We start from the raw sequence: 72,089 nt of genomic DNA on the forward strand, positions 1-72,089 counted from the left end.
GTGAGCTGTGGGGAGGGCAAAAGCCCAAGACGAGGTTGCACAGATAGACTGGTATTATATCACAAAATGCCTCGACTGCCATGCTAAGGAGATGGTGTTGAGGCAGTTTGCACTGGGGTGTCATGAATCCCTGTTCTTGAGGATTCTTCCCGGATTCTTGCTTGAGAGCAGTAAATCTCAACTGAGGACAATTTCGACACTCCACCCCCACCCAGAGGACATTTATGAATGGTTAGAGACATTTTGGATGTTATAACTGGGGGTGGGGGGTGGGGCGGAGGTTGTTGTGTATTGGAAACCAGTGGGTAGAGGCCAGGGATGCTGCTAATCATCCCACAATAAACTGGATGGCCTCCACAGCAAAGAACAGTTTCGGGCAGAATAGTAGTGTCAAGGTTGAGAAACCATGGCCTGTAGGGATCTCTGCTCTTAGTTCAATCTGTGCCCCTTTGTTCTATCCTGACTCATTTAATAGATTGTTTAACAGGGGACCAGGGATCACACTCTATCATCTATGTATCCTCAATTCAGAGAACTATACCTTAGGCTGTGCATTGAACACAGACTGAGCTCTTAGAGTACAGAAGTGGTGGAGGAGATGCTCTGTCTCAGTCACCCAACTATATAGGGTCCTTTGAGGGTGGGAAACCTCACTCTGTATGAATCATAATTAGTCCTTGTGGTAGGTTGAATTAGGCACCCCCTGTGTTGACGTCTTAATCCATGTCCCTGTGGATGTTAACCCATTGTAAATAGGAACTCTTGAAGATACTTTTAGTTAAGGTGTGGCGCAAATAAATGAGAGTAGGCTTTAATCTACATTACTGGAGACCATAGAAGAGAAGCCAGAAGTTACAAAAGCCAGAAAGGAGCGGATATTGCAATGTCACGGAAAGTCAGGCAATCCCACGATAGCCAGCCTGCCAGAGTGCTATCGACCTGGGAGAAATGAGCCATCTATGCCCTGAAACCATGGACCAATCCATTCCCATTGTTTAAGCCAACCCATTGTGTGGTATTTGTTACAGAAGTCTGGCAAACTAAGAGAGTCCTCAGTAAATGCTACCTGAGCAGAAGTCACTGCTTATTGGAATATTTATATGGTTTATGGGTCGGGTACAAAGTTGAAAGGCAGGGATTTTGAGTTCTAATTGAGTCTGCTTCAAAGAATGCTGTGTATCTGGAGCAGCTCTTGTCTTAGAGCTAGGGTGTCTGATCTCGCTTGATGGTTTTCTTGTCCACAATAACAATAACATGCCTCGTGTAGTGATGGTAAGAGACAAATCTGTGTTGGATAGCATATCTAAGTCTATCCAACAAGCTTGGATTGTCCAGAGACTACCCCTAGTTTACTTGGTAGCCTGGTAACTGAGAAGAGTCAGGAGGTCACTCTAAAAGTCACTTAGAGATTTGTCAGAATATACACATGTTGCGGTCGTCTTCTGGAGAGGCGATCGCTTGGGGGCAACTCTCCAACTGCTAAGGGTTAATTCAGAGCTCTGAAGATGGGGTCTAAGGCGCGCTGGAACTCAGCAGCAAGCTGCCGAGGGACCCAAAGACTTGAGCCGAAGACCAAATGTTGGCACAAAACTTTTTATTGTTACATGGTAAGAGCTTAGGTGCGCGGGGGCTTAAGAGCTAAGGGACCCCGAAGCTCGGTGAGCTTCGGGTTATATACAGTTTGGAGGAGGGGTGGAGTCGGGGCATGTACGTCAGGGGAGGGTAGCCAATCACACAAGCTAAGAAGCAGTTGCTAGGCTCAGGGCAGAAGTTAGGAATAGGGAAGTGTAGAACATACGGAAATGGGCGGTCCACGACAGGAGGGGGAGAGACGGCAAGTAAGAAGAATAGGGAGTGAGATTAAAAATTTTTAAGGGCTGCTAGGCTCCAATCCCAAATAATATGCCACAACATGTGTCTGCAGAATGGATGCTAGGGGCTCACTGATATGTGAGTTATTGCAACCTGGTAGGATACAGGTTCTGAAGGCAGTGACATTGTCTCCCCAGCTTTGGACACTAACAAAAACAGCCACTGCACCAATATAGGATGTCTTTCCCTTCAATGAAACATGTACCCAATTGATTGGGGAAAAAAGTTACGTTGCAATCACCAGCAAGAAAACTAACAGAAACCCAATCCTGCTTCCAAAGAAACATCTGGATGATCAGATTGGTCCAGTTAGTCTGGAATTTCATCGCTTGGTTCAGGGACTAAAGGAAGAAAATGAGGCAACAGTGGTGGTGGTGGTGAGATAAGAGGGGTGGGTCATGCTGCAGAAAACCTCACGCTGACCCACTCATACCCTATCGAAGTTACTGTATACAGAGATAAACACAGTTATCTTAAAAATATCTCCTTTGGGGAAATAGAGAAAATAGCTCTTCATTATTTAATGAAAGGCTGGCAGGAACAAATTATGTTATGCTTGGCATATAAAGACTTGTAATGAGAATTAGGGTAATAAGGAACATTCAGAAGAGAAATGAGTTATTGACATGAATTGTTAAAAATCCAGCTACCTGCAGTGCTGATTATTGGGGAATGGGACACAGGGATGGGTCTGGAGGGATGTGGAGTCTGGTTTTATTTGGTTTGCTCTGTCCCAACTAATCACCTTCTCTAGCCTGGCCTGGGCCAGTTGTCAGCAGCCCTGTGCACACTCCCTGGGCTAGTTTCTGTGCTCCAGGCTCAGTAGTTGGTGTAATATTTTTCCAAGCAAACCTCTGGGTGGTCTTGTCTTGTGCAGAGAGAAAAGCAGATAGCAGGAGGCTTTCCAGATTGCTCTTCCAAGCATCAGTCTTCAAAGGAAAATGACCCACCTGGGAGGACAAGTGTTTCCAAGAGAGAGAGGGAGGCAGCAGCCCGAGGTCAGGCAAGCCCAGAAAGAGGGCTTGCCTGCTAACAGCTGCACTGCTGAGCTGCCTTCCACTTTTGGCTGGAGAGACATTTTTTCATATTTTTATTCTTTTGCATTTCTTTCACATGGAATATATCAAAGGGACAAGAAAGAAAACCATTGTGTCTAAAAGTGCAAATCTCTTGGAGTTTAGAAGCCCTAACCCATGTATGACTTTTAGCTTATAAAGGTTGTTTTTGTGCCTTTTCTGGTACTGTCGGCCTGATGTGAGATAAGAGATGCTAATTTTGTAAGCTTTTGGATCCACACAGATTTCAAAGTCTGTTTGGAAATTTCAAAAGCAGAGCCACAAAACGTCCTTAATAAAACAATTATGGTCTTCTTTGAACTCAATCAAATTATTCAGTTTCTCTGCATTGATCAGTTAATATTTCCCCTTTTGAAATACGAAAGACTGAATAGCATTTTCTTAGTGTTCAGAACCAGAAGTATTGAGAAAGTGAACCCTCTTAACACCTGTATCTGGTAATGGTCCCACATTGTGACTTTAATCAAACAGTCGTTCATTCAGTGCTGAGCACTAATTACATTGGGCACCATGCCACATAGATTATCATAACTCTGGACTTAACTGCACAACTGGAAAAAGACCTGAGGATGGGAAGAGGGACATGAGGACAGGGGCATGAGACAACAGAACATGAGCCTTTAATAACTTCTAGTCCCTTTTATAGATATTCCCACAATACGAGTCAATGTAAAGAATCCCTTTATTTATAGGAAATCCAAATAACATGGATCCAAATAACGTGGGTTAGTGGCTCGTTTGAGGGTGTTTCCTTGGCAGAAAGAATATTCAGATCCATAACTCTAAGTTCTTAGTTCTGTGTCCTTTTTCCATGCCTCCTGAACTCAACACCAGACTTTATCAGAAATTGTTTGGTAAAAGCTGCTCTGTCTTGGAGAAAATCACACTAGATTTTTCATAACTCCCTGGCAATCAGTACTTACCACAGCTGGTGTCCTGAGACTTTTATGCCAAAGTGGTCCTGTTATGGAGGTGGGGTGTAATGCAGGCTGGGGGTGCTGGAGCGAGAACGAGGAACTAAGAAAAGATCACATTCAATGGGATTTTTGTGAGGAGTCCTTTTCAGAAACCCATGCAACATGCTTAGCACAGTGGTGGCAGATAGTATCACTCCACGTTGTTAACTATTATTATTTAATAACAGAGAATGAGAGCTCTAAATATGTAAGAATCAAGATTTTCTAATGATAGCATTCTTATAACTCAAGTCGTTTTGGTTGGTTTGGGGAAAGAAGTTTCTCGCTATAGACTGTGAAAGGTAATGACTGACCTGAAGTAGCCCCTGGGAAAGAAAAAATATAAAAAGAGCCCTTCCCAAGGATTGAGATAATGATCCTATTTCTCTGGAGATGTATGGTTTCATGGGCTATAAATTGATGTTCAGTCCAAATGTCACTAATGATAACTTTTTGTTCTTCAGAAGGATTTTACTCTTCAAGAACAAAGAAGCAGGAGCTGGTCTGTTGAAGGGTCTGGAAATGATGTGTTCCCAGTTTGTGAGAAGTGTCAAAATGGTAGCACCAGAGAGTCCAGCTCTCTGTCGCGTGGCCATGTGACCTCTGAATAATGCAGCGGACTGGTTAAAAAAAGAATGAAGAGGAAAAATCATTCTCTGAAGGAGATGGGATGGAACTTGTTTTTCAACTGCTCTTCACGAGAAGAGTTAAAGCTTCACATAGGCAACTGCAGCTGCTCAGCAATGTCTTTTTCCAGAGACAGCCTAGGTTTTGAAATGACCAGGGTTTCAGATGAGGAGTGTATGATTATATCAATATTCATTTTTAAGAACATTTTGCTTTATAATTGGTAAAGGCTGCTAACTCTTGGGTTCTAATCAAGACCACAGATGAATTACAATATTCTCCATTCCTAATCACTTGGGTTGCCAGTTCTTCTTTTTTACCTTATCTGCCAAAATTAAATGGCCTGAGAACGGTATGTCATGTTTAATAACAATAGTGGAGTTTTTCCTGATATTAGTCTTATGTTCTACATTGACCATTAATAGCGTTCTTAATTCCATGTTTACTGCTGCTTTGTCTACATTTGTGGACAATGTCTACCCCTTGTAGACAAGCAGCACTATGCTAGGGCAGTATGCTATGTTCTGGCCCTCAAGGAATTCAAAATTAGAAATAAAGTATAAGGAAACATCATAAATATAATGCAGAGCAGTCTAAGTAATACAAGTTAGGTGGGAGGATTCTAGTGCTGAGAGAGTTGAATGAAAGAAGTCCCAGAATAGGGTTCCCTGCCTTAACCCATTATGGTGAGTATCGTTGGATCAGAATCTCTAAGTGCCATGCCCAGCAGTCCAGATATACTAAGCCTTGAACTACGGTGGAGCGCTATTGACTCTCAAGAATGAGATAAATTTGATTAAGACGTGTGAGGCCGCCAGAGCATCAGGTGTAACAATAACTATATTTTCCATAAACTTGAAACAGAATTTCTCTTCTTTCTCCTGCTTTTACCTCCAAATATGGATAAACTGTCATTTCTGAATTTCATTTCTGGGAACTACTGCTACTCAGTCAATCTGACCTAGACTGCAAAAAATCATCCTTTGTGTTTAGCAATGGACTGCTTTGCACATCCATTTTGCCTCATTCCCTTGGGTCTTTAAATGTTTTCTAAAATATTTCTCCTTTTACTTTCCTGAAAGAAGGGGTTCTTACCTAAGGTACATACCTTACTTACTTATGCTAAGGGAGTATCATTTTAGGGTTTAATTTGCTCCTTTGAAGCATGTTGATCTTTAAGCAATAGTACCTAGAGATTGTCTCACTAAGCAGGGTCCCCAAGGATTTTCTAGTCAAGCTTTCACTGAAACTCTTAAGAAATATGAAAGACTTTCACTTTATCATCCCTGGGGATGGTTTCCCACTGGATTTCCACTCTTCTGCATAGATTTTGATGTGATTGATTGTTATTGATATGTATACTTTAACAATGAAAAGGAACTAAACAGATCAGGAAAAGTTACAAAATGTATTGTTCATGTTTAAAAGAAAAATGAAATTAATTTCTGAAGGAAAATGACATATGTATCATGAAATAGAGCAACTTCATTGGCTTACTCCCTTCCCCAAAGTGCTCCAACGAGTCAGTCAAGATTTCCTGTCTTTCTTGAACTTTCCAGTTCCTCTTCTCAAACCCCCTTGGAAAAGTCTGTTCAAAGTTTTCATGATTCAGTCATCCTGTTACAAGCTTTTTCTAAGCCGCACTGTATTAAGCCTACCGTCCTTGTTGGTTCATAAATCTCTCCTCCTCTTCAAGGAATTTCTCTAGAGGACCCATCATACCATAAGAAGTGAGATATGCTTACTAATGACAAAGAGGCAACTTCCTGCTTATGTTAATAAAATTTATAGTAGATATTTAATTATATGTATTAAGATAACATATTTTAAATTGCTTTGAAAAGTAGAATGCAAGATCTAAATGTAAGATAGTTATGGTCTATACCTCTCTATATAACTCTATAAATGCATACACCATTTACATTCATTCAGCAAATGCTCTAATGTACTGTTCTAGACATTTAGAAACCATCAGGGAAGAACAGAGACAAAGATATTTGCTCCCATGGTTTTTAAGTGGGAGGTGTGGAAAGACAGGCAATGACCAATGCACATTACAAATAAGCAAATGGTCTTTTCCTGATGGCTAAACCCAGGGATAATTTTTAAAATATTTAATAATTATATCAGAAAGACAGTAATCGATCATAATGGATGTTAGCAATCAGTATGTCCCTTTTAGTGCATGCCACCTGACTCAACCCAACTTGGTTCAAGCTAAACCCCAGAGCCCTTCATTAGAACCTTCAAATTCAAACCTTTTCTCCAGAAGCTACTCTATGTGGCCTGGGATCATCATCTGGATGGCCAAACAGTAATGATCTCATCCTTGCCATGCTCTCCAAAATCTTAGGCTAAAAAATAAAAGTGTTAGTGGAGTCTATTTTATAGGTGATTAAATGATCTTATCTAGAACTAGAGCCATGTGGATGGATATTATATGCTATGCCATTGGTAAATTACCAATGCAAAACAGTTAATTGGGAGAGATCCTTATAAATATATGCATATATGAGTATATGTATAATCATGGTGTTTGAGCACTTAGCTCCAGAGAAATGAGAAAACAGTGTGCTAACATCATACATAGAAGAGCACCAAGAAGGCTTTACATCCTGGCTTTGTCCAGTGATAAAAACTGGTTGGACAATTCTTGATGAAATTGACCAGTGGGTCTAGTCACACCTGGTCAATTCAGTCAAAAACGTCAAATGTTCTAAGACTGAATTGACAGGTGTTGGTCTGGCCGACTGGTCAATTCAATCAAAGCAGGAGAACCATTTGTGCTGGTAGATACATTTCAGACCCAATATAGAAAAAGAGAATTTGGGGAATTAGCACTGGAGTAATCTCCTCGAAGTAGATTTTGACTCAGAGAACTGGTAATAAAACACCACCTCATAATGTTATCCCACACTAGTAGCAAATTTAACATGGCAGTACCTGAAAAACTGTCCATAAACATTATTGGAAATACATCAATGCTATTGATTGTGCCTATACTGATCCCATTGCAGAGTGAATGGCCATGACATCCAGCGTCCAGGGGGCTAGTTGGGATGCTTCTACTTTACCAGGAACAAGCTCTCTGGAGGGCCGTGTTGAGGAGTATGGGTAGAATAAATCTACATTTTTATTATCGTGGTTTATCAATTTCACAGATTAGGTAGAAAAACCTAATCATTTTCAATATTTCCAGCTCAGCACACCCTCACCTCACCATGGTCATTTCTTGATGACAGAAAAAGTCTATTGGAATAAAAACTTGGTATGCCAAGGGAGCTCAATATGATTAAGTTCCATTGTCCTTTGTTATACTTTTATGAAGACAGTGAAGTATAGAGAATGCCATTCCAATTTCCTGTTGGTTGTCCCAGTTCTTGGTATTTGGCCGACTGGGAAAAGTATGAATTTTAAGAAAGCGCGTGAGGACCCTGAGAATTTCCCTTGGACCCCAGCGGCCAGGAGACGTGTGCAACTGCATAAAGTGGGCTACATTAGAGACCAAAGGGACCGCCAGCCTCTCCCACGGTCTTCAGTTAGCACTTGCCTTTGTGCAGCCTCCTCTTTTCTGAACTTGAAATCCAATTGGCCAACAATTAAAGCCAATTAGCACGTGAGGAAAATAAACCGAGGACTCTCCCCGTGTGTTTTTCACCGCTGATAGAAAGCTGGTTAGCTCAAGGCATTAGCATAGTTGTGGGGCGGGCGTAGAACGGAGACTAGTTGGCTTAAAGTATTAGAAGCCCGGGCTAGCGGCAGGCGCGGCAGAACCGTGTTATTTTGAGCTCACAGCTGCCAAACATTCGTGACAGGAGATGAGGCAGATGTCCAAGGACAATCAAAGAGAGCAGAAAGTTTAAGCCAACGTTTGCCTATCTCATATTCTCTGCTTGACCCTCAGCCTCAAAGACAACGCACAGCTGCTACTCTTCAAGGTCTAGAGAGTTGATCCCAAATCCCAGCCTACCCCCCCACCCCCCACCCCCGCTGCTTATTCCCTGAGAGCTGGGCTCCTCTTTCCTGTCAAGCCCCTCCTTGCAGGTCATCTCACTGGAAAGGGTGGCTCTTCTTGGTGACTTTTTGGTTTTAGGAACACTCTGGGACGTGGGGACCAAAATTCCATAGTGTGTGATGACAGCGGGATTTGGGACTTAAACACCTCTGTAGGTCAGCCCTAAACAAGTCTGCTTATTAGGAGAGGATATTTTGTGGCCGAAGCAATGAACTCTTAGAAGTAAGAAATCAGCATTTTCAATACAAAGGGAAAAAGAAAGGAACAAATCCACGTGAAACGTAAAGACTGCGGATTTTCTGGGTAAGATGCAGACATTTTCTTTCACTGTTTAAATAACACAATGGATGTGGGGATGAAAACTTGGGGGGCAAAGTCCATTATGGATAAACGCGGAATGTGCCTCTGCACCAAAGGCGTTTGCTACAACACTGACACTTCCTCTCTCTTGAGGAAGGGGGCCTGCATTTCCCATTAATGCTAAGAGGCATTTCACCTCCTGCAGGATGGCATTGTGCTCACTGACTAACATCCTTTATTGTTATACTTTACAAAGCACAGCAAAACCAGGCAACTCTTTCATGGTGTTAAACAATATCTGAGGTGAATGAGTAGACACTTCTTGAGGGAATATTAACCCTCCCGTGCAGTTAATATTGTTACAAATACAGTTGTTGGACAGATGAGGAACAAGTCAAAATTTCCTGTTTCTATGCCTCCCCCCACCCCCACCCTTCCCAGGAGGGTTGTCTTTGGTGGGCTGAGTCCTGCATGGTATTTTGTATCTACCACCACCTCTAGTAAATGATAAGCACTTGGTGTACTGATTTACAATTTTTTTAATAAATATGTCAACACCAGACTAGACATGCAATGCCATCTAATACATATTAGGGTCCTAGGCCAAGGTACGGTATGCGTTTAGTGTGTTTACTGAATGGCTGGGTGAATGAATGAATACCCAAACAAAAGAAAGAAAGAATAAAAAAAAGAGCAGACTTAATCACATTGTCAAGCCCACTAAAAATACTTGTAATACTGCTGTGATTGAGTTACATATAGAAACAATGCTATATTTTTAGCAGATTACCTGAAAAAGAACTCAATATCAAATAGTTTCTTTTAAAAGCACTAATTAGTTAGGAGTTCTTTTATTCTAACAAAAAATATCTATTTAAATATAACTATTGGAATTAGGGAGGGTTTTAAAAATTACATCGATTTCTACCTCTACAGGTAATTACAGGGATAGCTTTCACACATACAACCATTGCAGGTGCAAATATTTAATTGCGTGTGCAAGCCAGGTGGTGAGGGGGTCTCCTTAACCACGTGTTCAATTGTGTCTGCTCCAGTTGCCCCTTCAATTAGCTGTGGGTGCAAAAAACAGAGACCTAGCCGAGGCCCTATTAAAAATGAGGGCTATATATTCCACAGCCTTTTATCTGCAAGGTGGGGACTGGGTTGTGCATTTTGCATTTTATTTTAGCTGTTCCTAGCTGGGGCCCGGGGGAGTCACTTTCAGCAAGCTAGTTAGTCAAGAGCAGCTGGACTTGGCCTGATAAGAATTGCACACAGTTGCATAGAAAATGATCAGTTTTCCTCCATAGCAAGTTTGGGTATTAAACGGGGACCTCTTTTAAGAGCCACGTGGCTTGCTTATTCTGAAGGTACTTGAAGATCTGATCATCACATCCCATGTGATCAGAAAACACAGGTTTGATCAGAACATCTGAAACAGGCTGGGGCTCCTGACGTGGAACGGTCTTAATTATTTCAGCAGCAGTTCTTCATCTTGTAGAGTTTTGGTAACTGAATGGATACTTGGGTGATAGAGTAGGTATAATTTTTTGAACTCTTAATCTTCTTTTTTTTTTTTAAACAATGTTATTGAAAGTCTATTTGGGGAGATGCAATTATTATACTTTATATTATTTAAGGATCTTCAGGGGTAAAATTTGATCAATTCTGAGGATTAGGAGATAATCCACTTGGTGTTGAGTCCTATGAATTTGGCAAGGGAACTGGAGTGATTAAAAGGAATTTGGAATTGAAGACTCTGAGTTACTATTTTCTTCTACGAGCTGTGTGACTTCAGATATGGTACTTAACTTCTCTGATTCTGTTTTCTCCTTTGTAAAATGGGACCATTGATGTGGACTGTATGCAGTTAAGGAAGAGAATGTATTTAAGGCACCTTGGACAGTGCCAGGCCCACCATAGGTGCTCCAGAGAAGCTCCTTCCTTCTTGCCCACGCTTCAGAGGAAAGGAGTCTCAAGGAAATTTCTATTCAGCTCCATAGCAGGAGAACTCAGGGGAGGGACCTGCTAGACATATATCCAATTTTTACCCTTCTAAAGTTGATGACCATGTTCACATCTGCTGTGATGTATTATTGGATTTTTAGCTAGAGCAATAAATCACAGCCCTCTAAATCTTCATGTTTACATTTTTAGGGAACTTCAAAATATGTTTCAATAATTTGGCATCATTCTATTTTATTTTTTTATTCTTTTTTTTTTCTTTTTTTATCATAATCATTCTATTTTAAAAGTTTTCCTCTATCACCTTTGGATGCTCATTCTTAGGGGGATGTAGATTTGGAAATTTAAGGTCCAAAGTTTTTTCAGAATTCTTATACTTTTTACTGGTTTTGAATCTTACCAAAAAGTTGTCGGCTTTTTTATGGGCGCTTCTAGGGTACCATGTATCTAGAGTGATTTGAAGTTGTGTCTTTTATTCCACGATCCTTAGTCATATTATTAAAATACACACACTCACAAATGCACGCACATGTGTACACACATATACATTAAGACTTTTGTCCTGGGTTTTTCAATTATCAGTAGCAGTTATATGAATAAATGAAGCATGCTGGAGGGAAAATATTTGGTCTGGGCACAGGGATGGTGAGAATGCTAACATTAGGCTGTCAAAGGAATTCTACATCATTAATGATAATACATTCCCCTGTGCTCTGTGATCTGTTGGGTTGACCAAAGAAGTGAACCTGGCATCTGGGAAATTAAAAGTAGACACTGCTATTTGGAAGCCTGTGCAGTTGTTTTCACTGCTTGGCATGGACATATGGGAGAGGGCTTTTGGGTCCATTCTCTTATTAGCTCTCCCATTTTCTCTGGATAGAGAAGAGATCAGTGGGAGTGACTTTCTAATTTAGAAGACTACTTTGTTTAGACGATACTTAACATTTGCGATGAGACTTGGGGTGGATACAGTTCTCTTTGGAAATAAGTCCAATATCTCTCAATCTTTTTGCCTTTTCTCTTGATTGGGATAGGTGTAGGCTGGAAATTCAGCTTTGAAGAAGACATTTTCTCAAGGCTGTGAATCTTCTTCATGGCTCTGAGCCAAGGAATCATAAAGTACTTTCAACTCACTGTGAAATGAGAGAAGCCAACTATTCACTAACTCACTTGGGTTATGTCAGAGATTCCTATTCATTTCCCTAACTGTTGTCCTTTGGAGTTTGAGAGCAACTTCCTCCTGGATTCTCAGAGGAGGTACAGTTAAGCCCATGGAGAAAACTCCGTGAGCTTCTGATGAGGTTCCCTGGAATGAGAAAATTTAATTGATGTCCAAGAACAGTATTTTTCTGTGATAATTTTGCACAATTGCCAGAACTTTCTGACAAGACAGACAATAGAAAACTTTTGTCCTTCTGAATGTAAAAGCAAAATTAATAATAATAATAATAACCTAGAATGCAAAAGCAAAATTAATGATAATAATAATAACCTAGAATAACCATTTACTGAGTACTGACTATGGGTCTGGCACCGAGCAAAGTGATTTGCATGTATTGTATCTTTTAATTTACGTGTGAATTAAAAGTCATATTCTTAAATGTCTAAATGAAATTGGATAAAAGCTTCCATCTAATGCATGGTGGGAAACTCAGTGTCTCTCCCAAAATCTCAGTGACTTCTCTATGCTTTTTTTTTTCTTTTTCTGGTTGCTTCTGCTCCTTTCCTCTGGCTCCTTTGATCTGTTGTTCACAGCAGCCTCCCAACCTCCTGTGCTTCTTCTCTTTGCTCTCCGTTGACTCAAAACCTGGACCATCTTTTTCCTTGACTTTTCCAAAAGCCCGCTCCCTCAAAGCATTCGTGTGCACCAGGAGCTTTAATGAATTGCTAGAAGAGGATTTATTTTACCATAGAGCAAGGCACTCAAAATGTAATGTGGGACATGCATTCCTGAGGGATCCCTGGCCACTCAGCTGACGATTTCCTCCCCTCACTTCCCAGCCTTAGGACAGAGCAGCTCTTCTATCAAACTGAGACAAAGCACTGAAGTAAGCAGAGCTATCCTTTCTGACCTCAGCTGTTCTCTGAAGAGTAATGGCAGGGAGGTGGCTGGATTCTGAAGGACTCACCTGCTAAGCTGGAAACTACAGAGAAGGAAGAGTTGACAGAACAGATGAAGATATCCTTTATCAAATAGGCTAGGCATAATAAAAGGAGAATTTGAATTCATCTTTTCTGAAAAACCACAAACAAAACAACCTATCTATTGGAATGCTTTCTTTTTGAAAGAGTCCATTGCTAATAGTATGATTAGTCCTTAGTGTTGGATATCTTGTGCAGTATGCCATTCTTTAATCAAAATAGTCATGGATAAGTGAGTATCTGAGTCAGAGTTATTGTTTTCATCAATAAGGTTGTATGTGTACAGGGAAATGATCTCAGACCATATTTTCGTTCTACATTTTTCATTCTCCTCCACTGATTATTTAAAATTACCTCGAAAAATGGGTAAAAACAAGGCATGAGATACAGGGTTAGGGGATAGCCAGTCATGACACAGTTGGCCTTTCCACGGGGGGAACTGAAAATTTGACATCTTTGGTAGAGCTGGACTCATTTCACTCATTCAAGTTCACATCTTTCTGTGAATTCCATTCTTTGACATTTCCCTGGGGTAGAGCCATGATCAACTTCATTTAAAAGGCAGAAAGAAGAAGAGAGCTGCTCTATGTCCTAACTGACCAGACGTCAGTTCACAGGGTGAGGTTACCTCACATGGCCCAGGATGCAGGCAGAAACCACAAATCAGTGAATTCCCAGAAAGAAGCAAAGCTGAAGGCAAAAAAAAAAAAGGAAATAGGAAAGAATCCAATTTCCACTTGATATTTCCAAAGAATTATCAATATAAACAGCCATGGGAAAAATGATGTTCAAAATTTAAATATATATGCTCATGTTTGCTCAACATCCCCTACACTTAAACACAATAAATTTTCAAAACACCAAAAAAAAAATGTCACCTTAAAATGTTCTTTCTCAGTACCCAGAATAACATTAATCTTCTTGGGAGGGAAAATGCCTTGAAGTGGTTTTAATGATGATGATGATGATGACTTAATAAACAGCCTTCTGGTTTGTTAATCAGCCACAACACATCCTTGCAGCAATGGTTAGGCCATTGCTTGCCTGAGCAGATAACTGGGCACCAATACCTGGCCAAGTTGACCTATGAGCCCAATTGCTTTAGATTGCTGTCAGAATGCAACACACCAGAGATGGATCACCTTTTATTAAGGGGATTTATTTAGTTACAAATTTATGGTTCTTCAGAAGAAAGGCAGCTAGCTTTCATCTGAGTTTCTCTGTCACATGGGAAGACAGCCGGTGATGACTGCTGGCCTCTGTCCTCGTTCCGGGTTCCAGAGGCTTTCCCTGGCCAGTCCCTTTCTGCATCTCCAAACCTCTGGGTCTGAAGTCTGAGTGCTGAGATTAGATATACTTAGCTGCTTGGGCTGTGCTGTCCTAAGCTCCCTTCTTACCTCTCTCTTTTAAGCCTACAGCGAATAAAATTAAACATCACTCATTGCTGAAGGCACTCCCCTTAGCCAACTGCAAATGTAATCAGCCATAGATGAATTTCACATGCTGATGTTTTAAGTCCACAGCAACAGAACAATGGGCATCATCACCTGGCCAGTTTGACGCCTAAACCTATCACACCAATCATCACAGCTCCCAAGCAATCTTCCCTGTCCTGGCCCCAGTCCATATGTGCTGGCTTGCTTGGAGGGAGTCCTGGCTGGAAGCCACTGCATTAGGTCTGAGTTCCAATTTCCTCATTCCCTTTTCTTTAACTTGGTTTCTCAATCCGAAAAATGTAAATTTGGGGATAGATGAATTCTAAGGGTCCACTAATTTACGTTAACATTAGCCTAAATAAAATACACTTGAAGACACTGAAAGACAAATAAATATAAGGAGTCATCCCAACCATAAATAAAACTCGATTTTATTTATTTATTTTCTATTTGGAATTATGAACATCATAATATTCTTCTTCTAATAGCTGGAAAAACCCAAACTAAATGACCAATATATAGAAGGATTTTCTCCTTCTCTCTGTGCTTCTCACTCTCACTACTCAGATATTTTATTTTTCTTTTGTTCTCCTCTCCAAAATTTGGATTTATAAACTATGAAATCCCTTTTTCTTGAATTTAAGGAAAGGCGATGTCTTCTAACCAAAGTTAAATAAAAGATTAATGAAAAAATTAGTTGAATGGAGAACTTCACCATTTCATGGCCTGGGCTATGACTGGGGTAGCAGAGCATGCTATTATAAAACTAGCTATCTACTCTACTCAAGTTCAAGTGTGTGTTTCTCAGATAGCAGAATTACTCAAAGAGAAAATGGAAAACTTCCTTTGGTTTCAATTCTTTCCAACACCAATGAGCTTGAGCCTCTACCTTCTCGGTATCCAGAAATGTCTGGGGGAGGAGGAAGAAAGACAGATTTTGTGCCTTCAGAACGAAATCCTATCTTGGGGAGGGAGTGGGGCAAGGGAGTCTAAAAAGCTATGGATGTCCTTGTCTCACATGTCTGATTCCACAAATTAGACCTGATGTTAAAGGGGGAAAAAGAGGCAGCACTCAAACCTGTTTTAAATGTGTAACAGACCAGTAAGAAATAGTCTAATCACTCCATTATCCAAAATATGGATTGGAAACTTGGGTTGAAAACAAAAATTATGAGGAATAGAAACCACCACCCCCCACCCCCAACAAAACATTGGGAGCATTTACCCTGGTATTTATTGCTCATTTTAACTGTTGTGCCTAGCAAGCACTGTCTCAGCCTACGTCGCAAAAAATATATAATTCATATGCCTAATATTTCACCCCAGCTCTCCTCGCGTATTTTAAAGTGTTCAAGACTGTTTGTGTGTTTGCAATATATCAGTTGACACCTCTGTAAAATCTTTATATCGAATGCCTTTGGCAATTATGTGCCAAATAATAGCATTACCATTTGTAATTTTTGTAGCTTGGTTTTTCTGTAAATTTTGCTCTGTGTATTACAAGTAGGAAGGATTTTAAAAGCCTTATTGATGTTTCTTCCTAACAACCTTTCTTCACCGAGATGAGTCAAAATAACTTTCTTCCATGCTGACTTTCCTGTTTTCCTTCCCATTAAAGACTTTAATCAATCCAAGAAATATGTCTTTTTCTCTTGAAGGTGCCATACCAACAGCACAATTTCTTCTTCAGGATTCTCTTCATCATTTGAAATGAAGTTGGAGGCTTTTCAGTAGGTGCATTGTGCTCTATTCTCCAAAGTCATTATTTATTTTTATTTAAGATCCTTCCTGCTTTCCAGAAAAGGATTTGAGGTTGTTTTCAGCAAGGATAATTAATGCTGAAGTAGATTAAATCACATAGAAAGAGCATTGCAGAACCATGTGGGAGATGGATGCAAACTTTATTCCTGAAATGTTGGTGAATATGTTTGTCTATTTATTTATGTTTATTTTATCAACGAGAATATCAGCTTTGTGGAAGCAGAGACTTGGCTCACCATGGAATCCTCAGTGCCGAGTTTTGTGTTTGGACTTCAATATGTGCTCGTTTATAATTGTTATTTGTTGAATCAGTATTAAATTCAGCATGTACTTTCCAGGAAACTAATGCACAAATGGAGATGTGATGGGATTTATAAATTACTGTTTTATAAAGGAACTTAAAGCTCTGCTGGTAGTCTAAGACCCCATATTACAGATGAAAAAAGTAAGGCCAAGTGGTGTAGAAGACTTGCCAAAGAAAGGTTCTAAAGCTCAGACCTGCTTCCAGGGCAGGAAGCTTTGGACTGCATTAAACTTGAAGCACCTGACCGAGTTCATTCTCTATATAATAAGATTTTGCTATGGGTCCTATGAGGAGGGTGGGAGGTGAGGTCACAGAGTATGTTGGTGTGTGCAGGAAATGAAAATCCATTCGTTCCGATTCATCTACACTCTCTGCTCACTCCCTTTAGAAAATGACTTTATTACATGATTATGATGGGTTATGGGCCATCTTTCACACTTTTTTATCCATATCTGGTGGCCCAAGAGCAAACCTATTGAAGTGATTGGATAGAGGCAGAGGGCTGCATACATTAATAATCTAGACTGTGCTGTATAGAGAAACACATTTTGGAAAATATTCGAATTCCACTATTTCGAAAGGTTTGTGATCAGACTGGATGAAATTGAAACCCTTTCTTTTGAACTTTTACATGATTTGCATATTGGCATAGCAAGAAGTTCTGTGCCTAATTTTTTTCCCTAATTTTTTTTGATAGAATAGTTTGTAGGTTTACAAAAAAATTATGCAGAAAATACGGAATTCTCATATCCCTCCCCAGAGCAGTTTTCCATATTATTAACACTTTACATTAGCATGGTACCTTTGTTACAATTGATGAAATGATATTATAATTGTACTATTAACTATAGTCCAGAATTTACATTAGAGTTCATGAGTTGTGAACAGTTCTGTGAATTTTTTTCAAAAAATTTATTCTAGAAACATATATTCTGTACCTAAATTTTATAGAAAAATAGATCCAAATAATAAAATCTAATAAATTGGACTTATAACAACAAATTAATACATTCATCAGTATTGATCATATGTGTTATGTTTGTGTGTGTATGAACAATATCTTTTTTATCTTCTTCTCTTGGGAACCCTCTATCTTACTTTTGGTAATTAATATTCCTCTACTTCCAGACTTCATGGTTATGGCTGGACAAGCTGGCACACCTCTTTCAATACGTGCATACACACTACAATGAGGGACATGTGACCCAAGTCCAGCCAATGAGTACCAAGTTAGTCCATTGAAAGCCAACGTATTTTAATGGCTTATCTATTGCAATAATTGGGGTCTCTTTCCCCAGGACCTCATCATGAGGGCTTAGTAGCTATTTTGCCAGCTCTTGGGGAAAATTGTCTTGAGCATACGGACAATACAAACCCAATTCTTGATGTCATCCATTTAAACCAGCACCTGGCGCCAAATACACATGAAGTTAGGACATCTCTTTCCTCTTAGAAGTTGGACCAGTTTGAGTTGTTACTTTTATTTGCAGCCATAAGAATCCAGACTAATAAACCCCTTCAATTTTTACCTCGGTGGATGTTCTTGCACTTTTTTCATTGTAAGAAAAATAATTCAGGGATTTTAACAAAAAAATTAAAGTTGCAGGGCAATTCTAAGGTCCTTATCAATTAAGTTCAACTTTATTCAAAGCAAAGAACAAAATTGTGTCAATACGTTTAAGAAAAGTTGTCAATAATGTGTTGAAACAAAAAGATATTTTTACTCATCTAAAGTTTTTCATTAAGCAGAATTTCCATTTCTTAAGGATCTCAATTAATTTAGGTTTGATTGTGGAACACTTTCAAGCATATTGCCTTTTGGATACAAAATTAATAAACTTTAATTTTTTTTTCCATGAAAGGAGAAATTGAAATATAACATAAAAAAACTAAATGATTTGCCCTTAAGTGACACATAAGGAAGGTAGTTCCTTTCTTGATTTAAAACTGTATAATGATGGGCAGGCCACGGTGGCTCAGCAGGCAGAGTTCTCGCCTGCCATGCCAGAGACTCAGGTTCATTTCCCGGTGCCCGCCCATGTGAAAAAAAAAACAAAAAACTCTATGATGCTAATTAATTAATCAAACAAAAAATCATATTTCTTTCATGTTTCATGCTCTTCTAATAGCATGTTTAGGCTGTGCTGTTTTCTCTGTTGCAGCATTCTCTTTTGTGCTATGCGTGAAAATGATTTGACTATTTGCATGATCAAATAATTTTAGAATAAGCTCCATTAATGCAACTGAGTTTTGCTTCAAGCCTTCTTAGAGCCTTTAATCTGTGGCTGTGTGCAGCAAATTTTCAATATTGATATTACATTTGTAAAGTGTTCTAAATTTATTTGGCATTGATATACGTTTTATAAAGCATTTACCTTGCAGCTGGTATTCTAAGAAATGTGCTTTAGAAAACTCCACTTTATGGTCATCTTGGTCTGAAACTTAAGAAAAGTTTTGAATCCTTCTCAACATCTTAGCATCTATTAGCCATCTACCGAAGACCTATTCATCATAGTTCATGCAAAAACAGAATTACATGCACTGAAGACCTTCTCCTGAATAAAACAGACATGAATTAGTGATATCCACTTTTAAAAAACTCATGCTAACCTGAATAAGTGTTTTATATACCCAGGTCCCAGTCTAAAGCTTAGGAATAGGTGGCCTCTCTTTTCTTCCCAAGCATTGCCACTGGATTTCCTGGTGAGCTGCCCTCTGGCAGGCAAAACATGCTGTTGGGGCCTCAAAATGATGATGTGCCATGGAGGAAAAGTGACCAACAACAGGAGAAGCAAAATAACTAAAAATATACTGTGCAATAAAAAGGACCCAGAAAAAAAAATGATGAAGATCATGTATCTGTAGTTTTTTACAAAAAAAAAGCCCAATCACCCGTGAAAAACATTCCACGATATGGCCAGTAGCATTGTATTAACTGGTAATGCTCCTATTTAGACTTCTGCTTTCAGATGGCAATTGCATGCTAAATCATAAGTGAGGCCTGGGGGAGAGGGTCTGCATATCATATTGTACATTATAATGTGATCATTTCAGCATTCAAATTCAAGATTAGGAATTTGACATTTAAAAAATTCCACCCAAATTGGACTACAAAAATATAATAGGTTTAGACACCTGCTCTAATAAGATTGCATAAAAATATTCCAACAGCCTTACCATAATCATATTTAACAATATCAGAGTCAAATTTTACTACATCATTTTAAGAATGTTCCATTGGCCCACCGGATTGGCTGTTGTACCAAAGCTGGATGCTGATACCATAGCACAAACATGCCATCACACTTCCCTAATAAAAGTTTTATGGTATCCCCATGCACATTAAAAACAACACTAACTGCATTAATACATTGTAATTTACTTTTTCGTTATAAAACAAATAACATACCTGGTGCTAATGAGATCATATTTTCCATCATCCCAAAGCAACCTGTTAGTCTATCCAGTCCACTGAGATTTTGCCTAAAAAATGAAACATATTGTACAATTGTGTACACTAGTCTACAATGTTATTTCCTACTCCAATCTTAGACATCACATCATGTTATAAACATCTGCGTTTGTTTGACTGACATGGTTATAAAATATATTATTTCATTTTCATGGTACTATACTTTTCTTTAAAAGGCAATGCACACGATACTTTTGTTAAAATTGTCTTTTTCTTTGATAGCTTTTTCAGGTTCCAATAAATATAATGTCTTCGCAGCTAAATTACAGATATGAAGACTCATTGTTATCACTTTTCCCTTTGGCTGTCGACTGAGTGGTTGTAGGTTTCTTAGAACATATTTTCAATGTAGCCTGTATGATGTACCAAAAAGAAATCAATTCTGTATAAGATATGGATGACTGTTTTTAGAAGATCTTCTGGTATTGTTTAAATGAAGCTACTAAATGATTAAGCTTTTACTCTTATAAATTAAATCACGAACATGAGGCCTTGTGCGTCTCTTGGTTTTACTCAGCCTAGTGTAAATGGACTTATCGCCCTGCCTCTCACCAATGCAAACATTCTCCTCCTATCAAAGTCCCTGGGCGTTTGTTTGGAATAGTGGTGATGGTGAGGCGGGTGGAAGGAGTAAAATGTAGATTACACTTGGGGGCAAGAGATTTCAGAAATCCCAGAAGAAAAATGGGAGTCACCCAGAGACTCTGCTTAGACAGAGATAGGACGTTTCTCTATTGTAAACTTCAAACCGTGGTTATCTTGGGCCAATTTTGCTTGTGTGGGTGTCTCTTTGACCCTATCACTGTGCTGGCTGTGCCCTCTGCGTGGTGGATGGTTCAGGTTTTTTTTGGATAAGATGTAGAAAACCTTTCTGTACATATGAGTGCAAGGATTCATTCCATGAAGCCTAAAGGGGCTTTAAAGTGGTTACCGCACTGTCCAAGTCTGCTTTTCCAAAATCAGACAATTTTAAGATTGTGTCTATGCCCTACACTCATGCACACACTTGCACACTTAAAGACGCTTACCCAGTGACCCCTTTCTAAGCTAGGTTTAGAGGTTTATAATAATGTTGAGTAATCAGTTCCTTAAATTTTTACTTTCGAGTGAGATATAGACATTGCCGAAGTCTATTCAAATGTATTCATTACAAAATTGTTCCAGATTCAAAATGAGATAATTCTGACAACTCAGTTTTAACAAGTGCACAAATCATGACTTTTCCATATGAACTATGCTGTGGCGTGCAGTTTTTGGAAGTTTAGGTTTAGTTTACATGACCCCAGAATAATCATATATGTCCAAAAAGACTGGATTCTTGAGGTTAGTCCTAGCCATTTCGGCATCTCAGTGTTATTCTGTGGCAAGATAGGATCATATTAATGAATCAGAAAAAACTCCCTACTATTTTTTTAAGGACACCTTTACAATCACAAGTACATATATCAAAGAAGAAATAATAATCACTAACATTTATTGAACACTTATTGTGTGCCAGGCCTTTATTAACCCTTTATAATAAAGGGTTTTGCCTTGATTAGTTCACTGATCTGCAAAAAATAAATGCTCTCTTGGAGACTTACTGTTATTATACCCATTTTATAACTGACGAAACTGAGGCAAGAAAGGTTAAGTAATTTGCCCAATGTCAAATTCAGACTTAGGCACTCTTGAGGCCTTGCTTTTAACCCCTGCAAGACACACAGTTAAAATGATAATTGTGGACTGAATATGGCCTGAAAGGATGAATTGCTGGCCTCAGGAAGTATGGAATCTCTAATCCATGCCAGTTTTTCTGACTCTGTGGTTCTCCAGAGTCTTCTAATAATGATACAGATCATTTGAAGGCTGTGGGATTTTTAAATGACTATAGGTTAAACCAGATTAATGATATACCAAGCAGAGACAGGTGGGTTTTCAAGCCGATAAATTGCCTATTTAGACAATTATTTCATCTATCCATTCATCTATCCATCCATTAATCCATTCTTCCACTATTTTTTGAGCCATGCACTTGTCCCTATTCCTACCATGTGATAAGAACTATAAACAATTAATATGATTCCAAAAATCCACCTTCTTTTTATTTCCATTTAAATAAGCAGAATTGAGTCTGAATCATAATTTGGCCACTTGATTTTGGAGTCTGGGAAAATGTAAAGTGCATATTAATAGCTGCTTTACAGCTTTTTTAAAATAAGAATTAAATGAGACAATGTATATACAGTCTCAAGAAGATAGCATCAGATCTTCAGTTTAAAGGAAAACCAAAGTCAATCAACGATAACCACTGAAATAAAAACAAAACAAGCAGGAGAAATATAGACAAATATGGGCTAGCTCTTTCTAAGTATAAATGCAATAGAAGAAAGTATAAAGCTACTTTTTGAATTTTTATCTATTATACATATGTATAGTATACATTAATGTGTTTTAAACATTAGACATTTCTGTATAATATATAAATATATACATGATTAAAAGACAAACTGAAAAATCATAATCTATAATTAGTCTTTAAAAAGCAAGTAGAGGGGTGTTAGGATAGCTCAGTGGTAGAATTCTTGCCTGTCAGGTGGGAGACCTGGGTTTCATTCCCAGCCCATGCACTTCCCAAACAAACAAACAAACACAAAATTCAACAAATGGTGCTGCAGTAACGGGATACTCACATGGAAAAAAAAAGTATGCTCCATACAGTACACGGAAAAAAAAAAAGTCAAGTAGATAAACCAATGGGAAATGGAGAAGGACATAAATTGATAATAAAAAATGTACGCAATCGGACACCAAAAAAATGAAAAAGTTTTCACTTACGCTGGCAATCAAAGAAATAAAAATTAGTTTTTAATTTGGAAAAGCAATTAAAGTATCAAAGAGATATTTTATACATATTAAATTGGCAGGGTTTTTTTGTCCAAGGCAAAGAAATTGCTTCTCAAGTTCTTATTAGTGTAGAAATTTGTATTTCTTTTCAGAAGAGCACTTTGGCTATATTTACTGAAGGCCCTGAAAAATGTTCAGACATATTTACCCAGTAATTTCCAGGACAATTCTGAGAAACCAAAAAATACATATATTAGAAAATGTTCAATCACTCATTTATGAGGGTTTCATTCAAGTATTATTCAAAGCAGCAAAACTTTGAAATGAATTAAATGCCCAACAATAAGCAGATAGTTGAATTAACTTAAGTATTGTGTAACTGTAAGAAAGAAAAGTACATTGCTATTAAGACAACTGGAGATAAATATTTACTGAAATGGGAAATACTCATGATGTAATAATAAGTGAGAAAAGTCACAGTAGAAAATGAATCCTATATAAAGTGCTATTCTAATTTTGTAATATTTATGTGTGTACATATTAGGTGGATGGCTGTGATTGTGTTTATGTAACTGGTGTTCCCTATGTTTTAGTTATTGGGCTATTGGGCTAAGTAATTCTATATAGTTTTTCACTGAATCTTTACATTAACTGTGAGCTGAATTACAGATGAAGAGACAGGAGAAGAAGTATAATTTATCCACTGTCCTATGGCTTAATAGGTGGTGAGACCAGGATTTTAATTTGTATGTGTTTGACATAAAATTTATGTGACTATTAACCAGCATGACTCATATATGTACTCCAATAAACTGTGCTTTAGAAAGATGACCCCCCCTCCCTAATGATAACAGTGGATTTTCCTTTTTATAAAACTGCATGTCTCTTGCCAGATATGGTAGGTTGAATTAAATGCCCCAGGAAAACATGTCTTAATCTTAATCCACTCCTGTGGGTGTAAACCCATTGTAAATACAATTTTTTGAAGAGGTTATTTTTACTTTAGTGTGGCCAACTGAATTAAGACAGGCCTTATAAAAAAGAGAGGCACGAGATGGAGCTGGAAGCCAGAACCCAGCAGAAACCTAAAAGAGGCCAAGGCATCACCATGAGATGGGGAAAGCCAGTGAACCCAGAGATTGGGGGTCAGGCAGAAGTTACCCACCCTGGAGGAAGCAAACCTTCTAGATCCTGAAACTATGCGCCAATCAATTCCTGTTGTTAAGCCAGCCTATTCTGTAATACATGTTTTAGCAGTTGGGAAACTAAGACACTTGACTATCTACTTATTTATTTCTCACACATGACACTATATATGGATGGATAGATAGATAGATAGATAGATAGATAGATAGATAGATAGATAGATAGATAGATAGATAGATAGATGAAACCTTCAGCCTTTAGGGTAAGACAGATCCACATTTGAAATTCTTGACTCTGCTACTTCATAAATCTTTGGTCCTGGGGAAATTATTTACTTCCTAGAATTGTTATGAAAATTAATTGGCATATTCCTTCCATTCATAAGGGTCTTGCATATAATCAGTGCTCAGTAAATGGGAGGAAATGTATGTGTATGTCTTTTACCAAACTTTTTAGAAAGAATATATCACTCTTGAACTCAGAAAAAGGCAGTAAATATTATTTTCAGAACTGAAATAAACCAAAGACCTAATGCACGCCTTCAAAAGTTCAACACAAAACAAAACCAAAAAGAAAAAAGGAAAGAAAAAGAAGCAAAGCCACTTTTGCCTGGGTGTTATATCTCAACTGTGGCTGGTAACCACAGGTGGGTATCTAAACCCAGAGGGAAACCAATTATGTGCAAATCCTTTGACTTAATGAAAAATAAAATTAGGTAGGCTAATACCCAGCAGGTACTTAAACAACATCTAATATTATAAATGCCAGTTTTTCTTAAAGAGGTAAGAAATTTTCTGGAGAAACTGAAGGAAAGAAGATTCTGAACCCACTTAAAATATTTTTATAGACTGCTCAAAATCACCAAGCAGTTCCCCTGATAAACCACCACTATGTCTGCTGGGGCAAACGAGTTTACTCAGACCTCAAAGCAAATGCCTTTGTTCTATGAATGGTGCTTAAATTCAGGATCTGGTGGGTCGTATGGGGGATGGAAATGAACATTTATTGAAAAGTCTTAATTTTTCTATTTGTTTTTAATGTGCCAGGCACTGTGCTCGATATTTTATCTGGATGATCTCATCTGATTTTTGTAATAGCCCAAAGGAAGACGTGAAGATTATTTCCATTTTACAGATTGTCTGAGGTCACCGAGCTGCCACATGGCCAAGTGACTGTGTCTGGTTTCATTCAGAGTCCATGATGTTTTTCCTCTCAAATGTGTTTGCACACAGAAATCCATGTTACTTCCAAATAACTTCTTTAATAAATGCCAGGCGAACTCAGGGCTTTAACTTCTTCCCTTGAATGGATCCCTTCTCGTCAGAAAGTCACAGTTTCTTATTAACTGAAGGGAAAATCACCGATGTAGCCTCACTGCCATATTTGGAAAGTCAAAGAAGCCAAGAAAGGCTGGGGGTCATAGGGAAGGGAAATTCAGGTGGGGCAGACAGAGAGGAAGGCAAAGAATGTTTGAAAATGTTTGGTGGGTGGGCCCTGCTGGAGTCTGGATAAGGCCTGGGAAGAAAACATTAGCCTCTTCATCTGGGACATTGTATTCATGTCTCTTGCCTGACTTCAAAACAAACAAGGAAAACAGCTGATCTGAGGACTTTGGGTGAGAGTTTACTAGGCAGCTCATTAGTTAATTGCCTCTTCCCATTGGTGTTTGGTCATGGTTTCAGAATTTCCCTTTTATGGCATTAAATATGAAAGCACACATGGATGTATTTCGAAAGGTCTAGAAAGATAATCTGATTTAACCTCTTTCTTGGAATGTCCTCTTACATAAGCAAAGTGGCAAAGTAAGCCAAGTGGTTTGTCACGTTGTGCTTACCTGCTGCTGGGTCAAACATTTTCTCTTTCTCCAACTCTCTCCTTCTTGCCCCTCTCTTCCTCTGTCTCTCTCTCCTCTCTTTCCACCTCTCTTTTTCCCACTCTGAGTATATTTCTCTCTACCTTTCTGCTTGTAACTCTCCATCTCTATTTCTATGATCTCTCTCTGCGTCTCTCCTACTCCTCTCCTTTCCTTAACAGCCTCCCTCCGCTCTCCGTGCCCAGGGACAACCAGGCCCCAGGACCTGGAAGCAATGGCATTTCTCACCCAGAGCCTCAGCTTGCATTTTTGGAACTCCAGCTACACAATAGATACTGCCTTCAAAGCTTTCTACAGAGCTTTTCAAGTAAGATGTAGTTATTAACTCGCCTTCAAGGTTTAAAGACCCAGCCAGTGGAAGCAAAACGTGGCCTATCCCAGAAAGCTGAAGAGCTGATGAAATCTCAGCCTGATCTGTTATCTCCCAATGCTTTAAAAGTCTTCCACTGCGAGATTAGAGAACAAGGTTACGGTGACAATTTGTTTACACGCAGGGAGAGATTAAGATCTCGTTGAAAAGGAATAAAAATAACATCATCTTGAGCTGTCACAGCATGAGCCCATTGTAATCAACACTGGTCTGATTTCAGGGATAATTTAAGGCCAATTTATTATCTTAATTAAAAAAAAAGAAGGGAGAATTCCATGTTTTAGATGCCAGTTAGATTGTTGGGCGAGGACGCCCCTGGAGGTTCCATATTCAAACTAGAACATCCACAAAATCCCATACGAGAATCCTCTGGTGGATAAAAATATAAAACTTTTCCTCCAGTTTCTTTTCCTTGTTGTTGTTTATTTAAGCACCAGGATCGATAACAGATTAAAAGACCAAACAATCCCTTGTTGGCAGATTGTGACTTCTTTTAAAGGCAAACGGGTAAAAGGGGTAAAGAAAGAAATCCCCACCCACCCTTTTGTTCAGTCTTTGGTATTGAATGTAAAAGCCTCCCAGCCCCTTTTTTTTTCTCCTTCCTCTGCCTTAATGAAATGTGCTAAAAATCTTTGTTTGGGGCAGATCTAATTTTCTCCTCATTTTGCCTCATAATTAATTCTTCCACTTCTTAATCCAGAGAAACTAGGGACAAGCAGACCCAAAGTGGGAGTAAGGGTGGGACGCAGAGAATAATAGTGTGATTTTTCCATTATACCACCCACTGGCGGCCCCCTTTGAAAGTTCCCATGCCCGGTGGAAGCCGCACTCGTGGCTCTCTCTACAAAAAGCCAGGATGAGTGCCCACCACAGAGAAGGAGAAGGGTCACAAAGAGTCCTTTGAGAGGGCCAGAGGAAATGCCCCACTGGGACACCAGGTGGGGAGCAAATGCTCCCCTTCCATTACAAATGAGTTCAAGGGACAGGGCCAACCCCCCCAGACGAGACTCCCCAACTCCACCTGAAAAAGCCCAGCCCAACCAGCCCAGGCATTTTGAAAACCAAACATATTTCCTTCCCCCTTCCCCCTCCCTGTTTACAAACACGTTTACAAGTGCTTGATAGGTGACCTTATTTACTTAGTAACCTGTGGATTCATTTATCTTGAAATTAGTAGGTAATGAAGTGGAAAACCTCAACAGCCCTCCCACTAATTAACATGATAATAAGATTGTTTTGCTACAGAGGTACAATTAGCATGTATGAGCAAAAGGGGGAGAAAGATCAATAAAATGTCTGAAGGGTACTGCTCCCAGATCTCCAGAAGAGAACAAAGGAAACGAGCTTCACCGGGGTTTGTAGCGGCAATCACAGATTTTAGGATTCATCCATTTAAGCATAGCTAACTCTGAGATTAGACCCCACTGACATGATTTGATGCCTCCTGCGGTACGTGGTATGGGGGGGGGGGACTGAAAGGAATTAATTATAAAGCACACTTTTGCTGCAGTTGAAGTGCTTTGAAAAGAAAAGGGGAATATTGTGGAAAGTTTCAGACACTGATCTTAAGTACACTTTGATGGGGGAGGGGGTGGCGGGAAGAGAAAGGAATGTGGGCAGGTAATTTTGTCCATAAAATGGCTCCTTTTGCTCTTTTTTTTCTCTACCCCCCCATGTCAAACAGCTCAGATATAAAACTTAGGAGAGAAATTCTTCTTGCACATCTAGTGTCAACATACATTTTCATGAGGTGCTTTAACACAGAGAGTGCACAGCTCAAATATTTATTTATTCCACAGACGGAGGTGTGTAGAGTAAATAAATATGACTTTAAAAATTGCCTCAATATGTATTTACCCAGTAGACTCATTTCTTGGGTAAATTACGTGGATTTTGGTAACCTTCCATGACATTTTTCCTTGATTTTAAACATACACAAACAAAGAATTTAAATGTCCGAAGTGTCTAAATAACCTAATTGAACTTGTGACACAAACCAGGACGAGCCAGGAGACGTGACTGCGGAAAGGAAAAGTAGGCAATTTTTGCTAGACAGAGTGAAAGCATCTTTTGGAAGATCTACAACCCACATCGAAATGAGCGAATATCCCCAGAACTCTGTAGCATTTTTTCATAGATATAAAAATAGTATTTATAAAAATATCAAATAGTAGGTACATCTACTATCTCCTGTTCTGTCTTGAAAATGGGCTCGCCTATGAATTTTCACAACTGATGTCTCCTAAAACCAGTGCTCTTAAGTATGCCAGTAATCTTGTTTTACATTTAATGCTGACAATGATAATTCTAAAATCCTCTATGGCCCATTTCCTTTAAAAACCAACTGGGGGTTCTGAATGTGCTGCAAGGGAGTTTCCTTCGCTGAAAAAGAAACATACTTACCACATTTTCGAATGCAAAATCTGCTCAGCGCCTCCATAGTCCGAGTAAAAGGGTGAGCCCTGGAAGGATTTTTTCAGAAGTTATTAATGATTTCATTTTGGATATCATTTTATTTATTTATTTATATTTTTTTATTAATTCAAAAAATTAACAACAAACAAAACAATAAGATATCATTTATCTTCATTTCAAATGATGGAAGTCATTGATTTGCTTATGCCGTTAAAGGAGAACCTTGGTGGAAAGCAGTTTGTTTCTTTATTTTGTTTTGCTATTCTTTTTGTTTGTTTGTTTTTTCAGCATCTACAGGTTCTGAAAAACTTGTTAATAATATCTCTGTGCTTTGCATTGACCTAAATATTTGGTATTTTCCACTGCCTGAAATTTAGATCTTTAGTGTAAGAGGGAGAACCCATCTTGTTTCTGAGTGGTATTTATATGACTTTCTGAATTCTCCTGGATTTAATTCAGAAGATTGCTATCTGTAGTATTTGGGGTTGGCCAGTGGCAGGAGACTTTAACAGAGGCTAAGCATTTCTTGGGAGAAGCTTGAAGTTTCTTCCTGAGCAATCATCCAATTAGACATTAGGTGACCACTGGTACGCATATGCACGGGTGGACGCCAAAGGGACCTTTGAAACAAGGAATCTGGGAAGGAGGAAAAGGGGATGAGCTGTGTACAGTGCACCTACTTGCTTCCACCACTGCATGCTAGTTTGGGGAAAGAAAAATGTGGAGATGACCCTAATGACTATCAACTACTTATGTGGGAAAATGCAACATTTCCAGCTTTTAAACATGCACAGCAGCACTGCACAAGTACCTGGCTTTTTCTGAGGCTTTGAGCCCCATATTACATCCCATTTTAAACTTGCCTGCTTAATGAGTGAGTAAATTCCTAGAACAGGAAATCAAGGGAGCCTCTAAGAACTATCTATAACAAGGATTTCCAATATTTTGGGACTTTGACACCCCGCTTTTTCTACATTCCACAACATTGTCACCCCACAGTCGTGTCCATATCAGACACGTACTGTTTCTGAGACTCAAGTAAATTATTACAAATTAACTTTCATTTGAGAATAACATGAGGATTTCCCAATATCTCTGGAAATTATTTAAGACATCCTGCGGTGTCAGACTACCTCGTCTGGGCAGAGCTGCCCTAGAAAAAAATATATTTTTAATAACCAGAGCCAATTCCTCCTAGGAAGAATTCCCTTTGGGTTCCATAGCTTAGCTTCAAATCCAAATTCCTCATCTATGAACACTTAGGACAATGTGATGTAGCCCAGGAGAGTGAAAGCTTGAATTCAGTTTGGAGAAATGAGAACTATCCTGCATTTATGCTGGGAAAACAACAGTTTCCACTTGTTAAGTGCAATATACACACACACACACCCTTCAATCTTCATAACCCTCTAAAGTAGGGATTAATGTCCCCCACTTTAATTTTTTTTTCCTTTTTCTTTTTTTTTGCATCGGCAGGCACCAGGAATCGAACCCTGGTCTCCGGCATGGCACTCCAGAACTCTGCCTGCTGAGCTACCGTGGCCTGCTCCTGCATTTTATAGATGGTGAAACTGAGGCTTAATGACCCAAGTTACCATTTCAAGGTCAAAAAGCCAGTAGGAGGTGAGCAGAGATTTGACCCTATAAAATTCCTCTGATTTCAACAAATGATCTAACCAACATTTTTTCTTTTCTCCTGGGAAGATGTACATCTTGCTGGGGGCTCCTCCTATTTTGGAGGCCCCACGAATTTCCATGCAGTGTACCTTTTATCAGAAAGCATTACTCTCCCGAGTATGTGCTATCTCAGTAAACTTGTGTTAAGAATTTTTAAAAGCACGGCCCACTGCGAAGTGCTAATCATTTCCTCTCTAGCCAAGACTTCTCCTGGAGTATACCTCAAGGTTCTCACAATTTAACAGAAAGCCTCCTTCCTTTATTTTTAACAACTTTGTAAAATAAATACCCAAGATCGTTACTGCAAAAATAAAATAAATTGTTTCAGTGGGAAGGTATAATTTAACTTCCTGATTTCCCTCACTCCTTGTTAAGGATGAACATGTGATGAGAAAATCTTAGAAGGGCTCGGATGAGCTGGTTGTAATGAGTAGCCTTTTATGGCCTAGATTTGTATCTTCCTTGAGAATAGTAGTAATTTTAGAGTTACTTTCCCGATTTTTTTTTCTCACATATCCACTGTGCAATTGGGATCTTGTCTCCAGGTGTGAAGAATTTGCAAATTTATAAAATCATGTCGTCTGCCTTGTATCCTTGGAAAGTACCTGGCATGAGCTATGCAACTGCCTCCCTTACTCTTGGGATCTGTGAGCTGGGGCGCTTTCAGCACTCCTGTGTTTGTACAACCCTGTGTAGGCATAGCCACTCAGCATTGAGTTTCATCCACACATCTTCTTAGCAAGGATGCTTTGCAGTTGGAGAGGCGAGCAGGGTGGCCCAGGATTTCACATTTTCCCAACAGGGATCCACCTCTCCCAGGAAGGACAGAGCTTGAAAAGTGTGGGGGTTGGCAGCAAATTTTGAACTTCCCAGGCCAAGAGAGGATGGAGTTTGGAGACTTGATATCATTGTCTAAATAGGATGGAGAGACAATAAATGGCTAAAACTTGAACTTACTGGGGGAGCTGACTGGGAGCGAGGGAGTGAGGGGGTGGAAGCAGCTGGAATATGTGTGGGCTTCCTGCCTCAAGAGGGAGGACAGCTGCCCTAGAACATGGGTTTTCCTCGACTTGGCTAGAAAATGACTCATTTGGGGATGAAGCCACTTTTAGAGGAATAGCTTCCGGGGGCTTCTGTGAATCAGGGTTCTCATTCGCTCATGCTTTTCACGGTGGGGGGTAACTTCCAAGCTTTCTCTCCATATCCTGCCTGTTGCAAATTCGTAAACAGAAAGTGAAGGGGAGTGTGCAAGGAGGAGCACTCTGCATACAAATGCATTTGCATTCTATGTAGTGAAACTGGTCAGCCTTGCGTATTAGTCAGGACTTTGAAAGGAAAAATCTAATTTTGTATTCTTTCAAAGGATATTATCTAAAATGAGTCATAAATGGCTTTTACTTAGTTATTCTCAACTGATGAAACCATGCCTATGCTCTTCAAAAAGTCTTTTATTTAGGTCTAGCATTTCTATATTACATACTTCAGTTTGTCTATTATTTGGCTTGGTGACTAGATAGCAGGGACTCTGCAGTCACAAAGAGCTGGTGCAAATTGGGGTTTGGCCAGTTTCCAGGTGCTGCTGATTCTCGCTGAGCCTCTGTTTTCTCATCTACCATGTGGGGACAGGGATTTCTTGGGGGTTGTTTTGAGGATCAGGAAACAGTCCTTCACAATCCTGGCACATTTGGGTTCTTCAGGGTATAACTATCCTTCCTAATTGTTATATGTATGTTTGAAGCTTGGGTTGAACCCACTAAAAGCACCTAGCAGAGGATTAAAGTGAAATAAAAGGTAAAAAGGGGCATATACATCCTCAGGGGTCCATCCGGAGAACAGAGAATAAAATTAACCTTAGTTCTAGCAAAAAAGTCCATGGATAGAGTTCCTCCATGGCTTTGCCAAAGGAAGAGATCCAGTGTCTCATGCTACTTGTTAGTAAGTCACAGACACCTCTCTAGCCACGATTGCTCCTTTCTCAATAACCCATGAGCCACTGAATAAAAATAACCTCCAAACACTCCATTGGGGGCACTTTGCTAGAAGTCATTCATTCATTCCTCTAGGCACTTTGCTAAGTACTAAGAATGCGATGGTTAACAAGACAGACAAGGTCTTGTGTGAGCATGTGCGGGAGTGGGTGGAAAGGAGTAAGATGTTAAACAAATGGAATAAACAATGTACTTTGGATTGTGATGAAAGCTATGAACAACCTAATAAAGCAGTTATGCTGGGGTGGGTAAGAGGCATAAGGCTGGTTTCAGAAGGGAGGCTAGTGAAAGCATTTCTAAGGAGGGGATATTAAAGCTGAGATGTGAAGGTTACAGAGGAGCCAGCAAAGCCAAGAGTGAAGGCAAGACCATTCAATGTGGAGGGGACGGTAAGAGCAGAGGCCCAGAGAAGGAGACAAACTTGACATGTTTTAGGACCAGAAAACGGACCATTGAGGCTTGAGCTTAAAGAGTTAAATGGCTTTAAAGGGATACTGGTTCCAGCTGAACCCAGAACTTGATGGTGCACAGAAGAAAGCTCTTTCTCCTTTTGCATTCTTTGTGGTGAGTGATACTCAAAAAAGCCAAGGGGACGCTCAGGCTCACTGTTTCTGTGCTTCATCTGCAATAAACTTATTTTAAGGTTGCTCTTTATATAATTTTAAAAAATGAGCTTAGTGATTGAACTTAGATGTTGTAGATTTTAGAAGGACCTGGGGTAGTGAGAAGGGATAAGTTTGAAGATGAATTGACCTGGGTCTGAGAACTTATTCTGCTACTCATGCAGATGTTGCTCTTGGCGAAGAAACTTAGTCCTCTGGGCCTCTCTTTCTCATCTCTAAAATGGGTTTCTATTTCAAAGCCAGAAAACAAAATGTACTGGAGTCTTAATTTGCAACTTGAGTATTATAGGGCCTCAAAATACCCATTGGCCTGAAAGGATTAGATGCATTAGTCAAGTTGCCCATCAAGGGTGGCTTGGCCCAGGTCTACGGGACAATATCCCCATATTGGGAAAGACTTCCAAGCAGGGCTCTTGGGGCCCCTATTATGACACATTCAGTGAAATATACAGATGCTTTGTGATTGCATTGAATGCTTGTTCAAAGGATGGGAAAAATAAAATAAAACAAGCAAATGACTGAAAGGCTATTTGAAGTGGCTCCAATCTTGGGCCCAGGATTGAATTAATTTCTTACAAAGGATGTGGTCCATCTATCAGGATAACCTGCTCAGATGGCCGTGGTCACAGCAGTGCTGATGCTTGGCCAGCACATTGATTCTGAAATTGATTCCCATCCCTTTTCTTTGAAATATGTCACCACAGATATGGATACTTCATCTTTCCAGACCGTGGAGGATGCCTCAATGTGTTACTATTACTAAACTCTGATATGGTGATAGGATGAAAGTTTCTAAACACGTGGATGGTATAACAATTTCAGCTGGAGATGTTTTAGGGCCCTGGCAACACTTCTGGTCTCTGGAGACAGAAGAAGTTAATGGTGAGAGGAACATAATTTAAAGGAGAGTGGTTCACACTTACCTGTTTTCTACAAATGGACACGTACACGTAGTTCATAAGATTGCTGGCAGTATAACAGAGGCATACCCTCCCTGTCTACTCACTTCCAACTATCACCTCTTCCACCCCCACAAAACAACAAAAAACTCTGAATTACAGACCAAGCGTTTTAATTCTGATTTTTTTCTCCTACCCTATGTTTATACCATGTAAGTATTGATCTCAAACACCTGCCACTCTTAATCTTGGAAATGTAAGTACACGCCAGTGCATGTGCTTAAGGAACACCTAATTTACTACTTCTCTTGCAGGGGTGAGACAGGTTCCTCCACAAATCTTTCTTCTCCCTCTACAATTTGATAAACCCTTGGCTATTTTCTCAGGTCGGACCAACTCTAGCTGACTGGCGACCGCAGAAACCTTACAAATGGATTTTCAGTCGCCACTCAACAGAGCTGGTTGACAGAGCTTCACGAACTCCTTTTGGAGGGAGGTAGGCTTTTAACTTGATTGATGAAATTATATCTAAATCTAGTAGATTTGGGACTTCAAAGGCATTTTTCCCTACTTAGGGCATCCCGGATGAAGGGCGTATGCTATTTGTACCAAACTCCCAGGCTCAAGTGCTTCGCAAATTGACCCCTTTGTAATAGGTTAAAGGTTTCTTGCAAGATAACTGTGGTTCATTTTGATTAATTATGTCAGGGAATTAATGTATGATTACTAACTTTTAGCAGACCCTGCTCCTTCTGACCCCAAGCTGCTTGTTTGTAAGGCTGGTTGTAATTTTCGACCGATGGGTTAGGAGGGGTCATTGTGTGGTCAGCATATTTTAAACAAAGGAAGAAAAAGAAGCAGAGGCCTCCAAACGGAGTGGACACTGCAGTTCACAGCCTTGACAGAGGAGATTTGTTAAGTGTTTTAACAGTAGGCTTTTATATATTTACTCTTGCTAATAAAAGATGGCTCACCAGAGTGGAGAGTAACCTGGGAAGATGGGGAGAATAATTTAACAGTTAAATGGTAGCCCATAAATTTCACTTCCTACTGGTTTCAATGGCCTAGGACCTTGTTAAAGATTAAATTGTGGCGCGTTGAGTTTCGACGTTTGATAGGTCAAGAAAATCAGAATGAAAGAATCTTATTAATATGAGGTTTTCCTGTAGTTGGTGCCTAATTTTAACTGATATTCGTAGGTTAAATACTAACTATGTAACAGAAAGGTAACAGAATCAGCAGATGCCACCTCACTTCCAATTAATTTATTAAATCTATTTGTCATGTATGTGTTTGGAGCTCATCCTAACTGGAAAGATTCCATTTCTTTGGTACAAACTAAGAATGTCATGGCTTGCGTTCCACTCCAAGTTATCAGGTCCATGTGCCCAGTAACCTCTGAAATAAAACTAGTTTTCCTGGTATTTTGGGCTCTCTGAGAGCTAGCATATTTACCACCAGAATTAGATCATCAGAGTTTTAAGAAAGACTTCATGGATTTGTTCTAAAAACAAGGAGTCTTTTCCCCTCTTGACAGCAAACTTTGAGGACTTCTCCATACAAAATGCGGAGTTGTTCTGCCATCAATTGTTTTTGGACTGTGACCTCATTGAAGCACAATTATGACTCAAAGGGAAAAAAGTAGACCAAGGAGAAAGAGGTAGGCTTTATAGGGAAAACAGAACTGTCCAGAGAAACTCAGAGAGGCAGAAATATGAAAAGGGTTGGGTACAATGTTAAGGATGAAGAAGGCGGACCATGCCTGTTTGGTTTTGGAGCAAATGCTGCATAGCAAAGGACTGGAAAGCATAGAATTTTTTCAAAACTCAGAAGAAAAAGGGGAGGTGTTCTACAGAGAAGGTGTCGCTTAGATGTCGTATTAAATTTTTAAATGTGATGAGACGCACTTTCTATAAGATTATTCAGAAGTAAACTGTGTTTTAGCATTCAGATTTTAGTTAGTTCTGTCGGAAAGGATGTTGGAAAGGCACAAGGCGTTCTGACAATTGCCAATCGCCCATGGCCTTTATGGACAGCATAATCACAATTACTGTATTTCAAACAAGCCTCTTTCAAAAATTAGAGGTGTTGCTGACTATAATGGGGACATGGACCGTTTGTCTGTTCCATTATTGCAATTACTGTCTGGCTTGGTATCTTCTCCCTGACAGTGCTTAATGCTATATACTTCAAAGGAAGATATAAACCCCCAATAATGCACTTATGGTCCAATTCACATCTAGCTCTTCATCTGTCCACTGCAGTCACCCTCATCTCCTACACACACACACACACACGCACAAATGAGTTCAGGGTTCTGGTGTGGAAGTGGGTGGTGTGCACTTGCATTGGAGACACAGAAATAGATGACAGCAAATGGAAAGAGGGAGATGGTAGAGGAGCATAACTTGTAGAGCTGGGGGACATAGAAGGGCCACTCCCCCCAGTTCTATCTATTAAGGTATAGCTGCCCCTATGTCATCCAAAGATCTCATAGGTCTTCCAGAAAAATGTTTCCTAGGGTACACTTCATGGCTCTTTTGCATTTTGAAATATAAATTCATATAAATTATTATCTTTTATCAGTAATTCCAAATATGAAACAGATACACACAAACACACAAACACACACAGATGTACATGTAGACCTATGTCTGACCTTGATCATTAACATATATCCAAATGGATAGTTTTCTCTTGATTTTTCAGATCACACAACTTTGGGTTAATTTGATATTTCTCTAGGGTAGAATGTATAATTGCTTTAATCATATTTTGATTTTTAAAATAATAAGGCATACCATGGAACACCTGAACCAAAGAGTTACCTGAGGAAAGGAAGCCAGGAGAAGAGTTGTCTGCAAAGCAGTATGCCAGTTCTTCTGCAGGTTTTCTGAGAAGTTAATGTTTTACTGGTGGTGAATACCCTTAGGCGCTTCATCTGCTTGTCTCTCTTCATTGTCCAGACAAGAGTAATCACTGCTCTCCAACTGCCTAGATTTTAAAGGAAACAATGATACTTTTGCCATTGTCCCAGGTCCTTAAGAAGGACACAGGTTCCAAAATAAAAAGGAGGGTAGGAAAACATTGAAAAAAAAGAACTAAAGAGAGGAAACTAATGAGTATAAAATAGTTAAGATGCTTTTTTTTTATTTGCCCAAACTAACTGATTTGATGATTATGAAGTAACCTAAAATGAACACATTTATGTTGATGTCTGCTTCAGCAGATGGACGTTCCATGCATTTCCACTCAGATAGGTCAACGAATTTATTTAGATGTTGGTTGATGTTTCTGTTCATCAGTCCTCCAAGAAAATACTTATATTTAACAGGCACCCAGGATTAACCTAAAGAAAAACAAGCCAGATACTTCCAAGTTAGATATGAATGCGGTAGATGAACTAACCATCCCAGTTTGCTTTGGCCTGAGGGGATTCCTGGGACAAGATACTTTTGATTTCAAAATTAGGAAGGTCCCAGGCAAACTAGGGCAAGTTAGTCAACCTAGTAGCCAATTTCTAATGTTCTCACTGCCAAGGCATTTGGCCTGTTACACTAGGGAAGCTGGAATTCACGCCGTAGATCAGATGTGCAATATCTGCAAAGTGGTTCCACTAAAATATTAGAGATTATAAAGAATTAAACACAGTAAGGATGACTTTCACTTGCTCTGCTCTTATACTCTGTTTTTGAGCAAAAAATTTACTTGGCTACTAATGGTTTTTTACTGGGAAGAGCTAAAAGAACTTGAATAATTTTCTGAGCCAAATTAAACTATTGATCAAAAGTTATTAACCATTTGGAAACATACTATTTCATATATCCTTCCAAGATCACAAAAGTGTTTTAGAGCAGTCACAAATAAGTCAACGTTCTAAAACACAAAGTACAATAAAAGACTGCAATGAGATTTAAAAGAGAACAATATTTTAGATTTTGGATTTTTTTTTTAAGTTCAGAGGTGACTTTCAACAGAACTTCAAAACCAAATTGGGCAACAATGAACATAGAACTGTTCTTTTTAATCATGAGCAAAATCTATCACACATGTTCTTTCAAGTAAAGTTTATTAGAAAGAAACTGCTACTAGAGTACCACATGTTAACTCTAACTTGGCAAGGTCAGGCCAGGGCAATAAACCCTTGAACCTTACAAATATGCAAAGCTGACATAAATAACAAATTAAACTCAGCCAGGTATAACACTTTAGCCATTTGGATGGGAGACAGATACCAATTCCAGGGAACAAGAGCCTGTTGATTTGTAAGGAAAACCCAGTCTTGCCCCCTTTGTTTGCTGCCCATTAGTTTTGCATTGGGGGTCACCTTGCTCCTTCCTGCTGAGGGAAAGCCTAATAAAAATGATTCTGATGTGTTCTCTGCCAGTGGCTCTATGCCACAGCTCATGGGTTATTGGCAGGGTATGTTGGACTAATAATGTTGCATGTTTTTCTGAAGGAACATAGGGCTTTGGGTGGGATCCACAGAAGGCATTGCTGGCTTTGAAAGTCATTTCTAAATGGTGGAGTCTAGGATACTGTCCAGGAAGAAGTCAGTTATGTGATAACAGCAGAATCAGCCTGCTTAAGAGAGTGCGGCAATATTTAATTCAACTCAAAATAAGAAAGGGCATAAAAAGTTGTCAAGAAGATTGCCAAGGAAAAACATACATGTTGTATTTAAAATAGGGCATTTTAACTTATTTTGAGACATGAATAGTATCAAAAGGATTTCAAAAGTTAATGTCTAGAAGAAGTAAAGAGAAAAAAATGCTTGAATACACGCCATAATTCAACACAGAATGTTAATGTCGGCGTGAAGATTTGTCAAAAACATTTTGGCTTAGTAAGTAATGGAAGAATTTTGGAGTTGTTTTGAAGTCCCAGTGTTAAGTTATGGTACCACTGGTCTTCTTATTGAGCGTAGGGTTTTGCCAGGCCTATTCTGTAGGATATTTAACTAAACAAGCCTTGCCTATCAAACTCAATGTGTTAGAAGTTGGATTCAGGGATTTCAAGCTTTCTTTGAGCCTCTGATTGCGGGATGTGAAATTCTTTACAACAGTGGTTGGTGAGATATTAAGGTCTGTTACTGAAAAACAGTCATTTCGAATATTATTGTAACAAGGAGAAAACTTTCTTGGGCAGCTGCACTAGAAGAGTCCGGTGACAGAACAGTGAGTTTCTTTTCGAATCACTTTGTCCTTGCCCGCAGGGAACAGCCTAAAGAGAACACTGAAGTTGTTCTTTGGGGAGAGCCTGTTTCACTACAGAGTGGAGGCAGACTGAGTTGATTCAGTTATGACTGTCAATATCATATCAAATATTTGAATGATGGATTTTAAGAATTACCTATGGTGTTTTTTGGCAATTGGCCCAATTTAAGGACAAGAAGATTGGCAAAGGCCTTTAGGGGAGTGAAAAACTTGTAACACCATAAATTGAAATAGTAATAATGAGCAAACAATATGGGATGAGACCTACAGAGATTTTCAAAAAACTGGCAGACAAAAAAAAAATTATATTGGTTTTCCACTGCCATTTTTTAAGATCATCAGTGAATCTCTATATGGTTGTTTAAATAAATTTACTTAGATTTGGTATGTTTTAAATAATTTCTGGTGTGCTGGATTTAGTTAATAAAACCAATAATTTTTTTGAATGAAAATTTAAAATAATTTTTAAAGCACATGATTATCAAAATTAGTTCTGATCCAATATCTGAGATAGACGCTGAATGATATTTCCCCCCCCCCCCCCCAAACACAGAGGACTGCAGAAATCATTGCAGAAACCCAGGTGATAGATGGATTGAGTACTTTCTCTGTTGCACCAAATCAGTTAAAATGAGGTGGAAACTGTTACTCCTTTACTTTAGGAGAGAGAAAGAAAAGGTGTTTTTTGCAATTGGCTCAATTTAAGGATAAGAAGCTTGACAAAGGCCTTTAGGGGAGTGAAAAAAATTGTAACACTATAAATCGAAATAGCAATAATGAGCAAACAGTATGGGATGAAACCTACAGAGATTTTCAGAAAACTGGAAGATAAAAAATATCGGTTTTCCACTGACATTTTTTTCGGATTCACACATTTTACTTTTACTTTTAAAAGCTTACTACATGTGCTCTTGTGATAAACCAGTGGCATGGTTTTATTTGTTTGTTTTCATGGCAAAAGCAACTAACAGGCTGTGAAAATATTGAACTAGAAAAAAAAAATCTAATTCTGGTCTCTGGTCTATTCCTTGAATTGCTTATATGTGATCCCTTGAAAGCATGGAAAAAGAGCGAATCAATTGTATGAAATTATGATAAATCCAGTTCTCTGCATAGTTCATTTTTAGCATCATTGTGCTTCTTGATTGGACCACGTAGATTGGATTTTATCGTCTCTGGTGTGGTTCACGGTCATCATGAAGACAATTGCCTCAAATGGGAGACAAAACTCTGCCTTCTCTTCTCTTCATATGTTTGTTTCAGAGTTATTTTAACATTTGAGAGGGGAAGACATTTAGGAGGTATGAGGTTGAGCATTCCAATTTGTCCAGAGACTCCCCCTTCTCTATTATCTTCTACCTGGCTCATTTTACATGTGGGTGTTATCACCTGGATCTCAGCCATCTGAGAATCCATGTTCCAACGTCTTCTGTGAAGTCTGGTGTGGACTAATTAGTTAACCCACATTGCAACCTTGAGCCACGTGGGATTCTTGTTCCAGGGAAGACTGGATAACTGACAAGTTTTTAAGTTTAAACACCAAGTTAATCTCAAGTTATTTTGGCAAAAATAGAATAACCTTGCTCCTTGCCTCGCTGCCTCTCTGTCTCTTCTGTGGGTGGAAGGTGACTGGGGTGAACTGGGAGAAGTAATTAAGGGATTCACGTGCAGGAAGTTGAATCATAAAGTATATGACTACCTTATTTATTTTTGGATTCTTCTGGATCCAAGGCTGTTGCCTCTAAGTCTCAAGGACTAAAGGATTAGGATGTGTAGAAATACATCTCTATTACCAAGGAGGAAAGCTTGTTACTCTTGTCTATTCATCTTTGGCCTCAGGGCACATGCCCTTGAATTGTATTAAATATTATACAAAAATGTTTATTTAAAGTCCTCTCAACTGACAGGTTATTAAATGCTAGATCAAATGACAAGAAAATTCAACATCAGACTTGTTAGTGGGTGAGTTAAGGGTGGGATATGTTGATTCCTGTATAAACAAACAGACATGGAAATATCCTCAACTCCATTTAACCTGTTGATTGGTTCCAATGAAAGAGAAATGAGAGAAGCAAATTTTTAAAAAACCATTGAAGGGCAATTGGAATTGGCAGAAGTTCATGTATGTATAAATATACCAAGAAGGTGAAAAACGAATAAACTTTCTTTTTCTAACAGATGCTTGGCAACTAATTAGCTCAAAGTAATAGATGTTTTAATGCTTAACCCAAGTCAATCACTCTAGACTCTATAGGGTGGATATTAGCCTGGACATTTAAAACAAAATGGCAATAAAAATATAAAAGGCAAAAGCAAGCATTTTCAATCACTGCTTTCTACTAGGGCAGCTAGTAGATATTCAACACACTTGAGTTCCTATCCTTTATCTGTTTAAACTCAAATAATTTGAGTTTTTAAAAAAGTCTTCTTTCAGTTTAATAAGAGGTCAGCAGAAGTGATACTATGCCAAAATGCAGTCTCCTAGCAGAAGGTCAGTAGAGAAGTGTAATCAGTTGAGAACTAGATGTTGTAACTTACTTGAATGAAGGACTTTTCTTAAGGTGACATTAAGATGAAATATTTAAGATAAACTGGAAGATTTGACTGGAAATTCACAATGGCTCTCTGAAAATAGTCTGCCCTGATTTACAGAGCCTCAATTTTCAATTTATGAGCTGAGACCAGAGTATACCACTAGAGGATGAGAATAGAGTAGTCATATTAGAGGCAGCTCATATATCCTAAAGACAGACTTTGGAAGAATTAGAAAGTATAATAAAGTGCCTGTCCCTTTAAGACAGGGCCTGGCTCACTGCCAATTTCAAACCTAAAGCATTAGATATTTTTAAAGCCCTTAAAACTGTCACTTTTTCCCTAGACTTTTTGTCATCTCTAAATGAAAAAATAGTACAAGAGAGATTTGCCCGTATTGTTTCAAGTCTCCTCAGGATATTTTTGAAAAGTAAATATTTATTGCTGACAATAATTTCTTTGCTGAGGCTAACTGGCACTCTGGCTGCAAACGGGGCATCTGAAAGGCAGGGAAACCACTCAGCCACTTTTAGGTTATTCACACTCATAGCAAACTCACCAACAAGACTATTTAAAATGCAAATTATTAGAATTCCTTCTTCCTTTTCCTAGAGAGACATTGGAAATGATTTTTGGAGAGACCAGCTAAAAGAAACTTGGGGCTCAAATTAATTTAAATTAGGCTAGAGGTCGGAGTGGCATCAAACAAGGAATTAGCACATCCAACGGCCTTAGCTTTGATCTCCAGGAGGTGGATTTGACAACGTGCTCACCACGATAGCCCTTCCTCCTGAATCTCTCTCCTTCTTTGGCTTTTGTAGAGACTGGTACCCACTTGGGGAGCACTCTTGGTTAGACAATCAAAGAAGCCTTAAACGCCTCCCCCAAAGGGTTTGTAGCCGATTAACTATGAGGGATGTTTGGGGTTTCATGAAAAGAAGTGTTTTATAATCAGAGAAATTAAGAAAGCCTAGGCTGAAAATGTTTCTCTTGTGCAGAGTTTCCCATCACGAGTCTCCAACTCTATGGATCCATTTAATTTTTGAGGAACTGTCTGCAAGACTAGTAGTCAATGGATTATATTTTGGGAAATGCTCATTTGAAGGTATTAGGAAAAGGAAACTGCTAAGGTCCCTTTGGGTTATGGTGTCTCTATTCATTGATTATTTAATTAAACTAGCATTGATTGAGTGGTATCATACAGATTATTGGAGAAGAACTTACACTGCTGTATACATTGTTTTGTTTTGATAAATATGACATAATATAAAGGGAAAGAATGGGCTTTGAAGACCATATCTCTATCTATCTACCTATCTATCAATCGATATTCTATCCATACACACATATAAGTAAAAGTATACATGTAGATATATATTCATATGTGACACCACATAGGTACATATTGTTTATTTCACTAAGATTTGCAGTTTTTCAAGTAATAGACTTCAAGAACTCAATGGCTTAGACAATTTCTTACTGTTTTCCCCCTCACAAAATGGTGCCATCTCAAAATCAAAAGGAATGATGCTCTATCTTTCTGCTCTAGATCTTTAGCAAAAGGGCTCACTGCAGCCGTAGTTATCTGCATTACAAGCAGGAAGGAGACAAAGGCAAAGCTCTATTCCCATTGATTTAGACCCCACCAACAATCCTGCTTAAGAAGTTGTGTTGAGATTTTGTTGGCCAAACCTCACCTTATGGCTGCCTCTGTTTGCAAGAAAGGCTGAGAAATGTAGTTTCTTTAACTGGGAATGTGATTAGCTGAAATAAAGTCAGACTTATGTTAGTAAAGAAAAAATGGAGAATGAATATAGGGTAGGCAACTAGAAGTTGTTGCCTTAGTAGGGCCTTTAGCTTGTTGTGAGTCCTTCAGAAGGCAGTTTGGGATTCTGAGGTTTGGATAAGCATCCAATTAGCAACTTAGTTTCTGGGAGAAAGCATCTGAAGGCATTGGTTTTTCAGTAGAGGTTGTTAAGGATCATAGAAACACATTTTTAGATTTCCAAACACAGAACACTTCTAAGGGTCAACTTCTGGGAAAGCGATTAGGGGTAGGGGAAAAGTAAGTATATTCCCAGACACTTTTGATTCAGGGAAAGAAAGACAAAATAGGACTGTTAGGGCAGAAAGTATGTTAGAATATTTCTTAAAAGACAGTTAATACTGAAAACAGCATCAAAAAAGGCCCAGTGTAGAAGAGGTTTCCATTTTACTTTTTATTTTAAATTAATATTCCCATATCTTTAGTTTCTTCTATAAAAATATATCAACATTTAGCTTAACATGTCAATTTATTAATTTTATTTACAAAAGCACTCTTGGTTTTTAAATCTTTTTAGAAGAATCCTCATCAATGCCCAAAGGTATCTTTTGCACAAGGCCTCTGAAACCTGCAGTGCTATCTAATGGTTGCTATCTTCACCTGTAGACACAGGATCCTTGGAGTTTGGAAACAGGGGTCACCCTGTAATTATATCATCAAATTTTCCTAAGGAGACCTTAGAAATTAATTAATTATTTATTTTTTTGAAGAGAAGCTAAAAGTTACTCAAGGATCAGCTTAGCTTAAATTTAGGCTAGAGGCCCGAGTGGCATCTAACAGAGAATTAGCAACCCCAATGACCTTTTGCTATGCTACAGATGCCATGACACTAAGCTTTCCTAGTTTTCTATTTCTCTTTCTGTTTTCCAGGTATCTTTTCTTCATTCTGTTCCCAAATTCTCGATATTCTTAAAAGGCATAGCTCTCTGCTCTTCCTTTTTTCTCAATAATCTTATTTCCTCACATTTGACTCTGATATAGCTATATTATCTTGTAAAGAAGGGAGTTGAATGGTTGCTTCATAAGACTGCTCTAAAAATTAAAATTCCATGATTTTTATTACTATGATGATGTTCAAGTCTACATGTCTGGATCTATTATCCTTCTTGAGCTCTGATCTGTCCTACAGATCTGTCCTACAGATCAGTTCTAAGGAGCTTCACCCCAAGATTAAGGAAAAGTGTTCCGTATCTCTGTTAATAGTACTTATTTCTCCCTCTTTCTATTAATTTAAAATTAGTCTTTAAATCCTGCTGATTTTTCTTTCATATTTTCTCTTAATGGAAAGTGAAGAGTATGGGCTTTGCAACAAGCCTACTAAACATTTGAATCTTGGTATTGCAAATTACTAGATGTATGGCTTTGGAAAAGATAAACTCTGTTAGTTGAAACAAGAAGACATATAAAAAGGGGAAGTGACAAGAAAACATATGATCTAGTGTCCCATGAATAAAAAAAAATGCCATAGGAGTATAGAGGACAGATTGGTCACTCATAGACTTAAGGGATTCCAAAGGATCTGCAATTTCAGTTGAGTCTAGATGAATGACAGAGAGAAGGGAGACAGCCCATCAGCTGAGGTAACTATTGTGAGGGGGGTTATGGATGTGGAACTTTATAGCATGATCAGGGGAAAACTAATGGCTTTGTATGGCTGAAAGAGAAATATTTTGAAATAGCAAGGAGAATTTGAGCTGTCTTTGATTACAAAGAGCTTTGAATCCCAGGTTTAGGTGTTTGTATGTTGGTTAAAGGGGTTTAAGGATTCTGAATAACAGAATAATATGATAAAAGCACTGTACAAATACTATAAGTAAAAAAAAATCTTTGCAATTAAAAATAAAATTTGAAGACAGAAATTGAAAGGAAGAGCAAGAGAGAATGAATTCAAGGTAAACAGAACAAGAGAGGAATGGGGAATGAAAAAATGTAAAGATGAAGAGGAGTTGGCAACAACTATAAAAGTCTGAAAACTTGAATAGGGTCAAGCTAATTTTAAACTGTGAGTTACTAACAATTATTATTCATCTAATTTATACCTTGACAAATGTAATAAATCTAATTGGCTGTCTGATGCATTGGTTGAGATGATATGATGATAAGTGGTCAATAAACTCTGATTAAATACATGAATGGACCATTCATACTACAATCAAATTTAATCAATCCAAACACCACAATGCCTTTAAGATATATCCACATGCACATAGTTGAATGACACTTTTTAACAGAAGAAAAGGACCAGGAAAGTAAGTTTTCAGCAAAGTGAAATGATTACAACCAATGAAAATGGACCAGAAATGGGGACCAGAAACATAAGGAGAGAAAGATTTTATCAGGTTGTGCAAATTGCCCAAATCAGGATACTTTCATTGGATAAATGCAACTTGCCTCATCTATGAGCCTTAGAGTAATTTTTACTTCTCTAAGAAAGGCCCGGGGACTATGTGATTGGGCAATCCTTAAAGCATTTCTAGGAAACATTTTGTACTTCATGGCTTTAGTTTACTGTACTCTTAAAATCAGGGAAGAATTGAGCTATCCCAAAGTGGCTCCTTGCTAATGAAGTTGCTCACTGTATACTTAAAATCACATTTCATAAGAACTAGAAGGGAGCTTGGAGATCAGCTGGTTTCACCTTCTCTCTCCTCATTATTTTACAGAGAAGCAAATTGAAATTGAGAAAATTTCAGACTGGGTTAGGATCTCTCCATTAGACAGCATATTGTCTCTGAAGAGATCTGTTACCATTTGTTTTATACCAAAATATCTTTGAACAGTTGTCAAAAGTTAATTGTTTTCCAAAAAATATCACTGATAAACTTATAGTTCCCATGATGCAAAAATCTTGAAGGCAGGAACCATGATTAGCAAATACTGGCTTTCAATAAATCCCTGTTGCACAAATGAAAACACTTTGTACTTTATAGATGAAAAGATTGAAACGAATCAATGCTAAGACTTATCCATAGTATAGATCACTGAGTCTTTGCTGTTTGAAAACTATTGGCACATATATTACAACCTCCTTCTTCTATATGGCAAATTGCTTCTACGATTGATTACTTGGTCTATTTTCTTAAATACCTGATTACTCAGGTGATTAGATTAACTAGATTTAATTACTGGAGATATGTTCCCCCAAGATCTTTCCAGAAGCCATACATTTTTTGGTTAGCAAAGTAAATACATTCCTTGGCCTTTAGAGTTTAAAATTGTTTATAGTTTTCTTTCTGGTATAATAAATTCCATTTTTAATAACTCAAAGATAAATCCTATTTAGGGTTTCTATCTGTCTTTATCTTGCAGTATTTTAGGAATTTGAGAAGAATTCTGATTCTTGCCCTGACATGGGAGGTAGGTGAGCATTTTCCTTCCCAGGCAAAGCAGGGATTAGATACGGCTATTTTAGGGAAGTTCCTTCCATGCTCCTTCCCACTAAAGGAGCCTCTTCCTAAAGATTAGGAGATAACACATCTGGAATAACATGAGCTCATCTTGGTTTGCGGTTTATCTGAAAATCAAATCCTAATAATCTCGTAGTCCATCTGGCTGCACATACATTTGGGTAAAGTTTAAATAGCAACCGCGACACAGTGCTAACAACTTTCCAAACAGGAGAAGGAAAGGAAAGGAAAGTTCCATTTTTAAGTTGGGACTAAACATTCTTTTGCCTCTAGTGCTGTGTTTTTCTTTCAGCAGCAGAGAGAGCGTTGTTGGCAGAAGCCTCTTCAGCGTGTTTGTTTCTCCTGTGGTTCTATGTGCTCAGCAGGCCTTCCAAGCATGAACAGACCAGATCTCGCCTGTGCCCTGAGTGAAGCACATATTTAAAAGGTGTGAAAACAAGAATCTAGAGATTTTGTAGATTAGCCTCTCTCTCTATACTTGTTTTTGGAAGCTCATCTCTATCCCTGGTTATGAACTGGTCAGTGGGAAAGTACTTCTCTCTCTTGACAACCAATGAGTATGGCTGAGCAAAAGGTTTGGAGCACAGTTAACAGGGAGTTAATCAGTGCAAGACAGAAAAAACAAAAAAAGAATTTTACTTCTAGTACAAGTTCAAGGCCAGAATCTGGTGCATGCTAGATTTAACCACCCACCTCTTATAAAGTGGGGATGAGGGTAAAGAATGTCTCATAGGATTCCTGGAAGATTACATTGGATGGTGCATGTGAAATAGACAGCATAGAGTCTACCAGAGTAAGCATACAATAAATAACTATTACTCAAACCGACTTAATATCCTATCCTGTTATTCTAGAAGATATTTCTGATGTTTTAAAGGTTTCTTACTAAATATTAAAATGAAAAATAGTGACCTGGGTAGGCAAAATGCTCTCCCAGGCATTGTAGAAGAGCACAAAAAACAGTATGTACATTTCTGGAGGACAATTTTGACAACACAAATGCCAAGTTGCTAAATTCTCAAAAGCAAACTCATTTTTTTTTCTAGGAACATTTGGAAAAGAAGGAAATAGCCAGAACTTAAAAACAAAGATTAAATGTAAAACATTTGTATTTTCCCATTACTTGGCACGTATCATCTAATAATAGTGGAACTCCAAAAACAAAGTCTGTCAAAAATGATGGAATTTTATACATTTAGTGTGATACGATAAAGCTATTAGAAATACTGGTTCAGAAAAATCTTTCATGATAAGGTAAAGTGCTCATAATATACTGCTGACCAATAAAAGAAAGTTACAAAACAGTATATACTCGATGAGAACAATTGTTTTAAAATCCAGAAAATGGATTTTACCATCCAAAATGGTGGTGGTGCAATTACAGATTATTTATGCCTTTTTGTGGTTTGCATCTTTTTAAAAACTTTAACAAATTTTACATACAGTCATTGAAAAGTAGAAATAAATATTACATATATATTTAATTTCAAGAGGTAGCTTTGTTGTTCTGTTACCATCTCCACATCTTCTCAGAGGCTTAAGTTTCTGCCTGGACATCTTTGATCTAATGATGTTACAATGTAAGAATCTAGATTTCTCAGCAGGCTGGTTGCTTAAATCAAAACGAAATTAATGAAATAACAGAGAAAATAATAATATTTATCGAGCTCTTGATTTTTTTCCCTTTTTCATAATGAGTATCTTGGATTTAAATTTCATCTGAATGAATTATTATAAAAAAGGCATCAGTACAACAATGACAAAGGCTTGGCAAGTATTTACAGATATTTTCTGGACATGTGAGCAATTGAAGCTATTTTGTGGGTTATTCTGGTACTTTCCTTGGTGCCTAAAAGGAACGTCCAATGGCAGACCATTCAGCTAATGTTAAGTCAAGTGGCTGTCTGATGATTTTTTCGTCAAGTTATTGGTAGGTCATCTGTAGCAGGTGATGATGTCTCCCAAATTCACTTTCTAGAATTTTCTTTTCACTAATAATCAGTGCCATTTTTATGGGCAAATATGATCACCAGACTATTCTTTGACCATTAGTTAGAAATCTTCTTTTTATGAACTTATGGAAAATTCATTAATCTTATGTGGTAAGAAAAAAATTTTGATTTTAATATAGAGTTGAAAAAACAAACAAAAGAAACTTTTTAACCTTTCCCCCCACCCCATAGCACATAATACAAAACAAATCACTCTGAGCTGCAATTCACCAAAGCAACTCTGTAACCTCAATGGATTATTTAGATATTTAGCAAATTTTTGTTTCTTTTAGTTCTGGCTATTTAGATATACGTTTTTTTTTTTTTAAAGAGGCTCTCCTGTTTCATCACCCCAGAGAAGCCACAGATGGGTTGCTTATTAAGGTTTTTGGCCAATTATCAAAGAATGTTTTGATGCATGTGCAAAACAGCCCCTAATTGAGTTTCAACCACAGCGGAGAATCCCATGCAGCTAAAATATAAACAAACACAAGCCCCAATATTTTTTATATCGTATTCTTTATCACCCTCCCCAACCATTGCAAAAAGGCAGTGGCCAAGTCCAGATGAACATAACACACTTGGAACATCTTCAGGGCACCAAAAGGCTGCTGTTTTTTTTCAGGTACAACATGCAAAATACGACACGACAAGTGGATTGTGTAATGTTTCCCAGTGTTTTGGCCAAGTCTAACTAGTGTGAAGCAAGTGGACTGCAGCCCAGCAAAATTTAGACCACTTTTGACAACTGTAGAACTCTTGCGACTCTAGAAGAATTCTGGTGCCAGATCTTGGTTAACTATTCCAGTCAGTGTTGTCTTCATCTGGTGCAGTGCCACTTCTAACACATTTAAAATGCTGGATCTCGATTCCAGAACAGCCAAAGTTGTAACATCCTGCTCTCATAATCCTGCCTGTTCTGTTTCCTGGGTTACGTGGTGATGTTCTCCACGGTCCCCCTAGACATACTGCTATCTTTTCATTGTTAGGAGATGAGTTCGATTTGGGATGACTTCATCAGATTTCTCATCTTGTTGAGGTTAGAGCAGGTTTGAGACTCCCTGCGCCCAGAGCTTAAACTCCTGACGTTTTGACACTGCATTCCAAGCTTGTATGCCCACGTATCCCAATAAATATACATTAGATGCGCAGATGCAGCTCCTGCAGTCTAGGCCACGGAAATCTTGACTCGCAAATGCCGTGTAACATCAGGAAATTATTTATCACACTTGCTTGCATAACCAGCAATCGTACGGGTTGAAGAAAACAAGCCTCGACATTATTTTACAGACACAAATTAGAAGCAAGTCTAGCGCTGGCATGTGCAAGCAAATAACATTCCCGAGCCTCACATAAACATCTCCCGACACACAATCCCTGCTAGCACAACACCCAGCGAGCATATGTTCGTAAACTGTGGGTAAAGTGTGTGTGTCAGGAGTTTGGTTGCCGGGGATGAGCTCTTCCGGAGAGACAGTGTGATCATCTCTAGTTCACAGAGTTTATGCTCCAATCTCTAGTCATGCTGGCCTTTAAAAACCTTGCAGTTAGGCATCTCTGCCATCCAGTGGGAGAGCTGGCATTCTTTAGGACCTGGGGGAGTTGTTGTGTTCCACTGGAATGTGGTGAATGGCTTGTAAATTAGAGTCCCTAATGAAAACTCACTGGTCTCCAACTGGAGCGATCATCTGGTTAAAATCAGGCAGTAATTCCACTAATTTTACTGCCCTTCTCCCAGCCCTCAACGCCTCATTTAGGGAAAAATGTTTATGTTCCCCTCAAAACACCTGCGTTTTAACTTCAGTCCCCAAAGCAATTATAGTTCTTATTTTATGTTATGTTATGATTTTATTTTATTATTTAATTTAATTTTATATTTTATCTTATTAAGTCTGTCTGCGGCGAACGAAGCATTTCCTTTCCTTTGCGAAATTTCAGAAAGGAAAACCAACTCTGAAATCTTTAACCGTCATTCTCACCAGTCGTGTTACTTTTGTGCTCAGAGCAGTTTCCCAGCTGTTTCCTAGAATCCTTTAGACAGTTTTCAGAAAATAACAGCAAAAGCCTTCCCAGAGAAAATTTGCCATTGTGACTGAGTTAAGGTCTGAAGACACCGTGGCGTGACTGCCACTTATCCAATATGTGACCTTCCAAACAGTAAACTTTCGTCAAAATTAAGTCTCGCCGAGACCCTTCACACTTTTATCAGTTTAATATCACTGAAAAAAAAACGTGTTTTGATCTCCTAGGAAAAGAAAGTTTGATGGCAAATGTTGAAATATAGTATGGACATCTGTTACACTCTTTTTAACTTTTTTAGCCTCATGAATTAATAGGTTTTTTTTTCTTTCTGGTTTCCATTTTGTTTAAATTTCCTGAAAATCGGGTGACAATTTCCTCCCAAAGTTAGATAAAAACTCACAACTTTGGATTACATTTTGTTACTTGATACAAAGCAGAGGGAAGAGAACTTCGCGTAACGTACACACAAATCTCTCTATTTGTTTCCAAAGCGGCACCTTCCCTCCCGGCTCCCCGCCCCCCGCAGCGTCTGGGAAACATCTGTGAGCTGGGTAGGCATTCTGGGTAATGACATGCAAATGAGCCCACCAGTTAACAGAATTTCCTTGTCCAATAATGGAATTGGACCAACATGTCGGTTTTTAAATTGGAGCCAGGCTTACCCGGGCCAGATGTGCAAACAAGAGCGCGTGTTCCTGGTTTTAAGGATCTATCTGAGCAGCCAGACCCCGTGGGGGAGAGAGGAAGATAGAACCATGTGACAGGCTATGGGATAAAGAACGAGAACTGGTTAGAGTGGCTCTCTTGGGTTGTCTGCATAAATATCATTTTTTTTTTTTTTTACATGGGCAGGTATCGGGAATCGAACCCGGGTCCTCTGGCATGGCAGGCAAGCATTCTTGCCTGCTGAGCCGCTGTGGCCCACCCCACATATGTCATCTTGAGTTGTTCTTAAAATATCCACAGCTGGGGAGCGCTGCCCATGACGTCAGCGAGTCGCCCGCCCACGTGGCTCACTGAGGGTGACTCCCCTGGCCGGGCTATCACGTGCCCCCTTTGACCTTGGATTGTTGATGGACCCACCTTCAGAAGCAAGCCGAGGTGCTCAGGTTATCGGGTGCCTAAACGGTTTCTCATTTCACCTAAGGAAGAGTCCTCCTGAAACACAGGAGATGAGAAAAGGCTGATATTCTGCGCCTTTCACTGGACATCCTTAGCCAAATCCCAACGCCCCTGCTATCAATGAGAGATCCTAGTCACGATTCAGTCCCTACCACACAAGAGGCAAGCTGATACCTTGCACTCACAACTTAGAAAATAAAACTGTTGCCATAGAACCTGTAACAATAAAAGGTCATTAAAGTGACTGTTGAAAGACTCTCAAAGCACTGAACAAGAGACACCCAATGAGCTTAAATCAAAATTTGTAAAATGGCTTGAAGGAGAATTTCAAAGCTTTCCTTTTTTGAAGTGAAAAGGTATCTTACCAGTCTTTTGACAAATGAAAGCCAAAGAATGTATCACATTATGGATGTCACAATGAATGATCGTCAAGTAACCAAGACTCACTGAGGATCAGAAAATTAGCAAACATTTGGGTATATTTTTGAAGGATGATGGATATATTTAACTGATGGCTATTGAATTTATCAGGGTCAGTTAGCATAATGAAAACATATTTTATTGGGCTATTAAAGGGATAAATTGTTTTCATATTTATTCATCTGTTCCCAAGGCTAATTTTGGGTTTTTTTAAACACGCTTTTCATGTTCTTAACATGAGCAGCTAAACAAATAAAGCATTAGTTTGAAAGCAGGAGTATCTGCCATAGATAAAACACAGTAATTGTCAGTACAGGCCTAAGTAATGATTTTCTGACTTGATATTCATCAACCACAGTAAATAATGACCAAAATTCCCAAGCAAATAAAAACATAAGTAAAATATAGAACTATGTATCAGGAGGAAAAAAAAAAAACCTTAGGTCAGGCCTATTTTTATTAAATGAAACACAAAACCAATAAAATTATAATTATTGTTTAAGCTGAGAATGTTATACCTTGATTCATCATTGAGTGAGTTTTCATGGGGTGGATGATATGAATGATCTGGGAAATCTCCATTTTATTTTGCTTACTTAAAAACATCAACATTCCCAAATAAAATGGGTACTGTTAGATATTGACTCCCAGGGCATATTTTGTGTAGTAGAAGCTCTCAGAGAGGAAAAACTACCAGGAGAAGGAAGGTCCTCTTTGACAATCAGCAGTGAAAACTGCCCACTAATTTACAGTTCACAGAACTAGAAATCAAGGAGATGGCTAAGCAGAAGTTCTTAGGTTGTCCTGGGCCTGTCGGTGTTTATTTTCTCTCTTAAATAGTCCAGCTTCCACAGGTATGATCTGGTGGCCAAAATCCAATTTGGGACTTACTTGCACTCCAGACCCTCAGCTGGCAAGCTCACTTTTTAAATGTTATAGCAAGAATCTTGAGCTGATTTTCTCTTCAATTCATTTCTTCTCATCTTCCTTCATTGGTTCTTTCCCCCCGTCTGGTTCTTAAATGCTGGTATTTTTGGTGGTTCTGTCTTGGGATCTGTTCACTTTGCAGCCTCTTTCTTGGTGATTCCAGGCACTTACAACTTTAATTATCACCTGTCTCTGTCTTTAGCTCTGACTCTACGATGCAAAACTGGACTTGTGTTTTCAACTATCTATAGGCATCTTCTCTTGGAGGATCCTTAGGTATTGTAAATTCATTGTAGATAAAATGAAATCTGCATATCTTTTGCCTCTGTCGATTAAGGAAGTCACTATCTATGCAGTTTGACCCCTCCTCTCTCACACATCACATCAGTGGTACGCGAAGTAACCATTGGTTTGCCCAAATGTTACCAAAATAAGGCCCCACCTCTCCATTCACACACTCCCCCGGTCCACACAAGGTCTCATCATTTCTTACTCCAATTGGTGCATTAGCTTTCCTCTCACTCATTTCTCACTTTCCTAGTTAATTCTCTAGCATGACCAGACCTTGTTTTTTCTTCTTAAAACTGAATTAAATAATGTCTCTGGTTTAAAATGTCCATTGATCCCTTCCTGCTGTTTGCTGGATAAAATTCAAATTCTTAGTGTGGACGAGCCATCATAATTTGAACATAATCTCTCTTTCTAGCCCATCTCCTGTCACTTCTCATCCTCCACCATCCGTTACCACGATGACCTCCTCATCGTCCTTCCAGCACACCGAACTTTCCTGTCTGTGCCTTGGCACTGGTCCTCTCTTTTTTGACTGAACAGTAGCTGAAGAGTTCAAAATAACTAAACCACTTCTTTGGTATAAAGCTCTTAGAGGGCAGGGGTGAAAATTAGTTTAGTATATTATCATGGCCAATTATAGCCTAACAATTGGGAGATGACACAGATAGTAAGATAGATTATTATGGCTGGAAAAAAAATTGGTTAAATTATCCTTTAGGCTTTATAATGGGAAAATGAAAAAGAAGGATATTTCAATGCAAATAAGTTGGCTTGGAAGCCTCCAGCAAGGAAGAGTTCCCTTCTATGCCAAGAAAAATGTATGTAACATAGCATGGGAAATGTCCGTGGCTGGCCAAAGAACACAAAACTGGACAGGAAATAGAAAAGGAAATTTGTGGGTAAGAGAAGAGTTTGTCAAGACGCAGGAATGTGGAAGTTGATCCCCTGGATGTCTAGGCTATTACAGAATCTGGCACCTTTCTCCATACTCCAATAGCATCAGTCTAGGCCCAAATTTGCATTCTACATTTGTGTTAGCTCTTGGAATCAGGTAGTGGAAGTGTTAGGACCGGTAGATTGGGGAGAAACAGATCAAGGAGCAGCAGCAGAACAGGCAGGCATGAAAAATGTGCAACAAAGGGCAGATAGAGGTATTTGCTTCAGCTCTAAACCAATGTGTGTGCAATTAACAGCTCCAGTTCATGATTTAATTTTCCCCAACATATTGCTCTTCATTGTAAACCCTTCTTCGAACATTGTGAATTGGTTGTGAATCAGAAAGATGCTTCAAGATGGGCCTGCCAGTTTTCTCTGGGTTCATGTGACTCAATTTGGTGCTGGAGAAAAGTAGCACCCCAACAGAAAAGCTCAGAAGCAGGTATATTGAGGAAATTAGCTGAACAACCTCATCCATCCTTGTTACTCTGAATTTCTTGGGGGCTAGCAGGTCCACATTGGAAATTGTGACTTCTTTCCTTTTCAATGATTAGTCTCTCTACCAAGACCACCTACAATTGCCAATTAGCAACAGTTGTAAAGGGCTTCACGCTAAATGGAGATCTTGATTTGGCTTCACTTTCCCACATTCGTTTAAACTTTCAGATGGTAACAGCTTCCAGTCCTTTCTAAAGACATTAGATTTGAAACAGAAACAGAAATTAAATTCTCCACCTCTCAAAGGGTGAAAACACACATGCACTCACGCAGATAAACCTCAAAAATCTGAATTTCTTTTAATGCTATTAATTTGATGGAACAGGCTGAGAGAAAGCATAGCTCTCAGAGAGGGAAGAATAAAAAATATGGGGATATTATAAAATTCATTGACTGGATCTTAAATTTTCATGGTAATATGTTGCAGAAGCAGATTCTATAATCACCTCTAAAATACATAAGAGCAAAGAAAGAAAAGTTGATCATAAGGAAACATGAATTATTTATAAGGTGACTCTACCATGTAAAAATGTAATTAACAGCACACAATTCTCTTAATAATTCAAACAAAATTTTCTACATTTCCTTAATCAATTGTATGTTTTCATTAACGGCTTTTTTTCTGCCTGAAATATTCAAGTGATTTCTTCAAATGTCCAGTTTGTGTACACTCAGGAAGTGTACACATTTGAGTATGTTCCATAATTAATTTTTCAAACTGAAAGAGGAATGTGCCTACAAGTAACACAGTGAATATATTACCTGAAAAATTGGCACTTCAATGACAAATGTGAGCAAACTATTTTTCCCTCTTCTTAAATACACATATAGAGTGTAAACAGAAAAATACTTCCATTTGTTAAAGGCCTTTTCACTTTACACATCTGCAGACATAAAAGAAGCCAAACAAGATCAGGGATCTGAAAAAAGCTCAGGTTATAACAGGCCACAGGTCTGCGAAAAATATAGTGTCATTAAGGTTGGATTTTTTTTTAATAGTCAGGAAAATGAAAAGCCATTTTTATGACCAATTGTGATGCCATCTGTTCTTCTATATAAGAAAATGTGGTTGAACTGATCCAATTTTCAGTAAGTTAAAATGGGTAGATCTGAAGTACCTTGAGTTTTGTCTGTCGGTGGTTCAGTGTATGTAAGAAAAAAAAAAAAACAGTTAGGGGAAGAGAACAAAGGACAGCAATTTTCTCTTAAATTCTTGGCTCAGTTCCTACTACTTTGTGGCACATAGCTGGTATGTTTTGGGAGAACCTCATATATTTGGCCTACTTCTAGAGGGAATCACCTGTACTTCTAAGATACATGGACTCCCAAATTTAGTGATACAATGATGTTTTAATTTTAGTCCAGAGAGTAGGTTTGAACTGGAAATACTCAAATTCAGAACCTTGAAGCGACAGTGGGTTGTCTAAAGTTTTAACCATCTATGATGCTAAAATTGAATAATGATTTTCAGATTGCATCAAATTGCCATTTCGTTTTACATAAAACATATGTTGTTGCATCTTCCCAGCTCTGAGTATAGTTCTACTCATTTCTTAAGGATACCATATGTATGAAATCCTCATTGTATTTACCAAAATATTTTGACCTTTTACCACAGTTTTCATAGTTCACAGACGTATTACTAGTCATTCATATATTACTTTTATGTGAATGTAGCATATGTCAAGAAAGAAAACAATGTCTTAACAGCCAATTAGGAGAATTAAATAATGATGATGACTCTACAGTGAATTCTTTTAGCTTTTATACTTTTAGCTCCACCTTGTTTTTTCTTTTCTAGAATTGCTTTATGATATTTAGCTTTGAAAGAAACTTCAACTTTCAAAAGTCATCTAAAATAGAAGATTCTACTTCTATTTTAGTTAGATGTCCCTTCAACCTTACACTTGTCCCTGCATCTGCTGTTAATGTCTCAGTATAACTACAGGCCTAGTTTCACTAAATCTTTCAGTTTTTAAGGATTTTGGTATAATCCTCTATCTAAAGCTCCAGGGAGTTCTTTGGATCAAAGACCTAAAATATTTGACGTTAGGTATTACTGTCACAAGGCCATTGATCTCTTAAGAACTGGAAACTTTTGTTTTACCTCAAGTCATTCATTCATTCACGGAGCAAACCAGGAAGAACACTCATAATTTTATAGCATGTAATTTTCTCCCGTTGTAGATGAAGTCCCAAGCAAACAGGCAAAGAGAAGTGGGAATCAGCTTTAATGCTGAGATAATTTGAAAGACAATGTGAATAATTTGAATCTGAATTATCTGGTTGGGCTTTAGTGTCATTAAATTAACAGAATAAATTATCCTAGCGCTCATAATTTGCAGAGAACAAAGAGAAGTAGAGAGTTAAGATAAATACCTGAAGGATTCATTTACAAACTCAGTTCATCAAGTTTGCAGCCCTAATTACTCAGTTTGGCCCTCTAAGTTGATCTATTTGCTGTATAATTATATAATTGCTTAATTCTCCACTCCAGGTTGTTGAGAGAATTAAATGAAACAGTAAAATTAAAGATTTTGGTTATGCTTGTCAACTTATTTAGCTCTTCTCCACTCCACCTCATCCTTGTCACCACCCACCAATGGGTGGTCAAGTCTCTTGTGTGCAAGACAAAAACAAAAACAAAAACAAAAATGTCATCATAACCTTATCCAACTTTGTGCCATTTTTCTCAGTGCAAATTAAAACATAATTAATTTGGTCATAGGACAGTTATAAAGACACAGCTACAGGCCAGAACTACTTCTGGAACACTGAGCCATAGAAAGAGCTGCCCAAGTATCACTGAGTTAACATATCTGAAGCAGAATTGGGCAAAGGGGTTAATATTTTGTCAGTGCCTTATATGTACTGTTCAATTCACAAGAAACCTCTAAAGGGTAAGCAAAAGCAGTATTACAGATAAAGACGCTAATGTTTATCAAGGTTAAATAACATAACCCAAATCACATAGCTATTAAACGGTATAAACAAGATGTTAACCCAGGTTTTTTTTTTTTTTTTTTGCCACAAATCCTTTATTCTTTGAAGCTCAATATGCTTCCAAGACATATCATTACATTACATATTCCATCCCATATCATACAAGCATTGTCATTCCATGCAATGACACTCAGTCAAATGTCTATCCTTGAGGAAGACACACATTTGACTACATTTGAGAGATTGGCCAGCCTATTTTGGATTTAAATGATAGCAGCCAAAGACTCCATCAGCTGGAATTTCTCACACTGACCTCGAAATTAGGTGTCTCTTTTTTTCTGTTTTACGACAAATATTGGTCAGTGAATTGAGAGATGTAATTTCTATGCAACAGGTGTCAGCCTCAGATTAAATGTTTGCTCTCATCTCCAGTGTGGGTCCACAGTCTTCCAGTGGTCCTCTTGGGGAGATACGGAGGATCCTCTGTGGGTATAGAGAGGGGTGGCTGAGGTCCTACAGAGAGGAGTGAAAGACGGTGAAATAGAGGATTTAATGGAATTATTCTACACCTGAATCTTTTTGGAAGCTTTTTTGATCCAAGAATGGGCTTCAATTTCTACGGTAATCCTGGCTGATGATGTGGTTTTGATGAAGCCACTCATCTCTCTTAATCTTGGTTTTATTATCAGTGAAATAAAACCACCTAGGTCTACAAGGCTTGTTATGAGGATCGAATGGAAGGATATATGGAAAAGTTCTTTGAAACATAGAATGAAAAACACTGTACAAGCATGAGGATTAGGAACAGCTTGTCTGTTCCATTCTGGTTGCCAGGCAAAAACCTTGGCCCTTTGCCTTGACCTCAACTTCCTCAAGACAAGCAGGGTGCATGGTAGAAACCGGAAACAGGCCACTCTCACATTATTTTAAAATTTGTTATGAAATGTTGCCAAAGCTTTATAAATACCAGCTAGGGCAATGGGGTATTGTACCACATTCTTTCCACCTCATGAACCATTGTGTTTTGTTCTGAGCTCATGAGTTAAAATGCATTGAGTTGCAGTTGCTGAACTGGGCCAGCCTGCGAAATGCCTGATATGTAATGCTTGATTCTAGCCAATTATCTTTAGTTCCTCTCTTTTATTGGTGTTAAATTTGAATTACAAGGGAAAGAGTGGGAGTGGAGTGCAGACTATACTCCAAATCTTTAAGGCAGTGAATTCATTTGTAATATTCTTGTAGTATTTTAGTATCCCTGTCTATAACCATCATTGGTTTTAGGTCTTTGTGGATATTTGAATCACTGCAAACCCATCCTTACCTTTCTTCTGCTTTAAATTTGTTGCTTAAGAGCAAAAGGTAAACTTTCTTGTTACAAAGTTTGAAAGAGAAAAAAATGCACAACAATCTTCCACTTGTAGTTAACAAAATAAACTGCAGATAAAACCCCTGAAGGTCTTGGCAGCAAATGTTTCCCACTAAAATGGGACTCTGTGCACTCATAGTCTGAAACAAATTAGGAAGGAGGGGGAAAAAATCAACAGCTTGGGGTGAAACTGGGGTTGGTGCTGCCTCATCATTTTTTAACCAAAAATAAAACAAGCAAATTTTATTTAACTGCAGGTCAAAATAAAAAAAAAAAAAAATTAGAAAGCCCCTCATCTGTTCACTGTAATTACTCACAGAGTGCAGTCTTACCAGCTGCAGGGTTCATGGAGAAATGGAGAGAACCATAATTTTCTCTCCCTGGGGCTAAACCTTCCAATGTAGAGTCTGTTCCTCAACAGTATGCTTTTAATATATTGAAAGAAATCAAGTCCGAGTGGTTTCAAAGTCTGTATCTATCCTTTCTTATCAGAATGAAATAATTTTGTATAAGTAAGGGTTTAAGCTCTAGAAAGAAAGCAAAAATACTTCTCCAATTGTCCCCACTCAAGATACTGTAATGACAATTCTAGATATCCAGGCTTTTGCCATTAAGAGATGGGTGATATTGACTGCACTTTAGATTTGTCAAATATTGCCAATTTCTTTCCAAATGTTTTTGCTTCAACACAACCAGGGAAAGTTTCTTTTTCCCTGAGAATATCTCCCTTGATTTTTAAGCCCAAGTGGATATCAAAGAAAATTTGACTCATATGTTTCTGATTCATTTACACTCAACTCATTGAATTTTTTTTTTTAAAGATATTTGGTGTCCAAAATACCCAATGCATGTTTTTAAAAAACATCTTCAAACCCTTACTTTATTTGAATAAGAAAGTTAGATTTGGGCTCAGGGAAATAGAATTTGAGCTTTAAAGTGTCAATTTTGATTTAAGATTGAACTCATAAGGTCTACGTGAGGTCTGAAATAGAAGTAGAAAATTTATGTTTTTCTCCTCTAGCTAGACTTTTCTTAATGGGTAATCTCACCTTGTCATCAAGATCTAATCAGACAAATTCAGATCAAACAAAGGGTATAAAGAATTCAGTTTATAGTACTGTGTTTGGTAGGTTGGAATCATGGGGTAACAGAGGTTGTCAAAGCCTTACAGGGTATTCTGGATCATCTTAAAGTTCTCACCATCTCTACCCTTGACTGAGAAAGGAGGAATATACATTCTGAAAAAGGACAGCTTGCTAGAAGGGGAGAGAGACCTCAAGATGAGTCAAATACAGGTGACTCTGAGACTCAGGAGAAAATTTGAGGACATCAGAGCCTGGGCACAGCTTTCCGAAGCTCAGGCTTTTCTGATGATGGACTAGTCCTGGAGGGCAAACCCTTGTGATTCTGATTGAGGTCATCTCCACAGCAATGAGGAGGATATTCCCAGTTTCCCAATGATGGCATTATCATTGCAACAAATCCCAGTGAGCAAAAGCAACCAAATTTGCCCAGTTCAATTTCTCCATTTGGGAAATGATCAAAATCTAGAGCACAAATGATTACAAATGTAGGCAGTGATTATATACAAACACAGATCTAGATTGTTATCTGCATAGACCAAATAATTATTGAACAATAATCCCAGGTTTGTCACTTATAATAAGCAAAATCACTTAAGAGCTATGAATTTTGCTTTGCCACCTGTAAGTTGCTTGTTGTAATTTCTCCCCCTCAGAGACTGTGCATGGTAATGCTTACGAGCTGGATACATCAGGGGCCAGATCACAGTTCTGCACATTCTGAGATCTGTGATTTGGACAGTTGTTTAATTCTCTTTCCTCATTTATGAAGTGTAGGTAGAAGTAACACCTACCTGGGCTTGTTAGAAAGATTAAATGAGTTAACATATAGCACTTAGCTCACTATCTGGCACAGAGTAAGGCCCAATAATTGTCACTATCATGTTTCTTAAATTCCAAGATACACATTTTCCCACCTTTAACAACCTTGAAATCAGACTGTATCTTACAATAGGAGGTGTCCCATAATTGCTATTGTCCAAGTGGCACTTGGGGTACAATTGCCATTGTCTGAATATGTGTAAACAACAAAAACTCCAGCATTAAAATTAGCAGAATGGTTGTTTATGACTTGGAAAAAAATTCCCATATACTATACTAAGCACTCTTTTATTCACCATATAGGAGCTAAACAGGTATGAGGTGAGCATGGAAGGAGGTGAAAAATCCGTCAGTTGAGCAACGTTCCCAAAGTAGGACTCAAGAGAAGGCTAGCTTTTTTAATGGCAGAGCTGGCTCAGAGTTCAGCATCATTGGCTCTTAGTTGTTTTCTTGAAAGATTTCATTCAACTTTCTTGATGGCATAAGAGGACAATTCTGGGAGTGAAAATTCAGACATTGACATCAATGATTTGGAGTAAAAAAACTGGTTCAGGAGATTCATTTGCTGAATGTAAAGATGTATCAGGCTTTCCTCAACTCAATTGTTTTGCTTGAATTTATATACACACACACACAAACAAAAGAATAATAGATGATAAAAATGTGTCTACAGTGGTCTGAAAGAGTCCTCTCAATAAGCATAAAATAAACATTCTAAATAATAAGGAAGTGTTGTGCCCTAGTTCAACTAGGATTGGTTTTTCTTTTCTTTCCTTTTCTTTTTATTAATGATGCAACTGTTTTAAAGTGGATGGTGTCTAAAATTTCATAAAAGGTGGTATTATTGCCGTGAGGATTGAGTGATAAACTAGATGTAGTTACCCACATGAGACCTGACACACTGTAGATGGTTATTGAATTATGCTAAATGTAGTTGACATAGTTGGCTGGACCCCACCTGATCAGACTTCTACCTGACACCCCAAACAAACCCCACACATTTCTCAATCCCTTTCCATGATCCATCCCAGCGCATGATAGTACCTATGTCTGGAATGTTCTCTCCCCATCCCCACTCCCTGGCCTACAGAAGTAGATGTGGCTAACACTCACGAATATTTCTGGTTCTCCTCTGTTCCCTAAACATACAAAAGGATTTCACTCAAAGTTAGCCATGGTTCTGTGGTTTGCTTTGGCCAAAGTAATATGGGGGAAACAATCTGTTTCATATCCATGTAAGAGTAAGGATCAGTGTTCTGTTCCCTACTTTCTGTCCTGCTGTGGCAAACCCAGAAGCGTTGTGTTGAGATACGGGGTTTAAGAGAGATGGAGGCACCCTGGGATGTCAAACTCCACATGAAGGACTATTGCCCTAAAGAATGACCTGGACCTGCCACACCTGTTTTTGCACACTTTTGCAATTTTGCACACTTTTGTAATCACCCAGCCTACCTTGGTTTAGACCACTCAAACTTCAGGTCTCAACTTGAGAGTCTCTTATCCTCCTTCTGCTTCACCTTTCTCACCTCTACTTTGGAAATAATGAGAGAAAGGACCTGTCTCATGGCTGAAGAGGAAAAATACATCTTAGTGCTTGGGACAAAACTCTGGCACCTAGTAAATTCTTGATAAATATTAGCTTTTATTTTTTCTCAAGAAATCCTTCTTTGGCTAAAACAAATACTCTGTTTTAGACACTCACAGCACCCTTTACTTCTTTTTCTGTTAGCATATGTCTCAGTTAAAATTTTATATTGGTCTGTGTGCTTATTCGATGAATGTGTGTCTTCCTGACTTGAATATAAACTCCGTAAGGGGAGGTACCATGTTTGCTTTAACTCATTATTTTATCAGCAGAACCCAGAGCAATGTTTGCAGATAGTAGATGCTTAGTACTGCTGAGGGAATAACATTGAAAATTCAACACAACTTTCCACTATCACAGAGTTTGTAACGCGAATAATCCAGAAATGGTTCTGGTTCACGTTTGCAGTATAGACACATCTTACACATATTTGAAAAGTTGTGGTAAACAAAGTGTCTATAATCACCAAAGCAGCATTTCCAAGGATCGAAGCAAAGTGAGAAAGAAACAGGAACGAGTTGCTTTCTCTGTCGGATGAAAAATTCATCTTGCATTCTTTGATTGTTCTGTAAGAAGATGTATGCTTTTTGATTATACCAAACTACAGCATCTTTGGATGCAAAGAAAAGCTGACTTGAACTCCGGGATTGGAGGACCTCAAACTGCAATACCCTATAAAATTGTTGACAGAAAGATTTGGAAAAAGAATTCAAAATAAACAACTCCAACAGTGACAAAAACCATCCTGGGTTGTCCTATTTTTTTCGGCTCCTGTTCTTTTGTACTCTGCTGAACCTTTTCCATGAACAGCCTTACTGTGTCCTTTTAACAATAATATCTTAAACTTTTATAGTGCCTTATAGCTAAGCATCTCTAGACATTTTACAATAGCATTAAAACGAAAGTCAGTTCTTCTCTCAGAATTGCCACAGGGTCCACACTAAAAGTCAGCAGTTAGCTACATTATCCTGAGACTGAGGGGAGGCTGGTGGGCTGATAGAGTAAAAATGATCCCAGCTCTCAGCACCCTTTGCTGGTAAGGCGGGAGGGGAGCTGAGGATTCACAGCCAAAGAACACTCATGTTCCATGGATATGTTCAATACACAGGGAAGGCTTAAAATCTGCGCCCTTGATTCTCAGAGCCTCAATCCCTCCAAATTTAGTCTTTCAAAAAGAAATACACATTCATGGCAGAGTGCTAGATTAATTGTAGGCACCATCAAATATTTACATGACGGAAAACTAATTTTCTCATTTGAGCAATCCCCAAATTTATGCTTGGAAATGTGTGAAAAGATTTCTTTCTTGGAAATCTATTTTTACTTCAAATATATGATTGAATATGTATAAATTACAGATACACGTATATAAAATCTCTGCTGGCTCTTCTCAACGTTGTTAAAAAAAGGCTAGGATTCATTGGGTCATAACCTAATTTTTTTTTTTTCAATTACAACGATCTAATGGATAAAGTATAAGATCCAAAGCCAGAGCTACATTAGCAAAGGGAAGAGAGAATTAAGGCAATTATCTCAGTAATTAAGGGGACCGCCAAACCTTTTTTTTTTTTTTGGCTGAAATGTCTAAATAAGTAGAGGAAAATGTGGGCTGGGGCAGGGGAATGCGCTGGCGTTTTCTGAAAAAAAAAAAAAGCCTTATTTGGCCAATTGGCTTTGATAATCGAACCACAGTCACAAGTTTTGAGTCCCCCCCCCCCCCCCCGCCCCCAGCCAAAGTGAAGAAAAGGGTTTGGGTCATTAATAATTGATTATTTAGGCAAATTTCTTTCTTGCACAGGTGTAGAGGCGGGCAGGGACTAAATGTGTTTAGCATCCCCTGGATTTCCGGAACACACCATCCCATTTCACTGAGGCTCACCATCTGTAATAATAAAGTCGACCTTTCTGGTGAGGCTGCATCCAATCCCGGAGCACAGCGTTAAGAAGTAGCACTTTCTGTGTAATTGCAAAGCACCCGTAACCCAGCTACCCCCCAGGAAACCAACCAATGCGATTTCAGTCCCTTTTACCCACCCAAATCCAGCCTGAGAACCTTTCTCCTCGCTGGCTGATGTCACACCTGAGAGGGCAAGCCCCCGGTGTGACTGTTTCCTTCGCTCCCCGCTCCCCGCTTTTGCTGCTGAGCTGAAGTTTAGTTGTAGCTGCCTCTAAAAACGACAAATGTGTTCTAATTTTAGAGCATCATAGCAATAATTGTTTTTATTTCCGTGGGAGGAAAAGTGAAGGAAAAACAGCTTGGGACTTAATAACCACCTTAGCCTGCAGCCTTCCACTTTATTCATGAGATTTTTTATCTTCCCTCTCCCAGCACTTTTAGCAGCTTCTTTAAAGCACAGCCTTAAATTACCTTTGCAAAGGTTATATGTTTATTTACAAAGAGCTGGTTAGAAATGGGCCTTGCAAGGCGAGAAGGGTGGCTTCTGGCAATAAACGTCTTCCGCTCTCTTAACCACCAGAGCCCAGTGAATAAGATGATGTTTAGTGCTTGAGACAAATTATAGTTTATGGCTTCGTTAACCACCTGACCTGCATTGTGTGCAAATTTCATGAAAGTACGATGTGTATTTTTTTTTTTTTTTTGAGGTATGCTGCTTGGTGGTATTTTATTCTTAAAGGAAAATTGGAGTAATTATCTGTCCAAGGTAGGAGTTTTGCACTTTCGTAGGACAGATTAGAAATTCAGTCACATATACGCATTGTATCTGTGCACTAATGATATACATAGAAATGTGAGGCATCTCAACCCCACCCCAGGTCGCACAGACATTAAAGGAAAATGAAAGGCTGAGATGACACACTTGGTTTTTTCACACAAAATAGAGATTTCTTCTGGGGTCTCAAGTATCTAGCCTTTTTCAAAAGCTTGATATATATTATTAAAACTGATTTCCAGATGAGTACTTTGGTTTACTTAGCTACAAATAAAGAAGGGAAATAGGCAAAGATCTGGTTAATTTTATCCTTATAAATAGCCGAATGTACAAACAAAAATCCTGGGATTTTTTAGGGGGCAAAATTTGGCAAACTCAATATCACGGAAAAGAAAGATTTCTATAGGGTGTAATTTTGTGCGTGCGTGTGTGAAAATGGGAAAAACACAAAGAGTTGAAAGTTATGCTCCGGATTTTTTTTTTTGTAGGTAAATATGGGTGAAATTGGTCATCATAATGACAGGCACCAGCCTTTTCTCTGTGTCTGAACTTCCACAATGATTTTGCCTCTGTTGGGAATAAACAACTCTCCCAACAGGACTCTTATCCTGCTTACTTGAGTTCCTTCTAAACTTCTCACATGTAGAAGGTTCTGGATACTGGCCAGCATCTATCAGGATCTCTCCATCTTTCTCTTGCCAATTATTTGTCGCTTAATAATATATTATTTTTTTCCATGTGTGCGCTTACCCATTTCATTTCCCCAATTATAGTGACAAGCCTTGAGGCCATTGAAACTATATATTGTATTCCTGTTTTGCATTTAGCCATTACCCGCCTCACTCACAGTAGGTTCTCAATAAGTATTGGTTCTTTGATTGACTGATATTAAATGTAATGATTACCAAGTGCTCAGGGTAGCATATGGCGCTTAGTAACTGTTCAATAAATGCTAGCACCTTAGTCAGGTAGTTAACGAAGCAGAGGAAAAATAAATATTTCAGTATCTGTCTTGCTTAAACTCAGTCAAATGAGAACTTGATGTAAAGCCTTGTTTGTCATATTCAGAGAACACGATCGACTATCGCTTCATATTTCTTATGTGCTTAATTTTCCCTTATTATTAAACATCATCCTCCTTTACCTAGATGGAGCCTCAGCCATACATCCCGTTATCTCTAGTGATCTCTGAGGACATATCATACATTTTCCAGATTGCTGTCTAGAAACCTGTCACTTTTCCAATCTCCCACAGCTGTGAGTGGTGCTGGAGAATCTCAACCGAGGCTGCTGTTTCCCTGATGCTTCCCAGCAGCAGGAGGCCCAGTCTGACGATTCTTTTCAAGATTTTTATGGCTCATACGCTCACTTAGTGTGGTTATGTTTAACTACACCTTCCTAATCATTGCAATTAAGGAAAAAAAATCATTAGAAACTTTCAACTCATGTTGCAATGTGTAAAATGCTTATTTGTGCAATGCCTGAACCAAAATACTAAGCTGACAGGTTTTATTAATTTTTTCAATGTGGGAGGATTTTTCCCCCCTTAGATCTCAATTCCTGTAGAAGACTGCAACAGGGGTGTGACCATAGTGCCCTGAGGATAATTATGACCAATGGGACAATCTCCATACATTTTGTAGGGGGCCAGGCCTGTATAAGAATACTGGAAAGTTGGTTGCTTTAGAACTCAAGGTGGTGCAATACAGATAAATCAGGTCTAAATTTGTTTTCCTTTCCTTTTTCAGTAATGTAAAGTGAAGCAAGTTGGTTATTTATATTTCTTTCTGCTTTCCTCATGCTTGGACCATGTCTTTATCTGACACATCTTTATTAGGTTTTGAGTTATTAATAAATCCCCAAGTGAAATATTTGCTTTTGAGAAGGAGAAAATGATTTTTATGGCTGGAAAAAATGGGAGGACCCATTACCCAGTGAATTACAGGTTTTTTAGATAGCATAGAAGAGCTGATCTAGCAATTCAGTGGTAAAAAGCCTCTATGGTCGGAATAGAACTGTGTCACAAAGCTTAATAAAGGGATTGAAACTTCTGAGGAGTGAATTTCCAAATAGGGGTGGAGGGAACAGATAAAGATTGCAGTAACAGAAAATGAAAAGATTGATTTCCTCTTCATACTCCCAATCACTTTACATGTGGGAGTTGCACACTGGCCAATTTTAGAAGACATCATTCACATGTGAATCAACATGAATTGCACCTCGTAGAGATTTGCAGTGCACAACCAGGAACCTCTCTGTATCTAATTTTTCTCAGATCTGAAAAGGATAAATAAGAGGATACTAGGAGAACTATGAAGGTGCCTGGCAAAGAGTAGGGACTTTAAAAAGTTATTTTCCTTCCTGCAGTGCCTGTGTGCCAAGTATCAGATGTCAAGGTGAGCACCTGACCCAATGGTTATGACATTGATGAGGCTCAGTAGCTTAGAGTGTTTCAGATCCAGGTGTCCCTGGGAAACAAGCCTTCTGGGAGTATAAAAGTGGGAAAGGCTTGGGAAAGCAAGTGATGGCTCTCTTAATTAAGGTGATGATGGCTGTTGTATGGAACAACTCTTCCAAAAAGTCAGTGGCTTAATACCATATTTCTCAATCACGATAAATTCCAAGTGAGTATTTCTCTAAGCTGGTGTCCTCCCAGTAGTAAGTGAGAAGCCCAGTTTCTTTCCATCCTGTGGCTCCAGCATCTTCAGCACATGGCTGCCAAGGTTGCCGTGGAAAGGGAAAAGAGCCTGGAGGTTTGTTCCTGACAGGTTTACATTGGCCAGGCTTAGCAGAGGCTCACATTATTGCACTTATCATGCTCTATGGGTCTATTCTCAGTCATCTGGTCACACATAACTTCAAAGGAGGCAGACAAGTATAGACTAGCTATGTGTCCAGGAGGAAGAGGAAATTAGTCTTTTCCAGAGTTTTACCAGAACCAGCTGGATGTCATCTTTTCACACTGGTGGAAGACGGGTCTTCTAGGTTCAGAAAACAAACCTGCGCCCATATAGGATTCTCTACTTCTTACAAGACTAAGAAACAAAGTCACGAGGGAAGGAGGAGAGATCAAATGCATACAAACACACACGCACACACATACGTCCTAAACCTAAAAGTGAAGTGTGTTTTCAATTAAATCTGATATTTACAGGTATTTTTGAATGTTTGCTCTTTTGTATAATTCAGAATTGTAGATTCTACTTCTTTAACAGAAAAACAATTTGTTTCAAATAGTTTTGATAAGTACTGGTTTGTTTTTCTGTCAGCCTAAAAGAAGGAATTCTATTTTACTCGTTTTTGTGATTCATGATCCAATTGGAATTTATGGGGATTATCCATTGGGTTCTCTGTCTCTCTTTTAAAATGATGGTGGGGATAAAAGAGTCACATGAGTTATCTCTGTCTTCTCTATATATGCAAATACTATTTCTCCTTTTCTTTGGTAGCAACTATAAAATCCGTGTAACCACCTCTATGCCACTACTTGCAGCTCTTTTAGCAGTATTGTGCTCTTGTATTGCTTAGATTTTCTGCATTACGGCACACTTTAGTCTCTCCTTGTCTTGTGCATTATCTCTTCAATATCAACTTTGAGTGCATTTTTTCAAATTTCAATTTTCTTCTTATCCTCTTTAGGAACTTTCTCAAAGAAATGCAATTTGATAACAGTGAAATGAATGTGACCATACTCCCAATTTGAATGCCTTCCACACACCTTGGAAAGCTTTATACCTTATTGCATTCAGGTATGTTATGCATTTAATTAGAGGTGGTTTTTGCTGTCATTTCTGCAAGTCATCAAGCAGCAGAATTTTGGACAGACACAGAACCCCCTGTTATAACATTGCTTCAATGGGAAAATCAGACTCCCCTTACATCATTTAGAATTACAATGCCTTTTCCAGAAGCATAATTCATGGTAAATATAAAGGCTGCTCATAATTTATGAATAACTCCTTCCCTTTGAGTAGTTAAAGTTAAAGAGCTGGGCATGGATCTTGAGGGCCAACTGCCAAAGCCTGCTGTTGGATGTTCCTTAATTAAGCAGGCCTGATCTCTGAAGAAATGCTGCTGTCAAAACTGTGTTCTTCCTTGCCCCGTCTCTATGTCTGCTGGTCTTAGTTTGGTCAATCTGAAAAGTATCTACTTTTTACCAACACCATTCAAACACACTCTTGACTGAAGTAACAGCCTGGCAGTGTCAACCAAGCTCAAGTTGTGCAATACATCTTCTGAGGATTGATAAGTTCTAAAAACAAAACAAAACTGGGGACTATGGACCTGTATGTTTAGCATGGCCCCATACTTCACTCTAGATGCTTGTAAGACCAGCTTCACTTCAGCTTCCTAAAATGGCTAAGCCAGTTATAAAGACCTGGTCTACTTCCTCTGGGGCATATTCGACTTAAGAATATTGACCTCCTGTATCATAGTTACCAGACTGGTACGACAAATACCAGTCTATGGGTTGGCTTAAACAATAGGACTTTATTGGCTCATGGTTTTGAGGCTAGCAGAAGTATGAAGATCTCTCCAAGGCTTGCTTTCTCCAGGAGATTTTTAGTGCTGGTTCTAGCAATCTTGAGGATTATTGCGTCTCTGCCTCTTGTTGTCACAACAAGAGGAAAGGAAAGGAAAGGAAAGGAAAATGCCTTTTCCTTTCATGGCCTCTTCTGGTTTCTGCTGATGTGCTTCTTCCTGTGTGGCTTTCTCCAACGTTTGGCTCCCTGCCCCCTTTCTTTATATGGCCTCCAGAAGCATGGATAGGACTTACCCTCATTCAATCGGATCTGATTTTAATGAAAAATATGTTAAACAGTAACATCTTCAAAAGGCCCTAGTTACAACAGGTGCACACGCACCAGGAATGCAGACCATGATTAAGAACATGTCTAAATTGGGGGGCATAATGCAATCCACCACACACTGTCAATTTTGTGTGTTAATATCCAAGGATCCCAAAGCCAGTAAGACAGTTTGTGTTGTAAACCAACTCATACACCTAAATGGGACTCATTAAGGGGAAACAGGCATTGAAAAAAAGCAACACACATATTTATAAGTATGGATCCCTGGAAATAAGTCCTGGATAGACAAAATAGATTCGACCTTCAACATCCTCTATCTCTAGGGCTATCCAAATTAAAGATAAAGTTATAAGGCGAAGATGAGCTTTTCCTATTGTTACTTGTGATTATGAAAATGTGTCCACTTGTATAATTTAGCCCTGGCTGTACTGATTATTATGAATTTGGGGAGTGGCCATTTCTACCCGCAAGTAGAAACTAAGAGAGGTGATGAATAGATTGTGTTCAAACTCAGATATGTAGATATCAGGGCCACAGTTTTGATCTGGACAATCCCATTCTACACCTTCTTTAATCTAGATGATTTTAGTGTAATACTTTTTTTTACTTATTTGTAAACTATTTTAAAGTTTCTCAAGTGCAGCCAACTCCCACTCCTCTATACCACCATAAAATTCAGATAGCTGGTTTTTGTTTACATTAAAGTAAAATTATAATTGATGTTTACAATAATCATCTTGAAGGATGCTGAATTAAATAAATGACTTTATGAGAGTCTTGCAACAACATATAGTAGAGATTATGCAGACTACTTGTGTTCATTTACCACAAATGACTACAATTTAAAACAGTGCAGGGGACTCACTGTCCTCAATGAATTTTTCTCTTTCTTTTCCTTTACAACAATACTCCTTACATCTTCCTTTATGTACATATGAGTAACCCCAATCGCCTGGGTATTTTGGTACATTGTAAATTCTGATTGGGGGGAACCCAAGATCCTGCATTTCTAATAAGTTCCCAGGTGATGGAGTAGCAAATATCCCCAGGCAAATTGTGCTGCTTACTTTTCTCCAGACTTATCATCCATTCCGTTTTCCTTGTCTTGTTTCCGTTAATGTAATACTTTTTACAGCCCAGTTTTACACAACTGAAAATAGCAAACTTTCTTTGAAGCCTAGGTTCTATTTGCTTTCAGTCATATGAAATGACTCCTTTATCCACTCAGTCTCCAAAGGGCTTTTTCTTGAGTAGAGTTCACATGCCCCATGCTGCACCTGACACTGTGTCTTACACATTTTGGGGCCTCCCTTAGTAATTGTTGAATGAATAGATGGGTGATGGAAAGGGTGAGTGGATTCATCAGTGCCAAATTTCCACATTCTTGCCTCTGCACATACCTACCAGCCCCCAGTTTTCCTGTGTGCCCTGTGGGTCTCGCATAATTTATTAGCTAGCTATCTTCCATTCAAAGTCACAGGCAGATCATCTAGTCATTGAAAACAGATTCAGCAAAAATTTTCTTTCTCTGCCTTGACAAAATCTCAAGGAGGGAAGTAAGAGAAAAAGAAGAATTGAAATATGATAGTAAAACTCCTTGCACATGGCCTTGGTTTGCTTTGTATATGCTTGGTTGCTTTCCTTCTCCTTTTGAGTGGATAGACACATAAAGAATCTCAGTTGAGTTTTCATATGGATGAGTAACATCTGTAACATCTGTTTTGACCTGAATGGTTCAATGTGTTTCTTAGGAATCATGTTTACAGAATTAATTTGGCTATAAATATGAGAACAAATTTAGGGTACAAATTTAACTTGGTCTTTCCCTAAGGCAAGTTGATTCATAAAATCTGAAATATTGTTTTGACCATGAAGTAA

General features: G+C 38.5%; 1 long non-coding RNA gene across 3 annotated transcripts; it reads right to left on the reverse strand.

Moving 5' to 3' along the window:
- Positions 1–18,786: 18,786 nt before the first annotated feature.
- LOC143651650 (uncharacterized) lies at positions 18,787–52,258 on the reverse strand. 3 transcript variants are annotated; one of them, XR_013160098.1, is made up of 7 exons: positions 52,224–52,258; positions 51,820–51,894; positions 51,399–51,501; positions 36,572–36,737; positions 28,545–28,603; positions 19,864–19,937; positions 18,787–18,895 (listed from the first exon to the last, which is right to left on the reverse strand). It is a non-coding gene; the product is annotated as an uncharacterized LOC143651650 (long non-coding RNA). The 3 variants fall into 3 exon arrangements; XR_013160096.1 differs by lacking the exon at positions 52,224–52,258 and having other exon boundaries at positions 51,820–52,213; XR_013160097.1 differs by lacking the exon at positions 52,224–52,258 and having other exon boundaries at positions 18,805–19,009; positions 51,820–52,213.
- Between the last annotated feature and the right edge of the window lie 19,831 nt (positions 52,259–72,089).

This window comes from Tamandua tetradactyla, chromosome 12 (assembly GCF_023851605.1).
Source record: "Tamandua tetradactyla isolate mTamTet1 chromosome 12, mTamTet1.pri, whole genome shotgun sequence".
In the NCBI taxonomy this organism is placed as follows: Eukaryota; Metazoa; Chordata; class Mammalia; order Pilosa; family Myrmecophagidae; genus Tamandua; species Tamandua tetradactyla.